The 59,326-nt window shown below is 41.8% G+C and overlaps 1 protein-coding gene across 1 annotated transcript; it reads left to right on the forward strand.

Moving 5' to 3' along the window:
* The first annotated feature begins 10,745 nt into the window (after nt 1-10,745).
* PGAP1 (post-GPI attachment to proteins inositol deacylase 1) lies at nt 10,746-58,803 on the forward strand. The gene is made up of 27 exons (XM_060281504.2): nt 10,746-10,996; nt 25,501-25,654; nt 28,160-28,335; nt 29,309-29,480; nt 33,812-33,972; nt 35,515-35,567; nt 35,682-35,748; nt 35,953-36,058; nt 37,120-37,175; nt 37,830-37,913; nt 38,063-38,112; nt 39,768-39,819; nt 40,074-40,151; nt 41,034-41,109; nt 41,948-42,021; nt 42,159-42,210; nt 45,342-45,408; nt 46,417-46,525; nt 47,774-47,812; nt 49,217-49,310; nt 51,343-51,433; nt 51,616-51,813; nt 53,406-53,541; nt 54,743-54,793; nt 55,945-56,189; nt 56,622-56,726; nt 58,361-58,803. Exons 1-27 carry the CDS (start codon nt 10,844-10,846, stop codon nt 58,497-58,499), a joined length of 2,838 nt encoding a protein of 945 aa, XP_060137487.1. The 5' UTR covers nt 10,746-10,843; the 3' UTR covers nt 58,500-58,803.
* Nucleotides 58,804-59,326: the final 523 nt, after the last annotated feature.

Here is a 59,326-nt window from a genome sequence, read left to right on the forward strand (position 1 = left end):
TATTTGTTCTCCCTGTGAGGAAATAGTGTTCCACATCTCATAGCAAAATGAAGACTAAAGAACCAGGAGGGAACTGCCTTTCTTCATGAAAAAGTTATATTTTGGATCTGGGGTGGGAAACCTCAGGCCCAGAGACTATATGTGGCCTTCCAACCGTCTCCATCTTGCCCCTGAGAGTCACCCCAGGCTACACCTTCTCAAACCTTCTCCCTGGGCCATACCATTCGCTGGCCCTACTTGCACCCTACCTGCTATGTGTAGAAACGTAAGCTAACATTAAAAGGTAATATTTGCATTCCTGGCTCCTCCCACTTTTGCCTCAGGCCTTGCTCACTGCAGGTATATGACCGCCTGCCCCCCCACTTGGGAAGTTGCCCAGAGGGGAATGTGACCCTTGGTCTGGAAAAGGTCCCCCATTGTTGCTTCAGATCAGGGTTTCCCAAACTTGGGTTTCTAGCTGTTTTTGGACTACGACTCCCATCATCCCTAGCTAGCAGCCAGCCTCTCACTTTCTACCACCTCCTTTCCTTGGCCCTCTTTCACCCATTCCTACCTTTCCTCATCTTTTCCTCCTGCATGCCCTATTCCTTCAGAGGGTTTCATGCTACATGTGCAGAGCATGAAAAATGGGTGTTGAGTAGCTAGGACTAAGGGGGACATGTTTCCCTCTCCTTGGTCCTTGTCCTGGTTTTGAGCTTTCTTCCTTCTATCTTCTCCCTAGGCTCCTGCCTAAGAACTCCTGCCTGTCTTTCCTTCTCCTGGCTTCTTCGGGAGTCTTGCCTGTTTCTCCAGCCCACATTCCTGGAAGTGCAGTTAGCTGAAGAACCTTGTTAGCTGGAGAACTTATGCTCTCCCCCCCCCCCCCCGGAAAACAAAAGAGGCTTCCTTTCTCTAGGATCAGATGGTACTGAGGGCCACAGCACCCAGAACATTCTGTATGTTGCCACTTATGCCCGCAGGTTCCCCATCCTAATACGTACTTCTGCAGTAGGAAATGTAGTGTGAGAACTCACCCCCAGTTACAGGTCTGGTCCCCATTAACATCCAAATAAAACTGACACAGACTACAGGATGATTCATAACACCCACTGTTAGGCTCGACAAGGAATAGTCTACCTGCAAGTTCACAGGCTGACCAAGTGGTCAGCAATTAGCGCTCCTGCTTTTATGGAACACAACAGCCTTCCAAGCTAGCTTTGAGCAGAACAAAATAAAAAAATTCCTTCAGTAGCACCTTAAAGACCAACTAAGTTTATATTTTGGTATGAGCTTTCGTGTGCATGCACACTTCTTCAGATACACTAGAAACAGAAGTGTCAGACCCTATATATATACAGAGGGTGGTGGGGGTGGGTGGGAATGGGAGATGGGCTGATGGGAGTGGTAAACCTGTAGATGGATGTTAATGGCTGCTGATGGCTGCAATTAGTCCTGGGCTGAGGTGCTAAAGAAAGCTTGATCATGCATAATGAGATAAGAATCCGATGTCTCTATTCATCCCAGGTGCTTCCATGGTTTTAAGCTTGGTAATGATTTCCAATTCAGCAACTTCCCTTTCCAGTCTGTTCCTGAAATTTCTCTGTAATAAAACAGCTGCTTTGAGATTTCTCTGCTTACCATGGAAGTACCTGGGAACCACCCACCCCCACCACCCTCTGTATATATATAGGGTCTGACACTTCTGTTTCTAGTGTATCTGAAGAAGTGTGCATGCACACGAAAGCTCATACCAAAATATAAACTTAGTTGGTCTTTAAGGTGCTACTGAAGGAATTTTTTTATTTTGCTTCGACTCAGACCAACACGGCTACCCACCTGTAACTTTGAGCAGAACAGTTAGTTTTGGTAGATGTGTGATACAGTGGTGCCTCGCTTAACGAATGCCCTGCTTAACGAAATTTCCGCTTAACGAAAGGTTTTTTTTAGCGGAGGTTGCCTCGCTAGACGAATGCGTTTTACCAAAAATTCGTCTAGCGAATCGCGGTTTCCCATAGGAATGCATTGAAATTCAATAAATGCGTTCCTATGGGCAAAAAAAATTCAAAAAAATTCAATGCATTCCTATGGGATTCGCTAGACGAATTTTTCGTTATAAGAAAAGACCCGTGGAACAAATTAAATTCATCTAGCGAGGCACCACTGTACTACCAGGAGGTTGTGCCGAGAGGGAACAGGCTAATGTGAGGCTCTAATAATTTCTGTCTATGCTGACCATGCATGTTAGTCTGTTTTGTCTAGAAGGACTTGAGAGTGTACTACATCAGATCCTGTAAAAACGCTTGAAGGTTTTGCCACAATTGGGTGGTGAAGAAATTTTGTTAAGGGATTAAAATAAAGGAGCATCGTAAAGAAGCATTGATTACCTACTAACAACATTTCATAAGTCATGTCTGAAAATCCCTTTTTTAATGAGTGGTAAGAATGTTTACTGCTCAGAGCCATAGGCCTCAATACATACAGAAATACAAAGTAGATATAAAAATGCACATCAATCTAACATATTGCATCAAACTTATTCCATCAAACAACACACACAAAAAAGAACAAATAAAATTAGGCTTCCCCTCCAGAACAAAAGGGACACTGGACCTCCCTGTAAATTAGTGTATAGGTACTAGAGCAATCTTACTCCTCTTAGAAATTGCCTAATTACAATATGCAGTGTCAAAGTAGGGTCTGAGAAGAAAAGAAATATAATTTACAATAAATAATAATAGTGCCAGTGAAACCAAACAATCATAGTAACCCAATGTACTATATTTTGCCCAGCTATTTTGGATCAGATCGGTGGTGAATGTAAAATGGAACACTTCCAACCCTTTAAAACTGAAATGCAAAAACCTCTTCTTTCAAGATTCATGTTTCCTTCTTTCTTTCTGTGTCAGCTGCACTGGGAAAACTGAGCATCTAAATCATGAGTTTTCCCTCTCAGTACTGTAACTTTTTATAACCGAAAAAGACGTTCTAGAATATTGCTGAACAGTAATAACTGATACTTGGAGCACTTAAAATGAGAGGTGCCTGTGTAGAACTGAGCAGAAACCCCACAGCTGCTGCTTATTATTTCTAGGCTGATCATTTGTTTAAAGAGCCCGGGGGTGTGTGCTATTGCTTTACAGCAGATACAACAGGCATCCCCAAACTTCGGCCCTCCAGATGTTTTGGACTACAATTCCCATCATCCCTGACCACTGGTCCTGTTAGCTAGGGACCATGGGAGTTGTAGGCCAAAACATCTGGAGGGCCGCAGTTTGGGGATGCCTGTTCTAGAAGTACCTGGTCTTGATATTTTAGTAAATTTCCATATTGAAAATTTTGCGTATTTACATTCATGTACAGCACGGGTGTCAAACACAAGGCCCGGGGGCCAAATCCGGCCCGCCAGACCTCGTCATGTGGCCCGCCGAGCGCCCCAGCCAGCAGGACCCAGCAGTGGGACCTTGCTGCTGAAGCGCCGCGCCAACAAAGCGCCGACAAACAGCTGGGGCCGGGGAAATGCTTTTTGCCCCTGGGTCCCTTTGCGCTCTTTTCTGGCGCTGAATCAAGGCGGCGACCCCCCCCTTCCCTTTCTTTCTTCCTCTCTCTCGTTCTTATTCTTTCTTTCCCTCTCCTTCCTTCCTTCTTTATCTCTGTCTTCTCTCCCTCTTTCTTTTTCTTTCCTTCTTTATTCCTTCTTTCCTACTCTTCTTTCTCTCACCTCTTTCCTTCCTCTCCCTCCTGCTCCCTCTTTTCTTCCTTCCTTCCTTTCTTCCTTCCTTACTTCCTTCCTTTCTTCCTTCCATCCTTCCCAACTTTCTTCCTCTCCCTCATTCTTATTCTTTCTTTCCCTCTACTTCCTTCCTTCTTTCTCCCTTTCCGTCTTCTCTCCCTCTTTCTTTTTCTTTCCTTCTTTATTCTCTTCCTTATTTCCTACTCTTCTTTCTCTCCCCTCTTTCCTTCCTTCCTTCCTCTCTCCCTCCCACTCCCTCTTTCTTTCTTTCTTCCTTCCTTCCTTTCTTCCTCCCTTCCTCCCTTCCTCCTCTCTCTCCTCTCCTCAGAAACATAGGATGCTGCTTTATACTTCTGGCCCTTAAACCCTGGAACCAGGAGAGCAGCTTCAGTGAGTCAACCTCAGCCAGTCCCTTTGGTGAAGGGTGGTGGCTCACTGGCAGAACATCTGTCCTGCATGCAGAAGGACCCCAGCATCTCCAGGTACTAGTAGCTCTGCAAGGGTCCTGCATGAAACCCTAGCGAGCCTCCACTACCCAGTGCAGTTACCAAAAATCATTTTTCAATAAATTGTACAATAATTGTACATTTGAATATCTACTTGCCATTATTCTGACTATGTTTCTGCTTTCAGAGCTAGTTATTACTTACATTATTACAAAAAACAGTAATAATTGAATGCAGTGACAATAATTTATGATAATAAAGAGTGGACACATAGTCCTACAGATACAACCGGCCCTTTGAGGGTGACCAAACTGCTGATGCGGCCCCCGATGAATTTGAGTTTGACACCCCTGATGTACAGTATACAATATTTACTCTTACAATATTTACTCTTCTTTATTTCTTCTTTAGAGCATCCTCCTCCTCCTCCTCCTCCCATGTGCCCTCCAGATCTGCTGTAGAGGGTATCCCAATCCTCTGGAACAGATCCTAAGGTTGTGCAGCGGGAGCAGAGGAAGGAGAAGCCCCCTTACAGAAACAGAAGTCTGGCAGCACTAGATGCCATCCCATTGTTTACTGACAGTAGCTGGAAGTACTTACAGCAGGCTTCCTCAACCTCGGCCCTCCAGATGTTTTTAGACTACAATTCCCATCATCCCTGACCAATGGTCCTGCCAGCTAGGGATCGTGGGAGTTGTAGGCCAAAAAACATCTGGTGAGCCAAGGTTGAGGAAGCCTGACTTACAGGATTGCCTTTTTGAAGTACTTACAGGATTGCCTTTTCGGCTGCAACCCTCTGCATCCTTACATGGAAGTAAGCCCCACTGAACCAAGAGGACCTTCCTTCTAAATTCATGTGTTTAGGTCTTGGCTGCTTATTGGGAACCTAAGACGCTGCCTTATATCTAGCTCAGCAATGTTCTCTGAGGTTTCGTCTTCTGCTGCTCCGCATGGGACGAATCTACGCTGGTCAATTTAAAACATTATAGATGCGTGTGACACCAGAGGGCTCTGTAGAGCAATGTAAAACCATCAATGTAAAATTCCATTGAGAGCTACGTAATGTTTCTTTTTTACCGTTTTTACAATCAGTATAGATCCAGCCTTGGAGATCCCAGTGGGCTATCGTTCTACCCCAGATGCCTTTCTCCCCTACCGCTAATTCCAAGCCTATTGGAAAGACAATGTTTTAAATTAGACCCAATATTTTTTATAGTGTATCATTAAATGGTAAAAGAACAGTGCAATCCACAGCCATTAAAAAAATGTTATAAGGCTTATAAGTATAAGCGAGATACTGGCAATCAACTTCAGTGTGATGCGGATTACACTCTAACGATTCTCTAATCTAAATGGCAATACTGTTTTGTAGCAGACAAGGTACTGTATTTAAACTATAGGTAAGATCAGGTTTGATCTGTTTTTTTATTTGTTAAATCTGTCGGAGGCTAAGCACTCTGCCTGTTCCATTGAAATTGGTGGGACTTGCTTTCAACTAAATGTGTTTATGACTGAGAAGCATGAACTCGATTGTGAGTAGCAATGCATGCATCCCCTTCTATGTCCACATTTCTGTGTTGACGACTAGTATTTAATTCTTGTGAAACTTCAACTGCAGGGTTATAATGCATGGCACTTACCGCTTGCTGGTGTCTATTGTTTCAATTGTAAGATGAACTAGCTCAGGGTTTTGTTTTGTTTTTATCACTACTAAAAGGGCACCACATTATGTTTTGGTACTTTTCCGCAGCAAACATCTGCTGTACTTAACTATGAATCAAATGCTTAAACTCAATTTATTGTCTACTCTTGTACAGAAACTTGACAATGTGTTTGGGTTTTTATCATCTAAGAAACTTCTTAGAGTGCCTTTTTATATTTGTGTATGCTGGTATGTTTTGTGACTTGTCTTTCATTTGAGTGATACTGAAGCAATATAATACATGTATATTTTCATTTCAAACCTTTCTTTGAATGTTTCTTTTTTAAATCTTGTGTTAACATGGAAATTAATATGCTAAATTTGTATAGGAATTGTGATAACTTTCTGCAGTGCTGCAAACACTTTCTTATTACACAAAGCAAACCTTAGGTCAGTGTTACTGGGAAGGGTGTTTTAAAATGGTGACAATCTTGAGTGTGTATAAAATACAATTATACATGGTTGTAATGCAGTGATATAAATATTTAAAAAGCCAATATCTAATGTTTTTTGTAGTTTTGTCTTCATATTCTATGCTTTTAGCATGTGCAATATATCTCTACAAACCATGGTGATATGAATCTGGTGCCAGTGTTACATTTTGTAAGAACTGTTTGTAATAAACAATATGAAATATTGTTGAATGGTTTCAGTGTGTTTGTTGCTGGTTGGTTTTTTTTAAATCTAAACTGAACTTCAGTGACATAACTATGTAATTAAATGACATGTTTGCACAAAATGGGTATGAGAGATCAATTTAGACCCTAGGCACAGTTCAATATCTTTTTCAACTACTGAATGCTGTGTTAGTTGTAACTGAGCAGCTTGATTCAGATGGATATTTTTACAAATAACTGGTATGAGTATTGTGGCAAAGCTTGAGTCCATTTGTTAGTACTTATGCATATTTTCAGGTTTCTATAAACATGCACACATAAAATTAAGCAGGAAAATGCTGATCCAATCCCATGATTAAAGACTGCTAGACAATAAATTAAAAAATGAGTTTTATATGAGCACAATCAAAATATGTAAAAACATAATTGAAAAGCATGAACTATCATTATGATAAAGCCATCAGTGTTATATGGAATTAATTATGATTTGTAATAAAAGCACATCTAAATTATGATATTGATTTGCATAAAATACATACCCTCCCTAATAAAAACAGCAATCTGAAAACTTTCAAAATCTACCAAGGCATTTAATTAAAAATCCAAAACATATAGAAGAAGAAGAACTGTCCTTACATGCTGATCTGAAGGGGACCAAATGAAGAAGGGAGTTTTCATGGTCCACAGAATGTCCTGTTCCTCATAATCACTTATTTAACCTTGGATGGAAGTGGGATGCAGAACAGAGTGTCTCTTGAACTTCTTAATACATTGGTAAAAGGTAAAGGTAAAGGGACCCCTGACCATTAGGTCCAGTCGTGACCGACTCTGGGGTTGCGCGCTCATCTCGCATTATTGGCCGAGGGAGCCGGCGTATAGCTTCCAGGTCATGTGGCCAGCATGACAAAGCTGCTTCTGGAGAACCAGAGCAGCACATGGAAACGCCGTTTACCTTCCCGCTGTAGCGGTTCCTATTTATCTACTTGCATTTTGACGTGCTTTCGAACTGCTAGGTTGGCAGGAGCTGGGACCAAGCAACGGGAGCTCACCCCGTCACAGGGATTCGAACCGCCGACCTTCTGATCAGCAAGCCCTAGGCTCAGTGGTTTAACCACAGCGCCACCTGGGTCCCTAATACATTGGTAGAACCGTGTAAAAGCAGGCAAATAAGTGTGTTAGACTGAAAATGTTTCGGGCATGGGTAATTTGGCCCAAAACCAAATAAGAGAGACACTGAAGAATGAACAGTTTTGGAGTAACAAGTAGGATCTTCAACTTGGCTGTTTGGAGAGTTATCCCTCTTAAGGTTTTTTGTACTTCTGTACACGGTTGTTTCTAGCACATTGCTTAGATACAAAGCATGTGTAACAGCAGCTAGATCTACCTTTTCAAGGAAAAAGGAGAAACTTATTTGTTACAATGTATTTGATCTTTCCCATTAACATCTCTGCTGACAGACCTCCTTTGGGTTGTATCTAACTAGGTCATACTCTAGCGTAGACCCAATGAAATCAGTAGACACGACTAAGACAGTCCCACTAGTGTGGGAATCGGTGTACACACAACTAGGGTTGCAATTTTTTTAAAAAAAAATCCCTCCAAAGTTGTTTTTACAATTTTTCGGTTTACTTTCCTAAGATCCAGGACAAACTGCCACCTTTCAGAAATCCCACCCCTGGACATCACTTCCGCCTTTGAAACCCCAGTGATGTATGTCAGCTCTACATTAGCCACAATCCATATCTATCCTGCTGTTTCTTACAGAATACTTGCCTTTTGATGCCTTTCTCCCCCAAACCATCTTCGATCCAAATTGAGAAAAATAATGACCTATCTGTGTTTAAAGCCATTAATTTCAAGTGCATTAATTCCGGTGTGTTTATTCTTGAGTATGACCCAGCTGAATACAACTCTTTTAATATATAGCTTTTTAGGCTAGAATTGGTGGATATATTGGTGGGTAAATTCCTTTGTTTTCTAATTAACTAACAAATTCTTTCACTAAGGCCACTTGGAATTTAGGAATGTGCAGCCGACAGCTTACTGCAATCTTAAGTACTGTATTTTATACCGGTAATACAGACCTTCCCAAGTGTCCCTATTTTCCAAGGATGTCCCTTTTTTGAGAAGCCGTCCTGGTTTCTGATTTGATCCCAGACTATCCCACTTTTCCTTAGGACGTCCCTATTTTCATTGGAGAAATATTGGAGGGTATGAAGTTATCCGACCCATAAGCCATCTATAGGCAATCCTGTATAGGAAAGATGTTTGGTTTTTTAAATGTTTTGTAATATTATTATATATGTTGGAAGCTGCCCAGAATGGCTGGGGGCAACCCGGTAAGATGTGTTGGGTATAAATAATAAAATTATCATTATGGAATGGGATGTCCCTATTTTCACATCTGCCATTTTGTGACTGGTGACCATGGCACTTTTTAGAGTGCAGGAAAGGAGTGGAATTTTAGGTTAGGAAAGCATCCAGGAGAGGTGAACCACCGCTTTGAAGACTTCCATGTAGGAAGAAGTGCTTAAGGGCGAACAAATTTAGTCTTAATAGTTATAGTAATTCCGTTGCTTTCTGCAACGCTTCATTGCAAAGCTTCATTGCAATCTCCCTGCCCACCACAAAAAAGTGTCTGCATTTTTTTTTTTTGGCCTTTGCCCTCAATAACATGAGGGCTAATTTTGGGCTAGAATCATAGCTGCCAAGTTATCCCTTTTTTAAAGGGATTTTCCATTATGCTTAATAGGCTTCCTCGCGAGAAAAGGGAAAACTTGGCAGCTATGGCTAGAATACATCTCATCTCCTCTTTCCTAAGGTAGGGCATATCCTCTTGGCACTGGCAAGGGTCCAAAGCGCTGGTTCTCATCTCTATCAATAACTTCTGCCCTCTTTTCATCAGGTCAGAGCAAGGTCAGGCCTTGCTCCAAATGGTTTGCCATTTCCTCCAAGGAGCAAAAGGAAGCAAAGCAGAGAAGGAATGAAGGCTGGGTGACCCTAAGTGATCCTATTTCCCTCAGAGACATGTGAAGCCTCTTTATTTAAACCTCTCCAGGATTTATTTTAGGGGTACAAGGTTTATGTTGGGGGGGGGAGCAGAAAGTTATCTGCTATGCAAATAGTTAGTTGGGATTTTTATTTATTTACTTAACTGGGGGGCAGTTGTCCCTCTGCACCCCCGGTCCTCCCCATTTTTGTTTTCACAGAAGGTGCCATACATACATATAGGATCATCTGGGTTTGCCCGATCCCCCCACACTTTTAATGCTTGCTTCTTATTTTGGCGAGCTGTTCTTTGATTGAGTAGAATTGCACACTTGCATTCCCCCCCCCCCAGGTAAAACAACACCCAAAGCTTATGATGACATTATAATGAAGTGCTCCTGCGAGTGCCAGATTTACATATAAGCTAGCAAGCTATAGCTTAGGGCCCCACTCTCTTGGGGGACCCCAAAAAAATTAAAGGGGAAAAAATGGTGTACATTTCCAAAATATAAAAATAAAATTAAACCTACATACAGCAACAGTGTTTTGTGTTGTGTAGGCTCCTATGATGTAAGTAATGGGCCCTGCCAGCTAGCCTGCTCCCTTAAATATCACTAGTTTGCTATTATTATTTCATGTTGTAGCAAGTTTGTAGAGACTGGATTATGAGTCTTTGTAATTTGTGTTTCTAAAGGAACTTTTGTTATTGCCAAATGCCAATGTGTTTACATTATTAAGTTTGTTATGAATAAAAAATCATGTTAGAGCTTAATATTTCACTATTAATAAACTTCTTAATTGTATTTCAGTTCAACAGTTACTTTGATAAAATACATATTTTGTTATGTGCATATGGCTTTAGATACCTAGGTCCATAAATTACCATATATCCTATATCCAACACAAAAATCAGCGACAATTTGTTGTTGACATAGGACAGCTGGACATATAAAGGGCCCCATGACCTTCAGTAGCTGAGGGCCTCATCAAACCTAAATCCGGCCCTGCTTCCTATCCTGGCGGGATATATATAAGCGCGGCCCCTTTAAACGCCGACCCTGCCAAGAAGCTGTCATTCCACCCCCCTTCTCCGCTCCCACTGCCAGTATTGCCCGTCCTCCGGGAATCCCAACATGGCGCCTAAGCCGGAACCCGGCCCTCTGTCGACCTTCCAAACATGGCGACGGGCCCACCCCACCCGCCTTTCCCCACCCGCTTTCCCTTCACGCTTCGAAGCCCCACCCCTGGACCCGCCCCTCCGCCAAAAAAAGAGCTTTGCCCCGCCCCCACGCGGGGCGTCTGTGTGTAGCCCAGTGAGGCGAACCGGGGGGGAAGGAAGAAGAGGGAGACCCGGCGAGCGGAGACGCAGCGGGCGGCAGGCATGTGGCTGGAGGCGGGCAAGGTCCCTGGAGCCGCGGCGGTCTTTTACGGGGCTCTGGCGGCGCTCGTCCTGCTGGGCGTCCGGGACGTGCTCTTCCAGTACGAGGAGAACCGGTGCAGCATGACCTACATGTTCGAGTACCCCGAGTATTTGGTGAGGGGCCGGTCGCGGGGGGGGGGGGAAGGGAGCGGCGGTGCCGGTTAGCGGGTTTTTTGGGGGGAGGGGTCGCTTTCTTCTCAGAAAGGGCGGCCGGTGCTTCTCTGGGAACAAGACCCTGGACGGTTTCAGGGCAGGGGGGGGGGGAGGCAGGCAGGACCTCCGTTGACGCCTTTCACCGCCTTCTTCCATAATAATAATTAATAATAATAATGATGATTTTGTCATTTATACCCCGCCCGCCCATCTGGCTGGGTTTCCCCATCCACTCTGGGGCGGAGAACTGGGCAAGAGAAACGATCTGACTTTTTAGAAGGCAGCCCCCCTGTGTCGGGAGCTTTTTAATGTTTGATGTTTTACTATGTTCGCATATGTACTGTAAGCCAGCCCAGAGTGAGCTGAGTAGTAGTAGTAGTAGTAATAATACTGTAATAGTAATTTGTAAGCATGCACTAGCCTCTCTGTTCCTGTGAGAGAAGTACTAAGATGCCACTGTCTGTATACCAACCTTCCTGCATTTAGGGGGCACACTTTATTATTATGAGAAGCAGCAAGATGTCTCTGTCTGTACATCAACTTTTTTCCATTTTGTGGCGTGCCTTTCCTATTATTATTATTAATATTATTATTAGTAGTAGTAAGATGCCACTCTCTGTATACCAACCTTCCTGCATTTGGGGGGCACACCTTATTATTATGATTTTGAGAAGCACTACGGTGCCACTGTCTGTACAAAATTTCCCCCCCGTTTTTTGGCATGCCTTTCCTGTTGTTGTTGTTGTTGTTGTTGTTAGAAGCCCTAAGACTCCACTGTCTATACATCAACCTTTCCCCCCAATTTTTGGCGTACCTTTCGTATTACTATTCTTATAATTATTATGAGAAGTACTAAGATGCCACTGTCTTCTTGCATTTTTGTGCAAGGAACATGAATCTTAACATCCAGGGGAACTGTGAACAAGTGTGTGTGTGTGTGTGTGTTTGTGTCAATCTGAAGTTATTGTATGGTTTATCTCTGCAGATCATAGCATAAGTATAAAGATGGACCTAACGGAAATATGACAGGGTGCCCTTCTTGATGAGCTCTGGCGACCTTGCTACAAGTCTGGTTCCAGCCTCATGTCCTGAAAGGCATTCAGGCATACCCTGACTTCTTCACATCTTACATAAAGGTCAACACATGCAGATTTAGTTACCAAGTACAGTCTACAACAGGCATCCCCAAACTTCGGCCCTCCAGATGTTTTGGACTACAATTCCCATCATCCCTGACCACTGGTCCTGTTAGCTAGGGACCATGGAAGTTGTAGGCCAAAACATCTGGAGGGCCGCAGTTTGGGGATGTCTGGTCTACAAGATAATTTGAAGGCAGAGGGCAGGCAAAAGATAGCCAGTTCAAGTTACAGCCCACCAGGGTGATTTCCATTCAGTTCCATTATTCTTTCTAGTTGCGATTCCTGCATTGCATGGGGTTGGACTAGATGACCTTTGGGGTTCCTTCCAACTCTACAATTCTTTGATTCTTATCATGAGAAGTACTAAGGTGGTACTGGCTATGTATTAACCTTCTTGCATTTTTGTGGCACGCCTTTCTTTTTATTCCACACTTTGAATATATCCTCTCGTTGATTTGGTACGGTCTCAGTTGCCACAATCCCAGACACGACTGTTTAGAAGTGGGCTCCATTGATTTCAATGGGGACTTTCTCCCTAGGATGCATGTATTGGATCGCAGCCCGAAACACACATTCAGGTTGGAGTCCTAAAAATGCTTGTTAGTCTTGATTCCAGGGTGCTAAACCCACCAATATTTTCCTCTTCCTCTTCATAATCTTTTATTAAAGCTTTTTCATCATACAATAATATACTAAAAGAAACTAATCTAAAATAAAAACAAGAACCAAGAAAGAAAGAGGAAACAGAGCCCTCTCTCAAAGGTAGCTGTTAACCAATGTCACGTACAGAAAGTGATAGCTCCTCCCAACCTCTCACCCTGGGAGATCTTCACTTCCTTGTGTCTCACTCAGGATCTTTCCACCAACCATCCACCACATTCATGGGTGTGTCAGAGATTTTCTTCAAAGTGTTTCGATTTGCACTGCAAGGCTCCATCCCTGAAAGCTCTTGCTTGTAAGTTTCATTGAACTCAGTGGTACTTCAAAGTAAACATGGGGCCTTCTTATTTTGCACACAAGTGTGTGTCGATCTACTCTGTTTGGAGTGTAGTTTGGATGGGTTATTTTATTTTATTTTATTACCAAAATTCACCTTTGTAACCTGTTCCAAGGTTGTTAAATTCAACACATGGAGTTGTCTCCAACAAATTGCTTCTGTCTGTGAAAAGACAGCAGGCTCCATCTGCCACAGTTCCCAGACAACATGTCTCCAAGGTTTTATTGAACCCTGCCATCTCTCCAACCAGAAACTGAATGCTGCATTCACCACTTTGTAGCTTCCTTGATTATGAGGGTGCAAGGTTCTTAAAGGTATGAATGTTGCTAAAAGCATATTCTTTGCTCCCAGAGTGTACTCCAGCATTCTACTTCTGGTACAACAGGCTTTTCCGGTGTTGGCTCAAAACGACCACCTTTTTTCACACCCAGTTGCATCCTGAGATGGTTACTACTGATGGTTAGTGCTGCATGGCATTGCTATTTAACAACTACATGAAGCCACTTAGGGAATTTGAAGCACATTGTTGTCTGTATGCTAATGACACACAACTCTGCTTCTCTGCGATATCTGAATCTGGAGGTGCTGTACAGGTCCTGAACCAGGGTCTGGACCCATAATGGACTGAATGAGAGCCAACAAACTGGAACTGAATCATAGGGCCCTCCTGTGGGTGAGTGGATTCCAGGTTTGGGAAATTGGTCAGTTGCCTGTTCTGGTTGCACTTCCTCTGAAGTAACAGGTGCAAATTGCTTGAAGGGTGCTCCTTCAACCAGCATTGTCACTGTAGACTCAAGTTTCTTGGAGTGCCTTTTACCAGCTTTGGCTGATAGACCATTTTATGAGTGTTACATGACAGAGTACATACCTGGGTAAACTCTAGAGCTGATTACCTTATTTTTTGTTCCATAAAATGCACCTTTTTCCTCCTAAAAAGTAAGAGGAAATGTCTGTGCGTCTTATGGAGTGAATGCATGGTCCCTGGAGCTGAATTGCCCAGGGTCTAAAGGCAGATCGTGCTTTTTTAAAATAATAATAATAAAGAGTTAAAGGCTAACAAGAGGGAATGAGCGCGTTGAAAGGAACCCGCACAGCAGCTGATTGCAAGAGATCGGGGAGGGAGATAAGAGAGCTAGCTCCCTTCCCGGCCCCTTGCCTAGGCCTCAGTTGTTGTCTGCAGAGGGAGACATGTGACTGGCTGATTAGATTATCTGTCTGGAAACTGTAGAAATGGGTCCCCTTCCTAGAGAAGCTGCTGAACTGTGAGTTGAACCCCATAAAAACAGGATTTTTTTCCCTTTGCAAGGAAACTCAGCAACTTTGAGCTGATCCTAAAAATGGAGCTTTCCCCCTTTGCAAAAAAGATGTACAACTCTGAGCTGACACCCCAAAAGGGGGCTTTTCCCATTTGCAAAAAAAGCTGCACAACTTTGAGCTGATCCTTAAAAAAATGGAGCTTTCCCCCTTTGCAAAAGAAGCTTCCTCAAATATTCAATTGGGAGGGGGGAGGCACCTAGGCCTCTAGGAGTTGGCTGCTATGCCTAGGACAATTCAAGAAAGCAAAATATTTTTTTTTTGTTCTCGTCTAAAAAACTAGGTGCGTCCTATGGAGCGAAAAATACCGTATTATAATATGTGGGGCTGCACTTGAATTTAGTGCAGAAGATACAGCTCGTACAAATTGCTGCCGCCGCGTTTTTCTCTGCGGCAGCTTCTTGACAAAGCATGACACGTCTGTTGTGCCCCATGGCATTCTCTTTCATTTAGAATTGAAGCAGCCCCAATATGGTTAGGTTCCCAGTGTTTGTTGAAGACTTCTTTCAGGCGCCACACCCATCTAGTCTTGCTTCCTGTTCTCACAGCAGCCAAACGGATGCCTCTGGGAAGTCTGTAAGCAGAAGCTAAGTGTAACAGCGCTCTCTCTCCACTTGTGATTCTCAGCAACTTGGTATACAGAGTTATATTGCCTCTGGCAGTGAAGGTAGAACATAGATGCCAGACTGGTAACCGTTGTATAATGTAGAGTGGCCCATAAATTATGATACAAAGCCATGGTAAAATATTGTGCCAGTTTTCACACAGAGATAAACTACAGTTAATGGCTTTTCAGCTGTGTGCTAAGTGCCATTTCCTTGATTGCTTCTGCTTTGCTCTTTCCCCCTTTCTTTAGTGCAGGCAGGAGCTGTGAGCCATGAAGCCTCGACTTGCTGTTACGCGCAAACTGGGGTCGTGCTTTGTTTCTCCCTAGCAGACAATGGTTAGCAAGTGAGCAGCCTTCACGTTGACTTCCTCATTGCGTTTTGTTGGGGAGAAGCAAACTGTGATTCCGATTCAGATATCTTGTTGCTTGCTCCAGCAGAGGAGCAAATCACAAGCCATCAGGCATCCCAAGTTAGCGTGCTGTTCTGTCGCAAAAATCCTGGCTTACCGTTATGTGGAAACAAGACCATCATTCATTAATACAGTATCTAGATCAGCCCATCTCTCCCAGTCTCTCCCCCTTCTGTCTTCAGAAAATGGCTGTGGTGCTAGCAATCTGACCTGCTGTAGGTAAGATCACCATTTGTGGACCAAGATCTACCCAATGGAGACAAAATAAAAAAATTCCTTCAGTAGCACCTTAAAGACCAGACCCTTATGTATATTCAGAGGGTGGTGGGGGTGGGTGGGAATGGGTGATGGGCTGATGGGAGTGGTGAACCTGTTGATGGCTGTTAACGACTGCTGATGACTGCAATTGGTCCTGCGGGCAAAAAGCAAGGGCTGAGGCGCTAAAGAAAGCTTGATCATGCATAATGAGATAAGAATCCTATGTCTTTGTTCATCCCAGGTGAACATCCACTCCTATCAGCCCATCACCCATTCCCACCCACCCCCACCACCCTCTGTATATACATAAGGGTCTGGCTCTTCTGTTTCAAGTGTATCTGAAGAAGTGTGCATGCACACGAAAGCTCATACCAAAATAAAAACTTAGTTGGTCTTTAAGGTGCTACTGAAGGAATTTTTTTATTTTGCTTCGACTCAGACCAACACGGCTACCTACCCGTAACTAGAACCAATGGAGACAGTTGCTGTAAATGATAGTACTCCTGAACCTTGAAAAGAGAGAATTTTGCAGCTTGTTATTGCATAACATGGCAAGCACGAGAAAAGCTGAACCTGCCAACATTTTCTCCTCCACAGCAATCTTCTATTAATTGGGTCATATTAGGCACAAGAGGTCACCCATTAGGTTTCCATTCTGTCTGCTTACATACCTCTGTTTCAATAAGGATTCGGGGGCAGGGAACCAGCTTCAGCACAGAGTAGGGAGAAGCATGAGAATTTTAATAGGCTTGAGAAAGGACACCCACACAGTTTTCTGCACCTGACTTGGGTTGCAATTTGGGTGTTGAAATCTGTTTTATCCTCAGGATATTCAGTGCAATAATAGCTAGGTTTCATGTACAATGGGTGTGGGAGTGCCAACCATAAATTAAATACAGTATTTGCTGCATGTTTGAAATGGAGGGGAGCGGAGACTGGTTATCTGATGGTTTAAGCGTATTGTTCTTTATCTCTGCATTCCTAAAACCCTTCAAATAGTGGATGTACTGAAATAAAGTAAAAGATAACAGCTGTTTTAATATAGAAAAGGCTGATCCTTAACTTTCACATTGCTGTGATTTTAGTGAGCACAGTTGCTGGGTCGGAGGGAGAGAAATTGTTACAACTACTTTTAGGTGTGCAATATGATCACATCTTGTGCAGCGATTGCATGTATATGCAAAACCGTGTATACTCTAACCGCCCCCGCACAAGCATCCTTACCTTCTGGAGCTGGCACACCAAGTGGGCATTGCCTCCCAAAAGCTTACTGGGCAAGTCCTGCTCAGCACATGGGTGCTGGAATGCTATAGCAAGTTCTCAGCAATAACAGAAATAAGATATTGAGGTTAACAGAGTATCTGAGTCAAAAGCCCCTAAAACCTGAGAAGCTTAGGGTCTAACAAATAGTCTTGTACAGAAAAACCATCTTGCCCAGGGACTTTCCCAGACATCATAAGTAACATCCCTAATTTCTTTGACCTGTTTTGTGAGAATTTCATTTTGAGAAATCTAACAACTGATGGAGAACCAGCTGCAGGGGGGGAGAAAATTCAACGTCACAGCTCATAGGACCCTTAACTTTCTTTTATAATTTAGAATAATACTTTGGGAAATGTAAATTTATTACTTTCGATGTTGTCTATACCATATTATACCCACCAATAATCAAAGGAATAAATTTCTGACTTTGCTTTAAGCAATAAGACAAAATTTTACCCTGCCTCTGGCCACTCTCCCAATAGCTGTGGTGCAAAAATACCAGAGTAAATTCAGCTCTAGCAGAACGTAGATTATCCAATTCATATTTACTGTGTTGCAACCTTCAATGTAGACCCAAAGAATGGGGTGCTCCAAATTGTCTTAAAATATATTTCACGATTTTCTCCAAATTTTCTTCTTGCGAAATTCTAATTCATTTCTTATGAGAAGCTTACGCTATAAAACCTTACCTCAAATAATAGGCCTTACATTTTCCCCATTCAGTAGCCTGAAAAGTAGTCCCATCATTATTTTCAAAATACTCTTGGCATTCAACACTAATTTGTGTTTTAAAGCAACCATAATACAAAAGTAAAATTTTATCAGTTTGACATCCCGTAAAATATTGTAAAAAAGGATACGAAACCGAAAAACAATGCAACCTAAAACAATGTTGCTCTACTTATGTGGGTAAAAATGGCCAGAGAGCCAGAATTCATAAGATCTTTAACATTCTCAGTAATCGAAACAAAATAAAAAAAATCCTTCCAGCAGCACCTTAGAGACCACCTTAGTTGATCTCTAAGGTGCTGCTGGAAGGAATTTTTTTATTTTGTTTCGACTACGTCAGACCAACACGGCTACCTACCTGTAACTATTCTCAGTAATTTCAGCCTTACCATTTGCAGACCATCTACTTGGTTATGAATTTGTATGTGCTTAAACTTTGGATGGAATTTGAAGTCTCCTTTTTTAAAATAATAGACAAAATGGTAAAAACTGTTAGATAATCACTCAAATGCTTGTTATCTTCCTGTCTTTCTGTACCAAAAAACAAAGCTGAGCTGAATTTCAACCCATCACCACACTAGAATTTGAAAATTACCCTCCAAGAAGGATTTGGATTTGATATCCCGCTTTATCACTACCCGAAGGAGTCTCAAAGCGGCTAACAATCTCTTTCCGCTCCTCCCCCACAACAAACACCCTGTGAGGTGGGTGGGGCTGAGAGACTTCAGAAAAGTGCGACTAGCCCAAGGTCACCCAGCAGCTGCATGTGGAGGAGCGGAGACATGAACCTAGTTTCCCAGATTACAAGTCTACCGCTCTTAACCACTACACCACACTGGCTCTCCAATGCTTGCAGACACATTGTCTTCTACATAGCTATAACTGGGGAGAGTTGGAAGGGACCCTGTGGTCACCTACTCCAATCCTCTAAATACAGTGGTACCTCTAGTTACGAATTTAATGCGTTCCGAACACACATTTGTAAGTCGAAAAAAATTGTAAGTTGAATCCCATAGGAATGCATTGGGAGAAAAAATTCGTAAGTCGAAGCAACCCTATCCAAAAATTCGTAAGTAGAAAAAATCCTATCTAAACCGCATCCAAGATGGCGGATTGAGCTCCGTTCATAAGTAGAGTTATTTGTAAGTAGAGTTATTTGTAAGTAGAGGTAACACTGTACAGGGTTCATAGCAAGATTTGTACTTTTTTGGATAAAAGTACCAACTTTATATAGAAGCCTTTAACAAACCTTAAGATAAACAGATATCCATTCTTAAGATATCCATTCTTAAGGAAATCAGCCCTGAGTGCTCACTGGAAGGACAGATCGTGAAGCTGAGGCTCCAATACTTTGGCCACCTCATGAGAAGAGAAGAATCCTTGGAAAAGACCTTGATGTTGGGAAAGATGGAGGGCACTAGGAGAAGGGGACGACAGAGGACGAGATGGTTGGACAGTGTTCTTGAAGCTACGAACATGAGTTTGACCAAACTGCGGGAGGCAGTGGAAGACAGGAGTGCCTGGCGTGCTATGGTCCATGGGGTCACGAAGAGTCGGACACGACTAAACAACTAAACAACAACAAGATAAACAGTTTTACGAGGGAATTTACTTCCTTAAACTACAGAGTCTAAAGGTGCTTGTAACACACAAAATACCCAGGTTAGGCGAAGTTTCTAGAGAAGAGTTATTAAATCAAGATAAAGAGTGAACAATTTACTGAACTTGCATTTTAAGGGTAAAGGGTGAGTACCTTTCACACCAAATGGAGTTCCTAGCAAACACTGCCCCCCCTTTGTTCTGATGCAAATGAAATTAGACACTTCAGCTTTTGAGATATCAGTAGTATTCCCCTTTTGTAGCATTGTGTATGTTTGTACAGCCTAATCACCTGAATGGTTTTGTTTAATGAAGGTAAGCTCTCCAGCAATTAGCCTTTACAGTTATACCCTTGGCATGAGATAAGCTTTATAATTTCAAAGCACTACAAAACGGGGGGGGGGGGGAGGTCCCAGGTTTAAGATTATGAGCAAAGTGTAACATTTATTTCATGCCACAAGATTAAAGGTAAAGGGGCCGACTCTGGGGTTGTGGCACTCATCTCGCTCTATAGGCCGAGGGAGCCGGCGTTTGTCCGCAGACAGCTTCCGGGTCATGTGGCCAGCATGACAAAGCTGCTTCTGGCAGCATCACCTGCGTCCGGAAGGGTAATTTCTAATAACACTCACACACCCCACTCAATCCTTCCGCTAGGCAAGCAAATCATTAACAGAGTTCAAGGTCACCTTCCAGCCAAGCTAAAGCAATCATGGAGGGTGTAAATACGTGTGTGTGTGTGTGTGTGTGTGTGACACTGGGGTGTGGCTCAGGAGAGATCCAGACCCTGAGGTTTCTCAACCCTGCTCTAGTGATACAACTGAGCACAATAAATGCAGCATACCAAATATAAGCAATAAAATCTTATGGAGAAAGCCATAATTTGGGGGAATCCAAGCCTGAAAGATGTAAAAGTAAAGCAACTAAATTCTGTTCACCAACTGCACAGGTAATGCTGTGCATTGGCCCACCTGGCTTGCCAAACCAGGTACTGCCGGGTCAGCTCTCAGGTTCTGTGCAGTTTACTGTACCGTACTTTCAATTCTGCACTGCAATCAGGAAAGCTGCTGCATGTTTTTGTTTCCCCCATAACAGTTTTACGTTGAAGCTGTTTTGTTATGCATCTCGTTTTTGGCCTCCTTTCATGATGCTTTTCGGGTAAAAGCCCAATCTGCTTGGCATTTGCACTACTCCTTCTTTATCTCTTAGCTTATTTTGCAAATAAAATATTTAGTATCAGATGTGGAAGTGGCAGACATGGAAACCAAATGGGACAATCTGAACCTTGCAGGGGCTTCTCTGTCTGAAAAAGCGCAGATGGGTAATGTCAGGGAGTTGTTGTGGCTACTCCCGAGTAAAGACCCTCCAGTCTGTTGTGTCCTTAAAGGTTTTATTGTGCATACTATTTACAGTGCAGAGATAGCAGAAAACATGACCTCCTAGTCACTCTCAAAACCCGGCAACGGCGCCCGTCTGCTTCGGGACCAGCATAATAACCTGGGCACCCCGAAACGCCGCCCCTTCGCCCTGCGTTTGGGGGCGCGCCTCACACTGGGTGCTGGAAGGAGCGGTGCCCCTTCCTCCCCTGGCTGGCTGGGGCAGTGCCTGGGCTCCAACGTCTCCCTGAGCCATCCCTCCTCCACTTGTTGGTCAGAGTGGTGCAGGGGCTCTGATGCCTCGCTGAGCCTTCCCTCCTCCATTCCGCTTCCCCCTGTCGCTGTGCAAAGTGCTGTGCTGGTCAGGATGATGGGGGGAGGCTCCCTGTAGGGAGTCCCCCTGACAGCTAAGCTTTTATATTTGAAAGCCAATAAATATAGCCGAAGTACCACAGGGTTTTCGCTTATTTTCTTTAGCTATCATTAAATTTATACCCCAGAATTTCAGGGCGCCTTCCAAAGGATAGAAACCAATACAAGCAATAAAAAAAGCAAAGAGATAAGAGGAAAAACAAAATCAGTCAGTCAAGGAGAGAATCACATTCCAATTAAAAATATTTAAGTAGTCAGGGAAAATAAGTTCTTTTCCAGGTCATGGAAAAATGTAAGGACATTCCAGAAGCAATGTGCCATTATATTTAAAAAGCCCTCTCTTTGGTCACTACCCACTGCACTTCAGAAGATGGGGGCACCCAGAATAAAGACTCAGATAATCACCTTTGTTTGAGGTGGACCTATAAAACACCTGGATTTTAGACATTGTAAGGCTTTAGCAGGTTTAAGAGGTTCTAGCTAGAATTCCTTAAAAAGGTAGCAACTACAGCTACAATCCTAACCCCACCTACTCTAGGAACAAATGCCACTTCTGAGAATATATGGTTAGGATTTCACTATAAGACAAGCACCTTTCATATCTGTCCCACCTGAGGCTAAAACGGACATGTACAGCGAACATGCACCAGTATAGTACATGAATTCCTTGTACAGTAAAGGAAGGAGACCTTATTTCCACTTCAAATCCTCTCAATGGATCTTAGCAGTTACTTAGATATTAGAGTAAGAACTGTGTTCTAAATACAGCAGTGTAACAGTTGCTGTTTGGTAATGTTTGCAGATGGCAAGTACATGTGTGCATATATACATATAACACATCCATATGTGCAAGTTCAAATCAGGAACAAAACAATAGCCTATGGATTAATCTTTCATTGGACAGTTACATTGGTATTCTAAACAGTTTGATTTCTATGATTTTTAGAGTAAACTTTTGCTACTTTATATGATATAAACTTATAAAGGATGCGGGTGGCGCTGTGGTCTAAACCACAGAGCCTAGGGCTTGCCGATCAGAAGGTCGGTGGTTCGAATCCCTGCGATGGGGTGAGCTCCCATTGCTTGGTCCCTGCTCCTGCCCACCTAGCAGTTCGAAAGCACATCAAAGTGCTTCCGGTGGGAAGGTAAACGGCGTTTCTGTGTGCTGCTGTGGTTTGCCAGAAGCAGCTTAGTCATGCTGGCCACATGACCTGGAAGCTGTACGCTGGCTCCCTCGGCCAGTAAAGCAAGATGAGCGCCGCTATCCCAGAGTCATTTGTGACTAGCCCTAACAGTCAGGGGTCCCTTTACCCCTATGGTTGAAATAAGAAGAAAAAGGAATCAATTAGGTTGGGGTTTGGTTATTTGTGTGCAGTCTACCTTTTCGATTTGTTAGAATCTTCATGTTTAACCAATGTGTTTTAAATGCAAGAGGTGCTGTCAGAATATCTTAAGCCATAGCATGTGTTATATGAGCTTGAACTCTTGGTTAAGAACTGTGGTTCAGCTAGTCCAGCATTCTTTGTGAGACACTCAGAAACTGGTCAGTGGCCAACCATTAGATTCTGCCTAATCTTCTGCCTACCTCTGGCTTAGATAACCTGTCGTGGCCTTGTAATTCTATCCTGAGTCTTAGGAGCCTAGCCAGATATACGTAACTCATTTCTTCTGGCTAAAACGCTTATGTTACTCTTAACTAGCTCTGTAGAACATCTCAGGAATCACATTGCTTTTTCCCATGCAAACGTGTCCAGAAACTTACTTTGGAGTTCCTTCCTGAGGTCTCCCTGCAGTGAGAATTACAGTTGGCAGCTACCTAAGAAGCCTTTCTCAGCAGTGACCCCTAAATTCTATAATAGCTTCCAATGAGAGGCACACCTGGCTGGCCCTGTTACTGCTTGCCTTTAGGTGAACAGCACAGGGCAATTTCAGTGAGCTTTCTGAGAATTTTGTCATTAACTTGGGTGACTGCTGTTGCTAACATTTCAGTCTTTTTAACCTTTGTTTTCTTTCCTATTTTACCACTTTGATTGGAAATCTCCTTGAATATTTTTGTAGAAAGGTAGGGTAGAAATGAGTATGTGCTTAAATTCTCTTTTCAGAAGCCATGAAAGTATAAGCAGGGGTGGTTTAGTTTGGAAAGGTTTCTCAGCCCTTTTGCACTAGGTGGCGCTGTGGGTTAAACCACAGAGTCTAGGGCTTGCTGATCAGAAGGTTGGCGGTTCGAATCCCTGCAACGGGGTGAGCTCCCGTTGCTCGGTCCCAGCTCCTGCCCACCTAGCAGTTCGAAAGCACATCAAAGTGCAAGTAGATAAATAGGGACCGCTCCGGCGGGAAGGTAAACGGCGTTTCCGTGCGCTGCTCTGGTTCACCAGAAGCGGCTTTGTCATGCTGGCCACATGACCTGGAAGCTGTACACCGGCTCCCTCTGCCAATAACGCGAGATGAGTGCCGCAACCCCAGAGTTGGTCACGGCTGGACCTAATGGTCAGGGGTCCCTTTACCCTTTACCTTTACAAAGGCAAAATGCCATATAGTGGTTCCCTGGCCAGGGGCAGAAATAAACCAGACTCTGTTTAAGCACATGTAAGAATGTGTGCAGCTAAACCAGGGGACACTAACTTGGCAAGCACCGAGGTGCCTGAGAAGGCTTTTGTTGGCATCCCTAGGCTCTTACTCTGAGCTTTCATTTTAAAAAAGTAAGTTTCTAGCCCTCCTAGAAAGCATGTTATGGAGCAAGATGTGCAGATACCTTTCTGTGTGATTACTGTGAAATGAGCAAGCCTGGCTGCTTCCCCCTGGCAGTATTTTTAAGCAATGAATGAAGTCAGGGCTGTGATCGGTAAGCTGTTCTGACACTAGGCAATAGAAGCCCCCTGTGTTCCGAAGAACTGCTTTTCTCATTCCCCTTTAATGTAGCTTTTCTGCTTTGAATTTCCTAGGCTGAAAATCAGCAGGTTAAGCCTTTTCTCATATGGGAATGCAATTCTGGGGAAAGTGTATCTAATTTTGTGTTGTGCCATGCCTCCCTTGGCACCCATTTTGTAACTGGTGCCTCCAGCACTCTCAAAATTCAAACTGCATTCACTCGTCCAAAAAGGTTTGCGGGCCCTGACCTAAATTGTTGAGAGGATTATTACTTTGCTTTTCACACACATATCGCCGTTACCCTTTTATAGTCTATAAAATTCAGGGTTTGGCGGTAACCTTCAGCATTTTTAGAGCAAATGTCTTTCAAGCTAGCTGCTATGTTATGATGTGCTTTTATTGCAAGAAGAAGCTGAAAGGCTGAATCCTGATTTGTTACAAGTGTTTGCATTCATCTGCAATTCATGTGTTGGCTGATATTTATCTAGCTGATGACGTATATGCAGTTGACTGGTGCCAAAACAGCAAATTTTAAATGAATTCAGTGTCACCTTCCCTGACATTTTATTCATTATGATGTAAGCCTATTAAGTTAGTCAGACATTCTCAAAGTCAACATTTTTTTGTATTCCTTCTGGCATGCAAAATGCTTTTGGATTTTTACTTCACTCATTGCTGCAACAACTTCTATGTAGGCCACCTGTATTTCTTATATACATACCCCCCCCCTCTCTGTGTGTGTGCGTGTGTGCGCGCACACACACACACACACACACACACACACACAGACTGAGATATAAATAGAAGTGATTTGCTGGTCCAGGAGTCATGGGGTTGAAATGGGGCTTGTACCTAGATTTCCTACATAAGAGAACCAGAAAGTCATTTCTTTTCATCAAGATAGGTACTGCAATGAAACTGTTGGATAAACTGATGTTGGTGGAAAGACCTTTCCTGGCTTCTAATGTGTGTAGTTGAGCTGAAATGGGATGGAGGGGTTGAGAGCAAGATCATTTAGGGCAGAGGTGGCCAACTCCCAAGAGACTGCGATCTACTCACAGAGTTAAAACCTGGCAGTGGTCTACCCCCCCCTTTTTTTGAGTTCCGGTCAAAATTGTTGAGCTTTTTTTAGGAAGGGGGTTCAGGTCAAAGTTGTTGAGTTTTTCAGGGAGGAGGTAAAATGTTGAGCTTTTTTTAGGGGAGCCACAGTTCAGCTTCTTTGGGGGAAGCCAATGATCTACCAGGGATCTACCGCAGATGTCCAGTGATCTACCGGTAGATCACGATCTACCTGTTGGACATGCCTGATTTAGGGTGATGAAAAAGCATCTGCATCATTTCAAAACTCCCCAAGCTGACTCTGCTGAATACAAATACACCCCAGCTTGAAGTTGCCCAGCTACCTCCTTTTGTAGTTACCCATTTCTGTACTTAATATGTACATTTCAAATTTGAACAATTAATTATTACATAAAATATTATTTATGAATAATTGTATTTTAGAATTATAATTATATGCATAATTGTATTTTACAGAAAGTAAAGCTTCCTAGGAAAGTATCCAGGCGTTATCCAGCATATGAGCTTTATCTTTATGGGGAAGGAAGTTATGCAGAAGAAAATAGAAATCTGCTCTTAACTGGGATTCCAGTACTCTTCCTCCCTGGCAATGCTGGGAGTTACAAACAAGGTAAGCTATATCTGAAGCAATACTGATGTGTGTAGTACAATCTTTCATAAAGCAGGAAATGTATGAAGATCTGTAGAATGTTACCTTTTTTGAAACATAGGTATTTGTGGACGTATGTATTCTGAATACTTTGTATACATTTAATTGTCAGCAGGATTACCAACCTTCTTTGTTGATGTATTTGCATCATTTAATAGCCTAGGGTAAAATGTGACATCGTGTGAACAGTTAGAATACCCAAATTATGTAAAATCACATAAGATAAGCTAAAAACAATCAAAACTACAAATCAACAAAAAATATTGAGACTGAGCACTATATTTACACTATAGCTTGATTGGCATTTATTTTATTGCGCATCAAGTATGTAAAAGAGTTGTCAAGGAAAGTGGTGTCAAGGTTTTAGAGATTTATCTGGAAGCGATCCTTAGTCCTGGGCTTCTAAATAGATTGAGAGCTAGGCAAACCAGCTCTGTGCTACAGGCGTCAAAGAGGATTATTCAAACAATCACAGAAGATACCATATGGACATCTGGAAAATGAACAAATCCCATCTGAATCATGCTCCCAACAGCCATTTGGAGAAACAGAATGTGATGTCAACCTGCAAAAGATGGAATTTTCTCTGAGAACTGGGGAAATGTATTTTACAAGCATAATACTAAAATTAGTGGTACAGGCAACTCCTGTTTTAGGCATGACCAATGTGTACGCAATTGCACAAACACACGCAGTGCTGAACCCAGAAACATAATAAAGATGTCACTAAAAGGGGCAGGGCAGGGAGTTTGCAGGCTTTTTCAATGGGTTTCCGATTTCACGCAAGCACACAGTGACCCCGGAACGCAATCCCCACTTAAATGGGAGTTTTGTGTATTTGACTTATGTTTAGTTTATGTAAGTGGCTTGAATGAATGATTGAATGAATGAAATATTTGTTGCTAAAAGCTGTAATCCGCCACAATTGGTCACAATGCGTAGAATACAAATAATTGATTTAAAACTGAACAACAACAGCAACAAAGCAAACATACAAAAATGCAAAAATCACACCTGCATAAATTAAGCACTCCACATCTCACACTCCTCCTTATGATACTTGTCTTGTTGCCTAGCTCTCAACTTACTTGCAGCCAAGGCAAATTTTGCAACCAGTGCAGTAATAAATGTAAGTGGCTTGACCTTCCAGTGCCAGAGGGCCATGAGCAACTATGTTGATATGTACATAGCGATGTCTCAGAAGTGCCATATGAAACCAAGAGGCCATAGCAGTCAATTTGGAGGATGGGCAAATATAAACTTGGACCACGCTCTGACTGCATATCACCAAGAGATCTACCAGTCAGGTTCAAATACTGCAAGGCTTAAGATTTATATTCCTTACTGTTTGTATTATTTTTGCCCTCATAATCCATATATACATTCAAGGAGTGTTCTCCACTCATAATTCAGTTTCTGTAATAAAAGCTAGGGCAGGAATAGCAAACATGATGCTCTCCAGTTGCAGTTATCACTGACAATAGGCCATGCTAGCTCAGGGTAATAGAAGTTGTAGTCCAAAAACTTTTGGAAGCACCATTCCTAATCTGGAATAATTAAATCTTGACCATGGATTCCGCCTCCCTCCCATTCTGGCTAAGGGTTAAAGTCTTTAGAATTTGTCTCTGTCTTCCAAGAACCTGTTTGTGTTTTAATATGGGCCAGCACCCTGTTAATTATGCTGTTTTAAATGTGTATTTTATATTTGACTTTATTTAGCAGTGTTTTTTTTCTTTTTGTTAACTTTGTTTTAAATACATATTCTGTAGTTGACCTCCTTTGTAATGTTTTATTTTGAATTCTTTAAGATAATATTTTCGTTTTCTGTTAATTATGTTGCTTTGACTGTATACTCTATATTTGACTTTCTTCAGAAATGTTTGATTCTGGATTGTTTTAATATGCTGTAAACCACTTTGAGATTTTTCTAAATAAGTAAATAAATAATCTCTACTATTTATAAGAATTTCCGAAGTAGCTGCTGTGACGAGAGCCTCTTGCCATTAGTTCTTGACTTCATGGAAGTAAATGCCGATCAGCAGCTATGTTGTGGTTTTTTATCAAACCAACAATAGATCAGTATAGGGTTATGAAAAGAAATGGGTATGAGAATGCATTTGAGAATGGTGCAGATCTCTGTGGTGGAGAAACACCCTTCCCATGCTTCTGTATTGTTGAACAATTTAGATGCAGAAGCAGCCAGGCCTTTTCATGATCTGTTCCAAAACCCCTTGTGTAAATAATATCGTTCTCAGGTAATACCTCCATATTGTATGTTAGGCCAGGGTTTCTTTAGCATGGAGTTTGGTGACGCCAAATTACAACCAGTTGTGTATTCCACTCCATTTTAACAATAGATCTGTATCTTTTCTGTCCCCTGAGGTCAAATTTTAGTGATCTGCCCTAGCATCAAAATCTAGAGATATTAAACTACTTGCTGCTAATAATCCATGTGTGCTTTTTCAGTACGTTCCCTTGGGTCAATAGCACTCAGAAAGGCAGAAGATGCTGACTTCAAGTATCATTTTGATGTCTTCAGCGTCAACTTCAATGAGGAACTTGTTGCACTCTATGGTGGAAGTCTACAAAGGCAAACTAGATTTGTGCATGAGTGTATCAAAGTAATTCTTAAATTGTATAAGGTATGGAGATAAGCATTATGCACTTATTTAATTCTGTCAAATTGTTAGCTGTACTGTATTGGATATGACAGCTGCAGGTTGGGAGAGAAATACTGTTGCTCTGTGTTTAATGGTTGGGATACCTATCTATGTATCTCCATGTTTTGGTATAGGGCCGTGTTTCCCAAACTTGGGTCTCCAGCTGTTTTTTGAACTACAGTTCCCATCATCCCTGACCACTGTTCCTGGTCAGGGATGTTGGAAGTTGTAGTGCAAAAACAGCTGGAGACCCAAGTTTGGGAAACCCAGTGTTTGAAATTCTCTCTCTCTCTCTCGACTACATTCAGTAGCAAAGTGCATTATTTGAAAGTTGGGTCCTTTGAAAGTTGGGCCCTTGTCTATCCATACTGGCACCACCCACACTATCCGCAGCCTCAAAGCCTTCCAACATTTGCATAAATACAACCATGAGGATTTTTGTATGCTTATTGATATGGTATCAGTGGAACATTGGTGGACTGTTGAGAGAGGAGAAAGTAGAAAATGAGTATGGGTGTGGCGTGCAGCATCTAGGTATGGTGTGGAACCCTGGAAAGGAGCACTCTAAATTGCAACAGTTTATTGCAGATCCCATTGCTCCTTTCTATCAGCCTGCTGGTTGGTACAGTCATCATTAGGGTTTTGCATTTCTGAAAAAAACCCTTTTATTGTCATCTGGTGTTAACATGAGAAATTTGCTTTGTACAGTTTGTACTATTATGCTGAGCACCCCCATTACAGAAATGTCTTACTGATTTAGATTCAAAATCCAAATAACCGTACTTGGATTGCAGTCTTAGTCTTTATAGTAACTTGATTTTTGGCGAAAGACAATAAAGTACATCAGAATTCAAATACATCAGCTATTAAGCAGGAGGGTGCCTGTGATTTCATACAATCTCAGTGTGTTTGATGTCAAATAATTTCTTCCTTATGCTTCCTTTTTCTTTTTAAGGGCCAGGGGTTTGCTCCACGTAGCGTTGCAATAGTAGGTCATTCCATGGGCGGCCTTGTTGCAAGAGCACTGCTGACGCTTAAAAATTTCAAGGTGGAACTCCTCAATGTCCTCCTTACTCAGGCCACACCTCACATTGCACCTGTAATGCCTTTAGACCGATATCTTACTGGTAAGTTTACTCCTAATACGGTCACTCGGTAGACATCAGCAAGATTGCTATACCTGCGGGTGGCGCTGTGCTCTAAACCACTGAGCCTCTTGGGCTTGCTGATCAGAAGGTCAGCGGTTCGAATCCCCGCAGCAGGGTGAGCTCCCATTGCTCGGTCCCAGCTCCTGCCAACCTAGCAGTTTGAAAGCACGCCAAAAAGTGCAAGTAGATAAATAGGTACCACTCCGGCAGGAAGGTAAACGGCGTTTCTGTGCACTGCTCTGGCTTTGGTGTTCCATTGTGCCAGAAGCGGCTTAGTCATGCTGGCCACATGACCCGGAAAAACTGCAGACAAGCCGGCTCCCTCGGCCTGTAAAGCGAGATGAGCGCCGCAACCCCCAAGTCATCTACGACTGGACTTAACTGTGAGGGGTCCTTTACCTTTACCTTTTTTAAGCACTATAGAAATTTTGTTAATTTCAACCTACATCCTTTTTCTGTCATAATAATTTTAAAAGGGTACTAGATAGTCCTGATACTATTCTTCCTAATGATTTTTAATGTCAGTTCAGGCAAAAATTTCTTGTGGTGCCCCTGACAAAGCTCTGATGAACTCCAAGAGAAGGTGTTTTTCAGTGTAAGAGGGATAAAGGAGCCAAGAATGTTTCTACTTGCTCTTGTTGTTTGATCATGGCCTAGAAGTGGAGCTGGTGGGTCTTCTTTTCTAAAATTTAACTAAGAAAAGAAATGGCAGTCTTTAGATTGGGAGGGCCCAGGCCATTCAGGGTTTCATAGGTCAGAACCTTGCATTGTACCCGGAGCAGTTAAGGAAAGCTGTACAGGCCACACAATGTTTCATATAAAATGCTTTTGGAACTTGGCAGTCCTAGGAGGTGAGGTATTGATTTCAACATTAGCCGCCAAGCGTTTTCCTACAACAGTTCCGTGTGTCTTGCGCTTGCCATCCTTTCTTAAATTGTAAGTGGTGACAATAATATCTTAACCCAAGAAGGAGAGCAAAGAGCATTGCTTTAGATCAGGGGTCAGCAAACTTTTTCAGCAGGGGGCCGGTCCACTGTCCCGCAGACATTGTGAGGGGGCTGGACAATATTTTGGAGGGGAAAATAATAATGAATTCCTATGCCCCACAAATAACCCAGAGATGCATTTTAAGTAAAAAGGCACATTCTACTCATATAAAAACCTGCTGATTCCCGGACTGTCCGCGGGCCGGATTTAGAAGGCGATTGGGCCGGATCCAGCCCCTGGGCCTTAGGTTGCCTACCTACCCATGCTTTACATGGAGCTGGTAAAAAGCTTTCCCAGATTCTGCTATTACTTTGACACTGGGGTGGACAAGGAGTGCACCGTCCAAGGAAGGTGTCTCTCTTTTCCCTGCCTCACTGTGTTTGTCAGTCATAAATACTTCGGTCTTCTCTAGATTTGACTTCCTTGATTCACCTGCATCTAGCTTTGAGCTAGGCACTGGAGGCAGGACTGGGGCTAAGATGAGAAGGGAGACATAGGACAGAGCGGTATCAGCATATGGGTGGGATCTTGCTCCAAATCTTCTGTTAGTTTCAGCTGGTAGCTTCTTGCACCTTAAACAGGAGCAGGGGCAAACAAGAGAAGCCATTGGTGGCATCCACCTTGCCAAGAACAAGGGAATCAGTCCAAGAATTATCCTGTGAGCAACCCTCCTTACAGTTCATAACAAAGTTCCTAAAATATCAGCAGCTTGCCCTTTTGGTTTCTAAGTGTATAAATTATCAACCAGGATCGCATTCAGTGTCAAGCCTATGAAGCCAGCGTAATGTATGCTGGGGTAAATTGTGCCAGTGCAACTTAATCCTATTCCAAACTCATTTCAGGAGTGTGGCTACTGACAACCGAGCCAGCCCAAAATTGGCAGAAGGAAAAGAAGTCTTTACTGTAAAACATTGTTTTTAGAAGGTGGCATTTAAATGCGGGCATTAAACAGCTATACAGGTGAAACTTAGAATGAGAATATCGTCGGAAAGTGCATTTATTTCAGTAATGCAACTTTTTATTTTTTATTTTTATTTTAATTTTTACAAATGCTATCTTTTGGAAATTCCACCGTAATAAAACAAATAGTTACAATAATACAAAAATAAACATTGCTATTACATTTCATTAATTACATCCCATTTATAATTGACCTGCCTAACAACAAATAATTAGAATTACAACAAATAAAGGCTTGACATATCTTGCTTCGCATGTCATGCATCTATCTCATATATTGGTTTCACCTTTTAAGTTGCATTACTGAAATAAATGCACTTTTCGACGATATTCTAATATTCTGAGTTTCACCTGTAGTTTAGTTTCCATTTAGAAACCCGTATTTCCTGTACCATGATCTTATTAGGTTTTGCTCAAAGCCTTTGGAATGAGTTCAGGCAATGTGTAATAAACTAAATGTTTTGGCTGCAAGCTACGCTGGCAATGGGCCTGAGAATCCCAATGTGTCCAGGCAGGCGCAGCTTAAACGTTAAGCTTAATTGTCAGTTTCATTTTGGGGAAGCATTGGTGAGCAGTTGGTAACCGGCAGAGAGACTTAGACCACAAGTGTTGCTTATTTGGTCATTCGTGGCAAGTTGGTTATCTTAGTTTTCTCGTATAAGTGTGGATGCTCTGATTACTCTATTATCCTGATACCCGAGCTTTGACAGAACTAGGACACTGAGAGAATCCCTTGAATATCAAAGTCTAATGGAATGACTTGCAGCTTTCTAAACTCAGATTCTTGACTAATGGAAGTATTACAAGAAAATGAAGGACTTTGAAATCTAGGCCACTTGGAGGTTTTACCGAGTGTTTTTGATGCAGTTTCCTCTGTGCAGGATTCTTTTGTGTTAGAATTCTGATGACCAAGACCACTGTCACCTTGACTAATCCTGTGCATTGTTTTTCATGAGCTTACCCCTCATATACCCCAAGCAGCTTGAAAGTTAGGCAATAGCCAATATGCATAACTGCTAGCATCAAGTTAACTGCAGCATGAGTGTAAACGAAAGACTCCGAATGGAGCAGGATTCCGTAAGTAGGGTTGCCATGGTGACAATGAATTTAATTCTCGCAATCAGAATTTGGAACCAGCACCCAACAAGAAGCAGCTGTGCTATTTTGCCCTTAAAAAAATAAAAGCAATGTGCCAGCATTTTCTCAATTGAACGGGCAACCCCCAGGCTGCCAGGCCAACCTCTGCCATTGTGTCGTTTATGCTTCTGCACCTTATAGTCCTCTGACTGTTGGAGTGGGAACTGTTTGCATCATTTCTAAAGTCTTTTTTTTTAATGGCCTGTCTCCATCTATGCCCTTTTCTGCTGCTGTCTCCTGTCACTTCATTTCAGCAGTACTCTCCCCCTCCAAGTCTCCTTTTCCTTCTCCCGGACTTTTGCCTGCAGCTGAAAGTGAAGAGCTGCCTCCGTGGTTGGCCTCTTTCCCAATCTCTCATTTATGTCTGAGAAAATGGAAGGTGTTTTGTTTTGATTTTTTGTACTCCCAAAAAAGAGACGTAAAATTCCCTAAACGGAGAAGTAAAACATAGCATACTGGTTTTATTTCTTAAATATACTGCTCTTGTTTGTTTGTTTGTTTGTTTGCTTGTTTGTTTGTTTTTTAAAAAGCCTGCTTGACATTTACAATTTCCGAAATTGTGTCAGGAAGACTTTGCAGCCTGATTCTGAACACATTCACTCTGAGCTAATACTTAGTTGGGTCTGATTCTGAACACATTCACTCTGAGCTAATACTTAGTTGGGTCTGCGAAAGCTGCTGCCTTAATTTGCATTGTGTGGGCTGATTCACATGTCATCTGTTAATGGTTTTTGCATATGTGGGAGCCAGCCTCCTCTCTGCATTCCCAGAAAAAAAGGTACTGTTTGAGGTGGTAATATATGGATCTCACCTTTGGATAGATTCCTATCCATTATTGAGTGTGTGGGCGTGATCAGGAGTGAGAGAGATGTACTGAAACATCAATTATTATTTTCTTTCCAAGTATGCAGATGTGAGAGTGACTCTCATGTGTGCTAACCAAGAAGAATGTCGTGTCTGAATCAGCCGTGAGACTCGGAAAATAAATTGTGCTCCTTTCCTTTGAGTAGCTCGCCTTCTTTCTCTTCTACTATGTAGCATTTAGCTGGTGGTTTTGATACATATATTTTTGATGCTGCTGTCCTCAGATGATACTATCTGATGAAAGTATAGCTTTTAATGTATGTTGTGGTTGATCACCTCAATTATGCCAGATTCAGAATTTGGACTTCTCTAAACAAATGCTGCTAAACTAATGTTTAAAACAACATTTTTTCCTCTGGAAGATTTTTACAGAGCGGTAAACCAGAAATGGATTCAGAAGGCTAAAGAAATAAAGAATCTAACCACTCTTTCTGTGGCGGGAGGATTTCGAGATTATCAAGTTCGTTCAGGATTGGCTTTTCTGCCCCGAACAAGTCATCAAAGCAGTGCCTTATGTGTTGTGGTAAACTAAGCACCCATTCTTTTAAAATTAAAATAATATTTACAGATTTGGGGATAAGTAATTTGCAACCCTAGGGCTCTTGTACATTCTGAAGGATTCTTGTTAAAGGTATTGCATATTTAATCCTTGCCCTGGCATTTACTATAACCGGAGTGATTAAAGTTGCATTCTAGATTCAGCTCTCAGTCCCCGTGGAAACAGTGACATTTGTTACCAAACAAATGTGGATTACCTATAAGATTAGAAGTGTAATGCTTGGGCCAGCACATGCTGTATTTTTCGGACCATAACACAAACATAGTTTTTTTAGGAGGAAAACCAGGGAAAAAATTTTTCCCTGGTTTTCCTTCTCTAAAAGGCTGGGAAGGGGGTGCTGGAGGGGGAGCGAAGGAGACAGTGGGGGTTGGCGGGGAAGAACGAACAGCATCCCTCCGCTGCCCCCCACTTCTCGCTGAACGTGGTGGAGGCGGGGGGAGGCTGATACAGTATGTGAGGGGGGCTTACCTGCCCCCCCCCAATATTTTATTCAAGTTGGAAGAGGAAGGAAGGGGTGAGAGAGAGAAAGAAAGAGAGATAAGGAAGGAAGGAAGGAAGGGGTGAAAGAGAGAGGAAGAGAAAGGGAAGGAAGGGGTGAGAGAGAGAGGAAGAAAGAGAGGGAGGGGAGGGAAGAGGGAGGGAAGGAAGGAAGGAAGGAAGGAAGGAAGGAAGGAAGGAAGGAAGGAAGGAAGGAAGGAAGGGGTGAGAGAGTGAAAGAAAGGGGGAAGGAAGGAAGGAAGGAAGGAAGGAAGGAAGGAAGGAAGGAAGGAAGGAAGGAAGGTGTGAGAAAGAGAGGGGGAAGGAAGGATGGAAGTAAGGAAGGATGAAAGCTGGGAGGAGGGGCAGAAGGGGCTCCCTTCCATCTCTCCCCTCACCTCACTCGCTGTCACAGAAGTAGCCCGAGAGCCAGTTTCCCGCTGCGTTCTGCTCTGGCTCGGGCTCTGGCTCGGGCTCTGGCTCTCGCATTCGCTCCATAACATGCAGCGACTTTTTCCCTTCCGTTTTTGGAGGGGGGAAGTGTGTGTTATGGTCCGAAAAATACGCTAAATGTTTTTCTCCCAAATCCCTTTTTTGATAAAAAGGGCCTAACAGGAAGAAATAAGAAATTGGGCTTGCCTAAAGTAAATTTTTGGATTGTGTCTAAAGACAGCAGTCCTGCATTCAGCTGGCTGAACAGAAGGATCCAAAGAACCACACATCAAATTTTACATAGCCAAAGGCACTTTTAGCATTCCCCTTCCCGTACAGCCGCTCTCCGTGCTACATGTCAAACCAATTTTGACATTGAGTCGCAGTTCTGAGGCATAGTGATCTGCTATTACAGGGCGAAAGGCAGAAGTTCTGCTGTGCTGTGGGTGTCTAAACTAGCCCTTTGAATCCCTGCCGTTGGGATTTAAGCCACCCGTGGGCAGGATTTCAGCTATGTGCTTTCTTCATTAAGATAATATTAAATGTTTGTCATTAGTGATTTTTGAAAAGAAGTAATAGAAATCTCTTCTTAAATAGACTTCAGCCATTCCCCGTGTCTGGGCTTCAACAGACCATCTCTCTATAGTTTGGTAAGCAGCTAGAACCAGATTAGATCAATCAGAATTGATTCTTCTTTTGTTGCTTGATTTCATTTTCATCTGTAGTTTTTATAACTAGCCTTTTCCCTTAAACTCATTTTACAGGTGTAAAGAATTGGTCTTGGCTACCATCCGAGCATTTTTTGACCTTATTGATGAAAACACTAAGCAGGTTTGTATTTCTTGAAACGCAGACATGTTCCATGAAAAGAGCGGTTCTTGTCTGAGTAATTTCAAACTGTTGTTAAATAGTGATGGTATTAATGTTAATGATGTTAATTTTAATCCACATTCTGTCTTGGGTTTAGTATAAATATGCTTCATTGTAACCAAAACCTAAGTTAAAATTCTTCTGAAATCACGTGTTAATTCTTAGATAACAGAAGATCCACAGAAGAGAATGCTAGTGTTAAACCATCACTTTCTGAGGCACCCTGCAAAATTATATGAAGAGAGCCCTGAATCTGTTGCTGAATTAACAGGTTAGTTTATCTTTATTTTATACAAGGTCAGGGTTAGTAGTGAGTCTAAGTAAAATGGGTTTGAAATGAACTGTGATCTCTGGTGAAACTAAACACTAGCAGCTCCTTCTCCCACCTGGTGCTTTACTTGGGCTTTTCCCATTTTGTGCACATACCACCAAACCATGGTTTAGCATTGTATATGTTAGGCTCCTAGGTCTCGGCTTCCTCGCGCCCTTTGGCCATAGATAAGCAGGACAAAGCGAAAAGAGTCCCTTACCATTTAATGAGCCTTTAATGATCACAGCAAAAGAACAAAGCATCCATTCTCGGAATGAAGGTGTTCCCAATTAAGGATTCTACCCACTTCCTTCCTAGTCACTTCCGCATCTTGCAACCTGATCTCATAACCACCCTGCTTTTTGTGTAGCCACCTTATTTGCTCTACATGACCTTGGACTGATAGGCTGAATACTTTCCAGCGAGAGAGAGTCTGTTAGCACTCCCTTCTTCTGTTCTTCTTCACTTTGTTGCTCACCTCCCAGTTCTTCCCAACTTTTGTCTTCAGAACTATGCCCCTCTGCAAACCGCTGTTCCAAATCTATACTGCTCCACTGCTCCTGGACAGCCTCAGGATTCTGGTCAGGAGCAGAGGGAAGGGGGAGGCTCCCATCATTCCCCATCAGAACAGTACTCCTTAGCCTGGTCACTGACAGTATATGAACATGGCCTATGTGTGGCTTCTCTTAACTTCTTGAAGCAACTCCATACAGCGTGATGATACTGCATCATCACCACCACATTATTTTAGGAGGAGAGTTTGCAGAACAAACTGGTTCTAAGTTGGTGCTATACTTTTATGTCATTAAATCTTGGGTGGTTTAGTACAATACCACCAGGGAACTGGATCTTTGTATATTCTTATTCCTTATTTGTATGAAGTCCGGTCCTTGGCAGATATCATGGCTTGATACTATTTGAAGTTAGAAAGTGAAAAAACCAAAACAGTGGTGGTAATTTTGTAGGAAGTGAGGAAGAATTTTATTCCTGGATGTGTGAAGAGTGATGTTGCTTGATTGCAGGAGAAGTAAACTGGATCCAGATTAAAACTCCAAAATGGTCCTATACAGTGTACAATGTGAGTTGCGTTGATTTCTTCTTTTAACTGTAACTTATTTAATTTGGGATAGATGACATGGGAAGCTGCCCAACAGGCAAATGCAGCAACTTAAGGCCTCCTTATTTGGTCCCTGGAACTATTCACGGGCCACAACTCCACTCCACCAGCCAAACTCTTCACTGGCCCAGGTCCACACTCACGTGTTTTTTGCCTGCCTGAAATGCTTGTTTGGATGGAGAATAGGGGTGTGTGTGTGTGTGTGTGTGTGTGTGTGTGTGTGTTGAAACCAGCCTACTGTTGTGCTGCCCATTTTTGCCTCTGGCCCCACTCGCCACTAGCATACGGCCCTTGGAAGGTGGCCCAGAAGGGAGTTCAGCCCTTGGGCTGCTTTGATGAGTTCTCCAACCCTACTTTATGCCAAATCAGATACTCCAGGGTTTCAGATGGGTCTTGTTTCCCAGCCCTACCTAGAGATGCCAAGTATTGGAACCTGAGACCTTTTGCCTGCAAAGTATGTGCTCTACTTCTGAGCTTTTGGCCCACCCCCAGTAGACTGTCCAGGACTGTACATGGCTAATGGTGATTGGAAACCGTGTCTGCTCAATCCCGTTCCAGCAATTCTCCAAACTACTACAGTTTCAGTTCAGCATGTTTTTGTCCTTTTCTGAACAGGAATCGGATGGAAAATACTTTACTTTCCCTCTCTCAGGCCATCGAAAACCATACAGTCATGTCTACTGTCAAAGCAGTATGCTGGTGAGAAATTGCTTTCCTTGCAGCTTGACTTAACTTCTTATGTATTTATAGAAAGAAAATGATTTAAATGCTTTCACTATTTTGTATGCCAAGCTATAACATGTTTTCTTACCTCTCTTTCTCCCCCACATGCCTCTTTTATATATCAGGACACAAATAGTTGGATATATGGCTGTATAAACAGTTCCTCATCTGTGTGGTAAATATATTTTACATTTCATAAACAAGTAAAAATAGAACTGTTTGCAGAAGATACTTGTGCAAATTATTGCTGTTTTTATTGTTCTTTTAAAAATAAGGTTTGGTTTTGTATTTGCTTAAAATGAGTGGTGCTTAGTTCTGTTTTGTTTTCATTTTTGTGTTATATTTTCTGTCCTCTTCAGACTGTTGTGACATACTAGGAATTTAAGCCACCCTTAAACCTGCCTTAATCCACTTCTTGGATTAGGAGAATCCCTATAATCCCACGGTTAGCTGTGTATTTGGCTTTAATGAATAGGATTTCCCTGGGGACTGGTGGATTTTGAACATATTCAAAATTAGCTTAAGCACCCTACAGTTATATTTAAATACTGTACTGAAGAAAGAGGAGAAAAGAACATTAATATAGCCATATTATAATATCACATTCAGCACTGTAACACTGGTTTATTCAGTACATGAGAAAGCATTTCCAGTGGTCAAAATAATTCTTGCCCAAGGAAAGGCCTTCCAGTATTTGTCTGCAATATGCCAATTTATACATTAACAGTCTTCCATGACTGGACCAGTTTCTGCAGGTAGTTTCTGCAGTGAAAGAAGGAAATAAAAGCTTTGGGGGGGGGCAAAGTTGTTGTGTTTGTTTTAGTTTTGCCCAAAGTTACTGAGCTTTGGGGGCAAAATTGCAAAAAAAGATAAAGAAAGGATGTTTTTGAGCTTTTTAAAAAGTAAAATCGCCAAAAATGACACTGTTGACATGAGGTGCCATACACCCGCATTTTCCTGGACATTTTGCCGATTTCCGCCTTGACACTGCTTCCGACAGCAGTATTCCGGTTATGTCTGGGAAATTCCAAACGTATGGCAACCCTATTCACTATGGTTTGCTGAAACAAGCCAACTTCACAAATTACAGTGGGAAGGTGGCTTATTTCAGCAAAGCACAGTTAAAATTAAGCACAGTTTGTCGAGATTAAAAAAATTGCAACATGCTGCAGTGAATCTAAAATGGAAGTGAAAGCTTCTAAACACCTCAGAATTTTGCCAGAGTCAAACTTTTTGTGTCTTATCTCCATAATTTTAGACCATGGTTATTGTGTTACAGTTTCTTGTCTGAGGGAATTTAGACCTGCATTTCCACAAAGGCCTAATTTGACCCTCTGGCCCAGGGGTCCCCAAACTAAGGCCCGGGGGCCAGATGCGGCCCAATCACCTTCTAAATCCGGCCCGTGGATGGTCCGGGAATCAGCATGTTTTTACAAGAGTAGAATGTGTCCTTTTATTTAAAATGCATCTCTAGGTTATTTGTGGGGCCTGCCTGGTGTTTTTACATGAGTAGAATGTGTCCTTTTATTTAAAATGCATCTCTAGGTTATTTGTGGGGCATAGGAATTCGTTCATATTTTTTTCAAAATATAGTCCGGCCCCCCACAAGGTCTGAGGGACAGTGGACCGGCCCCCTAGTGAAAAATTTTGCTGACCCCTGCTCTGGCCACTACACCGCATTAGCTATAGTTATCAATAATAGTGATATTAGAGTTGCTTTCTAAACTTGCTTACCAATTAAAATATAGCATTGTGCATAAGAAACTTGAAATAAATATTCATGAACATGGTTCTCTAATCTCTAACAATTTTTATGTTAATTTTCTACAGTCTGCGAGGTGTTGATTTGAGTTGGAAAACTGAATTACTGCCAACAGTTAAGGTAAAAATTGCACCATTTCCTTGAAAACTAAACACTTGTTTTGTTTATTTATTCAGTATTTAAGAGAATATAAATGTGTTGTGCACTTAAACACTGCTGAATCCACTTAAACACATTTTGAAGCGCTTCTGTGATAAAATTAACAGTTCCAGTTTTTCCTTGTGGTTTATTATTTTCAACATGGTTTTTTAAAAGACTCAAAATACATTTTTCAGGTCAGTTAAACATTACTTTTGCATGTATTGTCTTTCTAGACTGTGACTCTGAAACTTCAAGACTATCCTTCTTTGTCTCATCTTGTGCTTCATATACCAGCTGTCAATGGTAATAAGGTAATAGAGAGGGGTGTCTACCGGTAGTTTGTGTGTGTTTAAAACCAATAAATCTGAGTATTTTACACAACTTTTCCTGAAATGTTGTATTTTTTAGCACATGCTATAACTTGTGATGAGAACCGTTACTTTCTTTCAACAAACGCGCCAAGTCTTTGCTGTTAGACCAGGCACAGGCAAACTCGGCCCTCCAGATGTTTTGAGACTACAGTTCCCATCATCCCTGACCACTGGTCCTGTTAGCTAGGGATGATGGGAGTTGTAGTCCCCAAAACATCTGGAGGACCAAGTTTGCCTATGCCTGTGTTAGACTATCGATGGATTGACTGCAAGAGTTGTTTGCCTCTGTAGTATCTGGGAATAAAGCACAAACCATGCTTTAGGCTCCACAAGAGAGCCTAAAATAAGCCTTAGTTCCAAATGACTCGTTTGAGAATCTGCAGAACATTTGCAGGTGATACAGAAATGACCACTATGCTTATTTCTGTTTACTAATAAGGTAATTTATTAAGTTTATGGTTGAGTCAGCTCTCGAACCCAGTTCTCCTGGTGTGAAGTTTAATACAGTGGAATCTCAGCTGCCCAATGTAATCCATTCCATAAGACTTCCTAAACATTCTACAACTGAGGCGCAATTGCCAGTTGGCAAAATCCATTGGAAAAATGCACCCCAGAAGCTGTTCAGTTTCCGAGGCGTGTTCAAAAATGGAAGCATTCACTTCCGGGCTGTCAGCGTTCAAAAGCCGAAACGTTCAGCTTCCGAAGCGTTCCACAACCGAGGTTCCACTGTACCTTCTCTCGGTTTTCCACTTTGTGAGGATGAAATGCTATGTGGACCACTGCCAGAAATTCTAGAAATTGCTTTCCATTTCTTTGTTGCAGTTTACTTTGGACTGTGAGTTCTTTAACGAAGCTTCAAGAACAGTACAGCTTCCTGTGACCCACCTTTTTTCTTTCGGTAGGATTCCTATGCTGCATTTGGCAAATGCACAATTCTTGTTTCCGTGTATTTAAATAATTACTTCTTGTTAATTGTGACTCTATAGACTACAATATTGGTGCTCATTTACCTGGAAGTAAGTTCCTTCAAATTTAGTGGGGTTTCTCAGACACACACAGTATTACGCTTTAAGTTTAGCAATATGTACACATGTAAAGCATCACTCTTCTAACATGTATACTTTGAAATATCAAATAAGATTGCTTTCCCCATTTTTTTGGCCTATGCGTTAGAGTCCTAAAGGCCACTCCCTGCAAGGCCCTTTCCACCTGGCCTAGGGGGCGGTTCCAGACTCACAAGCTCTACTAAAGAGGTGCCTGGTAAGATCAGAGGGACATTGCTATGCCTGACAACAAATCCTAATTATTGGATTCTTTTGCCCCATTTTTTAGTGCCTGTCAAATAGCTGTGTCATGCTTATGATAATATTTTATTCCCTTGTTATTTATGCTGTTTTAAATGTGCATTTTATATTGGACTTCACTTAGCAATGGAGGTTTTTCGGAATTTTTTTTTTGTTAACGTAGTTTCTGTTAAATATGCATTCTGTAGTTGACCTCCTTTATAATGTTTTGTTTTGAAATCTTTTAAGACAACGTTTTTGTTTTCTGTGAATTATGTTGCTTTGACTGTATACTCTATATTTGACTTTCCTCAGATTGTTTTATTGAGGTTTTAATATTCTGTAAACAGCTTTCAGGTTTTTCTTAAAAATATAAAGCGGTATAGAAATGAAATAAATAATAATAATCATACTTTACTAAGTACTTCTGACATGAGGCAATACTTTCCACAGGGCTTTCTTCAAGCAAAATCGTATTAAATTCAACTGGCCTTATTCACAAGGTTCAGCTTCAACATTTTGGTCAGGTATAAATACTGATTATTATTATTATTAATATTATTAATATTATTATTATTTCAGGTACTTGTGTTTTCTGTTTGGGGTTAGTTCTTTTGGGGAGTTCTAGTAAACTAATATTTATTGCATTGTTACATTTGTTTAGATATACCAAGCTTTTAACATCCTTATAGAGAGCAGCTGCCAGTCGCTTAAAGGTAAATTTATTTCCAGAAATCACTTTTAAACCAGTGTTTGGGGGGGGGGGAATCCTTTGCATATACCTCATTACTCGCATGCTCTTATTTTTGTAGTGTCATTCGTTCTGTAGTCTTCATTTCTAAGGTCATTTTGTAGTCTGACTTGCTGTAAAATTAACCTTATTTGATTTTTGTTTTGGCTTTGTTTACTGATGTGGATAGTTGACAGTACAATTCCATGTACTATATTGAAACCTACTGATTCACATTTGAGCAAGGCAGATCCAATATTAAGGCTCACCTTGCTCTTCTCTGCTTTTAAAATCTCCCATTTTTTGTTCATTTTGTTCAGTTTCCATTTTGTTCAGTTTTGCTGGGAATTCATAACAATCTTCTTCTTTTCTTGAAGTATAGTTTCAGTAGCCGAGCTTGCCACTTTATTACAAAGCACTCTATAATTCAGCTCAACTTTTCTGCAGTACTCCAGCTTGATTTCATATTATGTTAACTCTGCTAGCTGATAGATAGGGTATATATCAGATCTGAAAGGTCTGTTAATAGGGTTGCCAGACTCAATAGAGGACAGGACTTTTGTGCCTTTAATTGCCCTGCTCTCTTTTGAGTCTGGAAACCTTAAAGAGAAACCAGCAGACCCTTTGCTTGGAAAGTAAACAAAGGGCCTGCTGGTTTCTCTTTTAAGGTTTCCAGACTCAAAAGAGAGTAGGGCAATTAAAGGCACAGAAGTCCTGTCCTCTATTGAGTCTGGCAACCCTATCTGTTAATATAGAAGATTTGATCTGAACTATTATCTCACGTTTAGCAGGTGAACTAGTGAACTACAAATAAGCTTAAGGTATCAGCATGTGAAGATGTTTGCTTAAATCAGCCATTTAGAGTGTGTGTTTCAGAATCCATTATTTTTTGTTTGCTCTGATCATGGGTAAGGGGGGAAAGGACTCTGTTACAAGAACTTTTTTTTTTAATCCGTTGATTTAAAAATTGATGGCTACTTGGGATGCCAATTTAAGCTTACTTTTAATGCAAAGGCAAAATTCATTTTAGTCCATAGATTTTAATATTCTTAATCCCTTATTGATCGGGGTATTTCCTGGGCATCACAAGATTGGGGTGAAATGTTTGGGGGAAAATAAGATAGGGTTGGGTGTGGGTGTGTTTCTTCCCCACAAATGGAGAGAGAAAAAATTCTAATGTAAATGGTAACTGAGATGTGACAGTTGATTCAGGACTCTGCTTCATTAATGGGGTGTGGACTGAGAATTTTATTTGATGATTTTATCATTGCTGAGCACCTGGTGTGCCCTGGTAAACCAGCTATATGTGTGTTGCCACTGAGCTAAGTTTTACTGTATTCTAAACTCTGTTCTGATTGTTTAGATTTGGTATAAATAGATCCCTGTGTGGGCGAGAGAGGAATTAAATGTGTGCAAATGTAGTTGGTATCCCTAAGATGCCTAAATTTGTTTTCTAATCTGCTTATGTTTCAGAGGGAAGCTTCCAGTTCATATGTATGAGATGGTATATGTGCTTGCTGTGTGTGTGTGTGTGTGTGAGAGAGAGAGAGAGAGAGAGAGAGAGAGAGAGCGCCATTGGAAACATGGTGATGTGGATAGGCTGCTAATATTATTCCTTTCGTTAAAGTCAGTGGCTTTCAGGGTTCACAGTGGTAAAATGACCAGTTCATTATGCTTCAGGCAGACAACATTTAAAATGAACCTGGATAGCTCTTGAAGTTCTCCTCCTCTTGCCCCCACCCCAGATCTTGCAGGTTAGAATTAATAACAAGGCATGGTCTCTGGTTGTCCATTGTGTTAGCAGACTACCAGTTTGCTACTTGATCTTTTGTACTAGTTACAGGTAGGTAGCCGTGTTGGTCTGACGCAGTCAAAATAAAAATAAAAAATCCTTCCAGTAGCACCTTGGAGACCAACCAAGTTTGTCATAGGTATGAGCTTTCGTGTGCATGCACGCTTCTTCAGATACGAAGAATCTGAAGTATCTGAAGATACGAAGAAGTATCTGAAGAAGTGTGCATGCACACGAAAGCTCATACCTATGACAAACTTGGTTGGTCTCTATGGTGCTACTGGAAGGATTTTTTATTTTTATTTTGATCTTTTGTAGTTATCCTTTCCCTAATCCAAACTGATTTTCACTTTGGCTTGGGTAGTACTTGGATGTTAGGCATTATAAAGGCAGATTTATGTGGCTGGGTTTTTCCACTTTATGATAACAATCACAGAACAGCTTGGCATCTTGAAATCTCCCATATATGCCAGCAAGGATGTGTAGAACCTTATCATCCTCATGCCCAAGAAGTGCTTGTCAGTGCAGAGAGGAAGCTTATGCATCGTAAGCCTGTCATTTTTAAATTGCCCCTTGAACTGGGTGCACGACACTCTCCTTAAAGTTGGCAATCTAATGCCACTTAAGCGTGAAAACGGATGAAGTGAACATACATTTTCTGTTCTGTGAATGACCTTCCCATTTATCTTGCTGAGTGGCACAGTTGCCATTTCTCTTTGCTCTTGTTGTACTTCATAAGCTGCTTTCTATTTCTTTCACTTTGCCTGCCTGCAGAGTTGGAATCGGGTAAATGATGATATCACACAGCCCTAATATTAAGTCTGCCGTGCCGCTTGAGTCTGCAGTGTGGCATGAATAATGAGAAGTGTGGCTCAATACAAAATTGAGATAGACGAGACACATTGGCAGAGAAGCAAAAAAAATTAAAATGCCGAGCTTTAGAGATTGTGAGCAACTGGGAGATGGTTATTGGAATAAGAGAATTACACATTGTCGTTATTTCAGTTGTTGCTACATTTCAATATAATTCTACAACCTTACATTCTGGCTGTTTTATGACTATTTTTTAAGTATTAAGATCTAAAGAAACAAAAAGAGAATCAAAGGACATTTGGGCCTCATTCTTGGTGTCTCATGTCACAGCAGAACCTAAGGTGTTGCCAAATACTCCTTAGACTTGCTTTTTGATAGTGTGATACATTTTGAAAAGTTTGTTCTTAGTATTTCTTGTAGCAGAGTCCTTTTTTTAGTGGCCTGATTTAAACTGTATTTCATCACGTGCTTCTCTCTTTGTTTTATTATGTTCTTTCATTTGCTTCTTTCAGAAAGGAAACCTACTGTGTACCAGCTTCATATACCATGGTCCTATGAAGACTCTTTTACTTTGTCACAGTAAGAGTTTACCATTATTTGATTTCATTACGTCACTGAAAAGTGTCACACCATAGGACTTCCATATATGATATTAATGCGTTCTCACAATCTGCAGGTGTATAAGCCCCCAAAATTTGGGATAGCAAATGATCTTAACGTCAGAGCCAGTGTGGTGTAGTGGTTAAGAGCGGTAGACTCGTAATCTGGGGAACCGGGTTTGTGTCTCCACTCCTCCACATGCAGCTGCTGGGTGACCTTGGGCTAGTCACACTTCTCTGAAGTCTCTCAGCCCCACCCACCTCACAGAGTGTTTGTTGTGGGGGAGGAAGGGAAAGGAGAATGTTAGCCGCTTTGAGACTCCTTTGGGTAGTGATAAAGTGGGATATCAAAACCAAATTCTTCTTTAAGGAAGGGTGAAGGTTTTGTGTATAACAACAAAACACTGAATAATAATTAAGTAGCCAGAAGATTCCTACTAATGCCCGTTTCTTCACAAGTCCACATGAGATATGGCTTTGTCATGATGCTTCCATGTGTATGCCTGTCCTAGAATAATTCCAAAAAGGTATCATCAGTTGGAAGAGGCTTGAGCAGTGATCTGGAACAGATATGTTGCTGGTCACTTATTCATATGTTCAAGCAGTCTCTTTATATTAATAAATTCTTCTCTGCCTTGCTGGTAGTGTTTATCTCCACTAGTAAAAACCATGGCTCCTATCCCAATCAGATTTTGTAAACTAGCTTCAACCATAGTTTCAAAGTCTGAATGATATGGAAACTTTGATAAGCAGTAGTGCCACTTGTTAAATGAATGACAGCTCTGAATGTCTGGTTTTTAGCTCGTCATTAAAAACAACAACCAGTGGAACCTGCAGCAAAAGCTAGCAATGTATCCTCCTGCACAAAATGAGTTCTCCTACCTCATAATGCCATGCACACTTAACAGGATTGCATCAGACTTTATTTTAGATTGGACAAGTGTTCATTGCAGACCAATATTTAAAGAACATAACATAACCACCACAGGGTTCCATCTTCGACTGAGATTTCTGCAAAGCTGCACATTGCCCAGCCTCAAAATGACACTGCCGTTCCATTGTTGAACATTTATTCATCTTCAGATTGCCAATATGAAGTAAGTAAAAGCCTATGTGAAGTAAGTATAAGGAAGAGAGTTACATTTCTCCTACTTTCCTTCAAAACAAGGGGGCCCATTTTCTGTTTTGTAGTAAAAGACAGTCAGTAGAAGCCTTTTGATGCGCAACTGAAGTGAAGCTCCCTTGGTTGTATCGCAGCCAACTGATGTTTGTTATATGTCAGAGTAGGAGAAGGGCCTTCTTGGTAATGGCACCCCAGTTTTTGAATTCTTTATTTTCCCTGGGTTTTTCTCAGTAATTAGTGCCTAGGCCTGTCGTTCAGTGTTTCCTTATGATTGCAGATCATTTTACATGGATCTGAATTTTAAATTGTAATCCGCTCTGGGATTGCTTTGCAGTGAAGTGCAGGTAATAAAGTATTTTAAATAGGATCAATCGAGCTTTCACCTCTTGTGAAGTGAACATTTTAAGCGTGCTGTATTTATTTATTTATTTTCCACCAAAATGCACATTTTGCTATTGATAGTAATTCTGAGGATAAAAACAAAACAAAAAAATAAAATATAGTTGCCAGTCATTAAAAAAGCCCCACATAAAATGACACTTAACTAGTTGACGCTTAACAAAGGCCTGGACAAATATTCTGGTGCTGGAGGGGAAATCTTACCATGGTACTGAAAAGGCATAATGATTGTACTAGGTGGATCTCGCTGAGAGGGACATTTCTACACCCACAATGCTAATAATTCCGCACCAGACCTCAGATACCGTAGTTGGGCACAAACATGTGGTAATTGGGCAAGCTTTCAGGTTCCAGAGTCCTAAACTATTTAGTTCTTACCCGTTAACACCAGAAGTTTGAATTATGCTTGAAAAATGGATTGGCAGTTGGTGTATGTTTAAGAACCAACAAAATATGATCTTGATGGTCAGTCCACATAGGAGCTGAGCCACCTGTATTTTAAGTTTCCAAACAGTCTTCCAAGGCTGTCTCATGAACAATACATTGCTCAGCCTGATCTGGAGCCCATAAGAGCATGGGTCCCTGTGGACCAACAGTCAGTGTCTAGGAGGGGTTTCAGTTGGTTCACCAGCCGAAAATAATGCAAGGCCCTTTGTACAAACTGAGGCTATTTGCGCCTCCAGGGACGCTGCTGGGTTGTTAAACTGCACACCTTATTTTGTCATTGTAACTGGAGTATTCTCATTATTTTGTTTTTACGCTATATTATTGTTTGGTGTAAAAAAAAAAAAAGCTACTTTTTTAAAATGTGTGTTGCAACTAGGTAACCGTCAAGACCTCTTTTCTGCAAGTCCTTGGCCAGGTAAGAAGGTTTTGTTTCACTTAACCTTAAGCTGATAATGCGTAAAGATAGCAAAGCAAAAATTACGTACCTTGATCTGATAAAATGTATTCTGTGAGTGTAGCATGCGTCTGTAACAATAGGGTGTAGTTCATAAAAGATAGTCCCAACAGTTCTAAGTGATGCCTCCCCAAAATAGGGGTGCGGTGTCTACATTGCCAAATAACTCCCGTCCATGGAGCCTGGTGGGTGGATGCAGAAAAAGCTTTGTTCCTAAGAGGTCCTGCTTTGCGTGTGCTTACAGGTTTCCTGCCACCAAACAATACCATCCACGCATCATGTCAAGAACAAACAGTGCTGTCTACATCTGTGCTACAGTTGGGAAGCAAGACGTAACTTGAATGTAGACCAAACAAATGACTTGCTCAAGGCCATATGCTCAATTCAGTTCCCAAAACATCAGGCCGCACCTCTCAGCCAACGCTTGCTGCTACTGCGCTGTGCCTTTTTTTTTTAAAGAAGACAAAGCGGTTATGATCCCAGTTGTGTTGTTCAAGTTAAAATCGGAAGCAGGCTGAAAAGCCTTAAACAGCAGTCTCTAAAGCAGGGCAAGTCAGCAACAGAATAGCAAATGAAATTTATGTGTGCAAATTCAGTTTTGTTTAAATCCTACTTGTATTAACTTAAACCAGGTCAGCACAGCTTGTCATGCTTCAGACCAGCCACCATTTATTGCAGCCTGCAAGAGGGGTTGGTAATCATTATTATTATTATTTTGCCTCATGCCTTAGACGGGTCAACACCCAGCAAGTCAGAACACATGTTGGTGGATCGCAAGATAATTCAGGCCTGATTTGCCCAGTTGGCTAAAGTTACGTTTCTGATTATAAAGTGGCCATCTTTAATCACGGTCTGAAACTTTATTGTGCTAAATTTGAAGCCGTGTTCTGGGTTAATATGTACAATTATGGGAGCATTGCTGATTTCGCATCCCTACCCCTTCGTGCTAATGCTGATGTACTTGATTGCAACTTGAGATTTGAGTAACAGATAGATATGTCTGCGTGCTTTATCTTGGCACTAGAATGTGTGGTACTCATACCTGTGGAAAAGAAACTGAGTCCATTTTTATCTTGAAAAAGATATCCTGAGAGCTAGCATAGCATATTGGTTAAGAATATAAATTGGGAATTTTTGATGAAATCTCAGTCCACCCATGAATTTGCTAAGTGGTATTGAGCAAGCCATTTTGTTGTCTCAGCCCTGTCACATGTTATATAGGCATGTCTCGTAGGTTTTTAATAATTACTCAGATAATAATGTGAAGTATTTAGAAAAAAAGCACTATGTAAGTACTGGATTATTGTGGACATTGGGTGATATTTGCATGCTCCATTTTTTCCATAAAACATTCTTGTTTTGTAGGTAATAAGATTCCATGGTGGCACTCTTCCCGTGTACATAATTTCTAATATTCTTCTTGCTTATGGAAGACAGTTAAGGTCCCTGATTTCAACAGGTAACATTACGTGAAAAGATTTTTAAGCACAGGTTTGTTTATTATTATAAAACTAGAAAATAGAGTTTCGTTGTACATTTCATTTGTAGTTCGGCAATCATTTTGTTATCTCTTTTTTAAAAAATGCTGAGATTTGTTGTAAAGTGGTTGATCATGTAGATACCGATAGGAATCTGGGGAGGGAAGCTTTTGACTGGCAAGAATAAACAATAGTTACTGTATAGCTTATCGACTTGAATGTATTTTAAAGCAAACTCTTTACAACGCTAAGTAGAGCTTTTAAAAGTCAGTACTTTTCAACATCTACATGCAGCCGTTGGGAGAGATCATCAGGGGGTTTGGGCTGGGTGTTCATCAGTATGTGGATGATACCCAGCTCTACCTCTCTTTCAAATCAGAACCATTGAAGGTGGTGAATGTCCTGTGTGGGCTGGAGGATGGATGGCGGCTAACAGATTGAAGTTGAATCCTGACAAGACAGAAGTACTGTTTTGGGGGGACAGGAGGCAGGCAGATGTGGAGGACTCCCTGGTCCTGAATGGGGTAACTGTGCCCCTGAAGGACCAGGTGCGCAGCCTGGGAGTCATTTTGGACTCACAGCTGTCCATGGAGGTGCAGGTCAATTCTGTGTCCAGGGCAGCTGTCTATCAGCTCCATCTGGTACGCAGGCTGAGACCCTACCGGCCTGCAGACTGTTTCGCCAGAGTGGTGCATGCTCTAGTTATCTCCCTCTTGGACTACTGCAATGCGCTCTACGTGGGACTACCCTTGAAGGTGACTCGGAAACTGCAACTCATTCAGAATGCGGCAGCTAGACTGGTGACTGGGAGCGGCCGCCAAGACCACATAACACCGGTCTTGAAAGATCTACATTGGCTCCCAGTACGTTTCCAAGCACAATTCAAAGTGTTGGTGCTGACCTTTAAAGCCCTAAACAGCCTCGGTCCTGTATACCTGAAGGAGCATCTCCATCCCTATTGTTCTGCCCGGACACTGATATCTAGCTCCGAGGGCCTTCTGGCGGTTCCCTCGCTGCAAGAAGCCAAGTTACAGGGAACCAGGCAGAGGGCCTTCTTGGTAGTGGCAACCGCCCTGTGGAATGCCCTCCCACCAGATGTCAAAGAGAAAAACATCTGCCAGACTTTTATAAGACATCTGAAGGCAGCCCTGTGGTTAAACCACTGAGCCTAGGGCTTGCTGATCAGAAGGTCGGCGGTTCGAATCCCTATGACGGGGTGAGCTCCTGTTGTTTGGTCCCAGCTCCTGCCAACCAAGCAGTTCGAAAGCACGTGAAAATGCAAGTAGATAAATAGGAACCGCTACAGCGGGAAGGTAAACGGCGTTGCCATATGCTGCTCTGGTTTGCCAGAAGCAGCTTTGTCATGCTGGCCACATGACCTGGAAGCTATACGCCGGCTCCCTCGGCCAATAATGCGAGATGAGCGCGCAACCCCAGAGTCGGTCACGACTGGACCTAATGGTCAGGGGTCCCTTTACCTTTTTAATGCTTAACAGACCATTGTATTTTAATCTTTTGTTGGAAGCCACCCAGAGTGGCTGGGGAAACCCAGCCAGATGGGCGGGGTATAAATAATAAATTAGTAGTAGTAGTAGTAGTAGTAGTAGTACACTTTTAAAGTTTGAGTTATATTTATTTGATTTCTAAAATCATTTGGGTAATATGCACCAAGTTATTTGCCCTTTAGGGCAGCAGCTTCATTTTGGTAAGACCTGCAAGCTGGAGGAAAAACACATTTAAATATATTCATGGAACTGAGAATTCTGTGTCACAAATATTCATTGTCTAAAATTGAATGCAACTATTACTGTAAATAATTTCTGTCGGTCTGTTTCCCCACACCATCAGTGCATTAGTAATGACATTATATGACAAACAGAAGTTTTACTGCCGTGGAATTAGCATTTAACAATAGTTATAATATATTCTGAATTTTGGAACATTAATGGTTTTTCTGCTAATATTTTAATTTACTGGCCACATCTGATTCTTGATACATTTTTCTTGTTCTAGGTCATTGCACAGATTTTGTACCTGCACTTACTAAAGCAGCCAGGCCCTATAAAGTAGAACCAATAGTGAATATTGTTAAATTCTTGTTGGGGTAAGTTCCTTGCTTTTATATTTTTCCGCTACACAATGGAATTCTTCATGCAGCAATAAAGGTCCTCACCAGTAACATACATACTAAAAAAATATAGCATTTGACATTAGGATTAATTATAAATTTTTGATAAGCAAGTAAAGCAAACAACTATAATCTTGTGTGTCCCCCCCCCCCCACAGGCTTAACTGGTTTAAAGGAATCTGGGATATATTATCCTTGCCAGAATTGGATGCTGTTACACCGAACAACCAGAACTTGTGGTTTCCTTTTGTATCTCTAATCCTCTTTATGTTTGGGACTGGCATAGCCTATTGGGGCAGCATACTCTTCAGTTCATCCCTAAAGATCTCATCCTCATTGCATGTAGCTTTGACCAGGTAAAAAAAACACTGCTCTTATTTTATGTGGGTGAAATGATAAAAGATGAAAATATAATGCTTACTTATTAAACAGTGATTATACTAAAACTGGGGATGGTTCTTAACTAGCTGAGAGAATGGGTTAACTTTCTATGGGACTGTAGAACATTGTACAAGATTTTACTAGCTTTTAGTGGCATCTTTGTGAGATAGTTCTAAGTGCTGAACTACTAATAAGCCGAGTTAACCTGGCTGTAAGGGCAATTTGGTTAACTTGCTTTTAAAGAGAGGTTTTGCTGCATAAGGTAGAACCTTATCAAGTTCTACCAAAGGATACTAAATGGTCAGAGGTAATAGGAGTGATATTTGGGTACTTGTGTAGACCAGGACATCATTCACGAACTGACCATTGCCAGTTTGTAATTTTTCTTTCCAGTTGAAATGCCGTTCTTTTTCAATCAAATTCTGAACAGGGCATAAAAGCTTTTTAATGAAGAAACCATTTATTACATTTCTGTTCTAGTTCTGCGGTGGTTTTATTCCATTTTTGTTCCTTGGCCTAATCATATCAAATTGCGTTTATTATCCTTTTATTTTTTTTAAGGTTAGATAGGATAGATATCATTTGTGGGCTTCAGGAGGTCTTTGATTTTGCTTTCAATTTTAGTTCTTGGAAATTGGAGCACGTTTCTGCATTTATACTTATTGTACCAAGCAGAATGAAACATACAGCTGCCAAAATTCATGGCCCTTGACTTGACTAAACTTGATTTTTCCTTTTTCTTTCCGTCAAATTACTCTTTTTAAATTAATGGACTGTACAGTTGATCTTTCTATTTAGGATTCCTGTTTTTCAAAGTAATTTTGCTCATCTTATCCGGGCAAAGTAAAAAGTAATCATGCTTTAATTTAGACTTTGACCCAGAAAGCCACAGAATGCTTGATTCCTATCTCAGCGTTTGTCCAAGAAACATTTTTTTCTAGAACCCCCCAGCAAAGAAGCTAAACCATTCCAATGTGTTTGTGCTGTTATAATTCTGTATGCTTTGGGAAATAAACATAATTGAAAAACAGACTGGATTCGCTAAACTTTAATATACAAGAGAGATATTTGGTAATAACTCTTTTTCCTGAAAGGTGAAATGTTTATTTGCATGTTTAGGGGTAACATTATTTTCAGAAAACCAGCATGTGGCATCTGTAAGTACCAGTAGTATTCAAAAATACCAAAACTCTTAGTTTAAAAAATAAATGGAAGGGAAAGAATACGAAAAACAGCAAATTTGGGACTCTGTGAAATGAATTAACCCTCATAGTTACGGACTTTGGTAAGCCTCCAGTTGCAGCTGCATTATAGATGTAATGCCAGAGTGAAATTCTGACTTTTCCCTATGGACACGAGGACACCCTCCAAGGGGCAATGTGTACCTCCTTTTCTTGAGCTAGGAAAATGTCTACTGCATGGGTTCTAAACCATGGTTAGCACAAATCGTAGTCTGGCAAGGTGTCTGAGCTGATCCATTATACTTTATACATGATTAATGTTTCGCTGTTCAGGAACGGAAACCTTTATTTTGTGTGAATTAATTATGACTGTTTGCATTTGCTAGACCCTCTCGACTTCCATCAGACCCCAGTTTGATTACGCGAAGAACGGTGTGTGTAGCTGTTTGCATGTTTTTCCTTAGCTGGACTACGTGTGGAGCGTTGGCTATATTAATGACATATGCTCATTACGCCTTCAAGGTAGTTAACCAGCATGTGGCAAATACAGTGTGTGAATAAAATGCTTTTAAAGTTTTTCAATCATGGGTTGGTTTGGGCAGTCTTCCCATAGGTTTGGTGCTGAGTGACGTGGGGTGGAAAATGAGAGGAAAAGATTGCGCTTGTCCTGCCTCCAAGTCATCCAGCTACCTCTGGTTTTGGTGCACATAAAATCCAACACATTTTGCTCAGATTTCTTGGTTGAATACTTTTTTATTGTTACCCCCCTCCTGCCTTCTGTGCCAACTGAAAACCTACTTCAGAGAGTTGGGGGACCCTTCAGAACAATATGGGAGGTGGCACTTAGGGTGGGAGTGCAAGTCCAGTTTTCAAACGCCATCTTTCTCAAGTTGCCCTCCCCTTGTAGTTTGAAAGAATGAGAAAGGTATTATGTTTTAGTTGGATTATGCAGAATTGGCAAAGTTGACAGCTAAAATAAGAGAACCCTAGTGCAGCGGCGTTGCTAGCCTTCTGGCTGCCTGGGGTGGCAAACCAGAAGTCACCCTGCCAGGGGGCGGGGCACCTGTCGCGCGCATGCGTCGCGCATCACAACGCACACATCACGCTACAGAGTGGGTTGCTGGGGGGCGGTGCTCCAGCGCGGCGTGTGCTTCTTCCTACTCAGTGCTTCTTCCTACTCAGGTGGAGTGGCGAGGGGCGTCAGCGGCCACCGCTGACGCTGCTCTCTGGCCCGCCCCTTGCCTCCACCCCACCAGGAAGAAGCGAGGGGTGAGGCCAGAAACATCGGGGCAGTTGTGCCGCCGCCACAGTAGCGAGGGGGTGCCGCATTGCCCCCCGCATTGCCCCCCCCCATTGTGACGCCCTTGCCCTAGTGACAAAGGTTTTGTGGAAGAGTGGAAACCCTTTTCAGATTATTTAAAGAAATATTATTATATGATGGACACGCAGGCAGGACTGGGACTATGAGCAACAGAAGAGAGTAAAATAACAGTAGTTTTGTTAAGGTTTAAGAGATGGAAAACAGGGTGCGACAGAGGAAGAGAAGCAAACACCATGGAGAAGGGGTGGGAAGTAAAAAAAAAAATTTATTATGTACTGAAACGTATGTGTGGAATTTTAGAAGACTTAATAAAAAAAAACTTTCAAAAAGGAATTATGTTTTAGTCTAGGTTGCACTTACAAGTTGACACACTGCGTTTAAAAAATCTTTCTTTTTAAACAGGTTATTAAACTACATTCAAATGTCAGAACAGAACTAAGTGTCCTTGATACGGTAGGTCTGTTCTGTGTCTTCCTTTGGGTTATGTTATTTCAGTTTTTAACATTTCAGGATTTAGCAGAATGTCTTTTTTCTTAAGAGAGCAAAAAATGCCTCCTGCTGTCGGCTAACAGCCGGGGGGGGGGGGGGCTGCCCCAAACATGAACCTGAGAGTTTGCTCAGGTGAAAAGGAGGCTTCTCTTCCTTTCCCTCAAGTTTGATCCTATCTCCACTGCTAGATCTTACTCCCCCCCCCCAGTGAGTTAATCAAATAAGCTTTTCTTTTCTTTAACAGCAGCTACATACCAATCAACTGCAGCAAAACCTCTAAGCAGTTTACAGTATATATTTACAGTTTACAGCCAGGTGGGTGGGGTATAAATAGTAAAGTATTATTATTATATTAAAGATATCAATTTAAAACATTGAAAGTAAATTAAACCAACAGTAAAAGTGTTAGCATCTATCTGTCTGGGTAGGCTTGCCCTAAACAAAAATACTTTTAACATTTAATGTTTTCAAATGTTTATGTCCCCCCCATAAGTCTCTCCTCTTCTACCTTTTGTTCCCTTTGTGCTTTGCCTTTTGTCTGGTACATCGCTAGGGAGTGGGCATGCAGGCAATATTGGTATATTCCCCCAAGGACCTGCAATGATGACTGCACTGGTATCATGGCAGCATTGGGAAAGGAAAGGGCGATAGTATATCTTGGCTACATTGCTACTCAAGCCAGCGTAGTGTAGTGTAGGGTCTCCCAAACTTGGGTCTCCAGCTGTTGTTGGACTACAACTCCCATCATCCCTAAGCTAGCAGGGCCAGTGGTCAGGGATGATGGGGATTGTAGTCCAAAAACAGCTGGAGAGACCCAAGTTTGAGGAACCCTGGTGTAGTGGTTAGAGTTCTGGATTAGGACCTGGGAGACCAAGGTTGAAGCGCACTGGGTTACCTTTGGTTGGCCAGTCTCTCTCAGCCTCACAGAGTTGTTGGTGAGGGTAAAACAGAGACAGGGAGGGTACGTATCCCACCTTGAGCTCCTTGGAGAAAGAGGTGGGATATAAATTAAATAAATAACATTACTTGATCCTTTTTGCCTTCACCATGAAGCACTTTTAAGTTCACCGTTAAACTTTTGTCAACTTATGAATGCCTATGCTTATCTTTTATAGTGCCCAAAGAACTCGGAGCAAAGCTCCGCTTGTTCCAAAAGAGAAACGGAAGAGAGCTGTGCATCATCATCAGATGGCCTTTCAGAAGCAGCAGCAGCAGCAACATCATCATCATCACCCAAGGGCAGCACAGCCATTGATAGCGTTGTAGACAGTCTTAAGATGCACATCACCATCCTCAACTTGCTCACGTTGATTGTGCTGCTCAGTTGCCCGTCTTTAATTTACTGGCTAAAAAATCTCAGGTAAGCGCCAGAACTTGCAGGATTTATACAAGAATCCACAACGGGTTGGTTTCAAACTCAGCTACTCCATCCAAAGGTGTTGGTTTTAAAATTGGGGAAGCTCGTAGCAGCATTAGTATATGAAGTTTGTTGTATCATCTTTTACTGCACTGCATATTGTTTCTTGTTCCTTCCCATGCCATAAAATCTATTTCTGCTTGTGTAATCAGTTAGAATAATAGAATTGTGGAGTTGGAAGCGACTCCGGGGGGCATCTAGGCCAACTAAATCATACATGACAGATGGCCACCCATCCTCTGCTTATGTATTATATGTTTTATCTACCACTTGTGTCTACAATATTCTGTTTTACTTTGTGTTTCACTTGCAAATTTGATTTTCGGTTTATTACCTTGCTCTTCGTTTTTTCTCCCCCCACCCTCCCCCAAATAGGTACCAAATCAAGCTTGATCCTGATCCATGTAGATCAACTGCTTTTATGCTCACAGCCATTTTGGGTATACTCATGAATGCAAGCACTGCAAAAGTTAAAACAAGGTACCTTAGTTCATTATCTTAATTTCCCCCACAGTTTTTGGTGTTTGAAGGCTGTGTGTGTGTGTGTGTGTGTGTGTTTTAAAACAAAACAATCACAATTATTTTAGTCACATAAAGGTACAGTCGTACCTTGGTTCTCGAATGGAATCCATTCCAGATGTCTGTTTGACTTCGGAAAACGTTCAAAAACCAAGGCGCGGCTTCCGATTGGCTGCAGGAGCTTCCTGCCCTCAATTGGAAGCCGCATCAGACGTTCGGCTTTCAAAAAATGTTCACAAACCGGAACACTCACTTCCGGGTTTGCGGCGTCCAGGAGCCAAAACGTTCAAGTCACAAGGCATTCAAGAACCAAGGAAGAACTGTACAAGCCTTTAAGAGCATCTTCTGCCTGTTCCCACCCTACCCACTATGTATTATCAGGGTTGCTTAGCAGTGCTTCCCAAACTTGGGTCTCCAGTTGTTTTTGGATTACAGTTCCCATCATCCCTGACCACGGGTCCTGTTAGCTAGGGATGGTGGGAGTTTTGTGTTTTCAAGCTGTTTTCTTACTCTTTACTGTTCAGTGGGTGTGATTCAGACAGGCTTCTCAAAATGGGAGCTTCAGGGAAGATGTCGTCTGCCAATTTCTCCCCTGCAAGACCCCACATGTTATTATGGGGCATGTACCCCTGACTCTGTAAACCAAAAACAAGCCATGGTTGCATGCAGCTCACCGCTTGTTTGGAGTGAGACAAACCACAAGCCTACATTTATGCATAATGCTAAGCTGAACTGTGGCTTAGAGCTCTGGGTAGTGTGGCAACAGCAGGACCCAGGGAAGAGCAAAGAGAAGCCGTGGTTTTCTCTTCCAGCACCAAAAGGCTTGCACATTCACAATAAACCATGGTTTGGGTTACTGTTACGTGCTAGGCCCTGAGTAGCCCCCCTACCACCCCCATTTTCAGGGGTGATGATGGTTCAGGTCAACGCTTGCCATGTTAAGCCTCTTATTTAAACGAGACTGCAATATTGAAATGTCAGGCTAGGATATGCCAGAAGGTTGGGTGGTTCAGTCTGAGTCTTTCTTTTCTTTTTCAATTTTTTATGTGTTTATTAAAAGTACATTCAGTGCATGGGAGTAGCCAAGTTGGGGGAAGGGGGCAGCTGCCCCCCCATCAATAAAAATACGTAGCAAGCTGAGGTTTTGCCCCCTTCTAACAAAAGGCTCCCCCCCCCCCCCCCGCAAACAAAAATCCTGGCTATGCCCATGATTCAGTGTGTCTGTTTTCAAGTCTTCAAGTAGTTCATGCAGGTCAGTTACATTCAGTTTGAGACGTTTTGTTATGGGAGAAGAAGTGGGGAGACAGAGGGCTGAGGAAATAGGGGAACAATAATATATGAGCGGACCTTTTGTGTCAGCGCCGTGTGTGCAGGTATCTTAATTTTCCTGGCGGAACGAAAGATCAGATGGCAGGAGATGGTTGGTTGCAGTTGATTGTTTGCAGTGCGCTTTGTTTATGTAATATGCAGAAGTACTACCGGTAGATATGCCGTGGTATTTTCCTGGGAATATCTGCACTCTTTATTATGCCACAGAGCTTGAAGCCTTAATAATGACCTAATTGTTTTACCGTTCCCCCCCCCTTTCTCCACAGTAAACTGCTGAAGATTGCTGCACATCTCCCACTTCCTTTGTCTGTTGCCACTGTGGTGTTTGCACCAATGCACTTAGACAGAATGCCATACTTCGTAATCATTCCTCTTTTTCTTCATGCGTTATGCTGCATTGTGTAAAGACTTTAGTTTACCAAAGCACCAGGAAGTGGTGACGGGAGGGCGTTGAACCAAGGATAATCTGGGACAACATGAAAATATCATGAACATTATCTTCTGTCTGTGGCAGAAGTGAAAACAATGCTGGGCACATGTTGTGAAGGTTGATCCAGTTAGAAAGTGTAGGGTTTTGTACCTTACTGTTAAAAAAAAAATCCTTGTAGAAACTTACAGTTCGGTTCTTAATCTGCCTCTGACAATGATGCTTTATTTTCCTGGTGTTGGGGCAGAGTTTGGGGGTTTTATAAAAAAAAAACCAAATGTGCACTTGTGTGTCCCTTATGCTCTTCAGGATGAAGCACCTTTACTGTTGGCAACAAATGACTGAAAGAAAACTGGCTCAAAATCCATAACCAATAAGACAATCCAAAAGTTCTTACTCCGTTAAAGGCATCTGACGTTATGTTTTGTCCTTCCTTGAGTCTGTACTAAGCTATAATGCCAATGCTGCTCGGCTTGGTGACAAATCAAAAACCATTTCACAGCTTCCACGTTTGAGATTACTGAAAGTGGTGGTGGCCCAAGTGCATCAATTTATATTCAACGTAACATCGTTTACTAAGTATTTCAGCAGCTGTGTATGTTCTTTGTACTGTTACACTGCAGCGTGAAGCTCAGGGCAGATTCTCGGCTGACTTTCTGTACATAGAGATTCATGCTAGTGTACATGGAAACATGTAGAAAGTTACGCAGATACGTACTTTAGCAATACTTTGTGTTGGCAATAACACACCCATATGAGCTTCCCAATATGTGCATATGTTCAAGACCAAGATATATATCTGTGC

The sequence above is a fragment of the Zootoca vivipara genome, chromosome 1, assembly GCF_965207765.1.
Source record: "Zootoca vivipara chromosome 1, rZooViv2.hap1.1, whole genome shotgun sequence".
NCBI lineage: Eukaryota > Metazoa > Chordata > Lepidosauria > Squamata > Lacertidae > Zootoca > Zootoca vivipara.

Bases quoted from the DNA above. Each gene is read 5' to 3' on its own strand.
- PGAP1 (XM_060281504.2), top strand. From the start codon at position 10,844: ATGTGGCTGGAGGCGGGCAAGGTCCCTGGAGCCGCGGCGGTCTTTTAC. The intron at 25,655-28,159 runs GTAAGCTATATC...GTGCTTTTTCAG, and splicing joins TGCTGGGAGTTACAAACAAG to TACGTTCCCTTGGGTCAATA. The intron at 45,409-46,416 runs GTAAGAGTTTAC...TAACCACCACAG, and splicing joins GACTCTTTTACTTTGTCACA to GGTTCCATCTTCGACTGAGA.